The sequence below is a fragment of the Anabrus simplex genome, chromosome 1, assembly GCF_040414725.1.
Source record: "Anabrus simplex isolate iqAnaSimp1 chromosome 1, ASM4041472v1, whole genome shotgun sequence".
Classification (NCBI taxonomy): Eukaryota; Metazoa; Arthropoda; class Insecta; order Orthoptera; family Tettigoniidae; genus Anabrus; species Anabrus simplex.
Window position 1 is genome coordinate 689069653 of NC_090265.1, and position 66613 is coordinate 689136265.

Here is a 66613-nt window from a genome sequence, read left to right on the forward strand (position 1 = left end):
TCCAGCATCCGGACGATTCTAGAAGGGCCGGTGCAGGTATATAAGAGAGGAACGACCTGCCTGCAGTCAGAGGACGAGTTCGACTGTGCTAGCGAGAACACGTATGTGCTTCTCGCTCCGCCGTCCCTCTCCTCTCACCGAGACCTTCTGAGACCTTCGAGAGATTACACTACCTGTCCCAGCCGGTTACCGCTTCTCGGTACCTAGGGTTAGATAGGGAATCTGAAGGCCAGGGACCCGCTTAACAACGGACCATCACGCGTCTACTAGCTCGTTTTAGAATGTCCCCACACAGAAACACACGGAGCCAGATTCGTAATGTCCAAAACAGCAAAACTACGTTTAGGAAAGAGCAATTTGTCAGCGAGTCTGGGGTCACAACAGACAAATGCGACGAACTTCAAGAGGTGACGGAGAGTGAGGAGATGCCGTTTTCACGGCTCCCTGCTCACTCTACGGCCGTCGGTCCATCAGCAGAGGGTACAGCGCTGTTCTCACAGCGCACCCCCCCCGACAACCACTCCCAGTAGGGTGGGGCTGATCAGCCTCATATCACCAGTCAAGGACATCCTTAAGGGCTTATTCCTTAACATGAACGAGGGAACCCTACACAAGCTACAAACGGCCATGAGCTGAGCTCGGCGGTACTAGTCCTATCGCCGCAGTTAAGCAACATAAGCCTTGGTCAGTGCGTGGATGGGTGTCCACAAGCGCGCAGCCCATCGCCAACGGCCCGCGCTACGGAGAAGGACCCGTCCGAGCGGGGACCGCTGGCGACCCACCACAGCGTGCCCCCCGTGAGCAATGGGCGGAATGCGTCAGAGGAGCAGAGAACAGACTTCACCCCTGATTCTCTGCAAGTAACTAGACGCAGGACGCTCACGTAACGTGGCGAGACATGCAGCACTTTACGCTCACCACCACCTCTAACACAACCACCACCACCACCAGGACAACTCCCATAACCATCCCGTCAGTAGCCACTGGCAAGCATATACCAGTGCAGCCGCTACCCACATGGCAAGCCTGCCATCTAGCCGAGCCCCTAGAGAGGAGCTCGCGGCACAGGGAAAGCGAAATAGTGAGCATGGCGTTATGTGCGAGTGAACGAGAACCGGGGCTAGCCTCCGAAGAGCCGGAACTCGCTCTAGGGAAGGAGCAGCCACATGATTCCACTGAGCCAGTGACTGGGGAGATACACAAACAGGAGACAATTTCTCCCCCCAACACAAACCTTGTACCGAAACACAACCTAGTGGCAAACCAGCCGGACGCCGGGAAAGCGGGACCTAGTTCCGCCAACCCGAGCGAGGAGGCGGTGCCCAAGGGAAGGAAAGAGGGCAAGAAAAAACGGACGTGGCGGAAGGCGCCACGTAAAGTCCTACCCCCCCCCCAAGCAAGCCGGCAAATCGGACTCTGACTCGGATGAGGCAAAACTGGTGATCGATGTATCAAGCACATTCCAGGGATGCCGATTCTGAAGGTTCGGAGGGAGAGGAACTGTGCGAGCGCGGGGTGACCGAAACCTTGGACCCAGCCACCCAGCCGGGAAACCAGGATTACGGTTTCAGGGAGGCCAGGAGGGGGAGAAAGAGAATAGGCGAGGAGAAAGGGAAAGACACCAAGCCTCTGAACCGTAAGGCTCAGCAAGGCGGGGGCCGAAAACCGAGTACCTGAGCAGAAAGCTCCACTGACACTTCCATTAATACGATTATGCCACCACCAACACAAACTACACACACGAGGCGGACACTTCAGAATCCACTTAAGCCACCCCAAACAACAAAACCAATCACCCGTAAGGGGTCTAACTCCCCACCCCTCACGGTATACACCAAAGACACTAAGGCACTTGAAGAGGGGCTCCTCAAAAAGCTACCACATGATCAGAGAAAATACTTCTTCTCTAGGCCGAGAGTTGACGCGCACGAAGCGATCCGGTTACACATGACTAGCTTTGAGAGCTACGAAACTGCTATCGGAGTGCTAAAAGGGCTAAATATTAATTTTGTAAAAGTATTGCCCAACAGCACTATGAAGCGGTTCGTAATGAGGACCCTCATCAACGGAAGTAATGCGGACGAAATCCAGCTTGCATTGAATGCACTTCGAAAACGATATAACACGGGTACAATTCCTCAATAATCGAACACATTTATTTTAATACACACACATACATGGAAGCCATCTTGCGAACAACAAAAAGCACTCAATCCAAAGATATTCTGCACATACACACAGTTGAAAATAATCAATATTATACAAGTCTTAGGCTTATTCCTACATCTTCCCCATCTAAGTTAACGGTGGTCACTCCAACGATAACTTACACCACACAATTAAAGGTGCAGTTTTAGAGGTTTACGAACCGCCCTTCCAGATCTTGTTTCCACCAGTTTACTGGGAGGCTCTTCGGTGATGGTCACGGTTTCCTCTTGGGGTTGTTCAGCAACTTCCTCTCGAAGTCTTCTGCCGTAGACTGCACTTTCACTCTGTTGGCCAAGTTCCAGTTCCAAAGGGTAGATTCTCTGCACTGGTCTCAGAAGCAAGCCACCTGAGGTCTTCACTCTGACCAGCCTGGTTTCACCATCAGTTCCCTTTAGGAGTTCAACAATTCTTCCCAAAAGCCACTCTATACGTTTTGTGTTGTCGTTTCCCGCCAACACTATTTCACCAACTGAAATCGGCCTATGCTGCTGTTTATTGGCTAACAACATCAACTGACCCAAGTATTCAGAACGAAATCTGCGTCGGAGGTCTCCTCGCAGCTTTTGCCGGTAGCGAAGTCTCTTATTTAGATCAATGGATTCAACTAAATAAAAATCTGGAACACCTATCTCTTCAAGTTCCTGTAGAAACGTACTGGGTGTTAGAGGAGTCAAATCACTGGGATTCTGAGACACATTCGTTAGGGGACGAGCATTGATGACAGCCTCACAGTCGCACAAAATTGTTTGCATCTCCTCGTAATCAACTGATGTTCGTCCTAGGACACGACGCAGTACTCTCTTCAATATTCCGATAAGCCTGTCCCACCAACCACCCCACCAGGATGCAGTTGGAGGATTAAACTTCCATTTAATTCTTCTGGCAGTGCTGTAAAGACAAATAGTATCCCAGTCCAATTTCTTACATGCATTATCAGTGCCAGAAAAGTTAGTACCATTGTCACTATAGACAAGAGATGGTCGACCTCTTCTACTAATGAATCTCCTAAAACTCTGAATGAAGCTGTCAGTTGAGAGGGAAGATATAAGCTCCAAATGCACTGCTCGATACACTCCACAAGTATACAAATACACCCATGCCTTTTTATTACTGCCCTTTTCCATATTGAGGTATAGTGGCCCTGCTAAATCAACACCAGTAACTTCAAATATCTTAGCATTTCGCACTCTATCTTCAGGAAGAGGTGCCGGGTTAACTTCTAAATGCTTGACTGTATGCTTCTTACGCTTAAGGCATTTATCCAGAACTGATCGAACAGTTAGTCTTCCACGAAGGATCCAAAATATTTCTCTAAGGAGCGTCATCATCATCTGTGGACCTGCGTGACGTGATTATTTATGTAAATCCATTATCAGGCGAAATACCACAGGATGCTCAGAACCATGCAGAACAGCTGGTTGACAAAAATCGTTTATATCCTTCGTATGCGAGACTTTTGTCATTAGGCGTAGAATTCCATTACTATCAATTAATGGGACCAAATTAGACAACTTAGGGTCTTTCACTCCAGAGAAAGCTTGTTTCTGAACCATATTTATAATTTTAAGCTCAGCCACCACTAATTCTTCTGTTGTCAAGTTACCATGGAATCTGTCATGTTCTTTCATACGACAATTCTTCACAAAGCGATATAACCAACCAATTAAACGTACGCTTTGCCTAAAAGTAGAGAAGCGGGCAAAAAACCAATCAGATTCAACTGTAGCTGAGAGCATGGAGGAAACAACACTTTTCTTCTTGCCGCGGGTAATCTCTTCTTCGTCAAAATGTACGTCTACCTTGGGCCATGTACTTGGTTGTTCTCGTAGCCAGTTAGGTCCCTCCCACCATCTTGATTCTAATAACTTCTTAGCAGTAGTGCCACGGGACGGCAGGTCTGCAGGATTCATGGTGCCTGGAACGTGCCTCCATACCTGTCGTTCAGTCAGTTCCTTGATTTCTTTAACTCGATTTGATATGAACACATCCCATTGATCTTCTCTTTGAATCCACGCTAAGACCGTAGTTGCATCACTCCAAAATATTGTCTTAATACCCGGGATATTGAAATCATGAACAATATTAGAGTACATTCTAGAAGCTATTGTTGCCGCTAACAACTCCAACCTCGGGATTGTCATTTTCTTGTTAGGCTTACTAATTGGAGATACTCTTGCTTTAGCGAGAATGAGCTGGACATGAACCTGATCCTGATGTTCAACGCGTAGATAAGCCACAGCTGCATACGAGAGTTGACTTGCGTCGCAGAAGATATGAAGTGTCCAGTTTTCTTGCAAATCTGACCCCGGTAGCCATCTGGGAATTTTGATTTCGTCTAAGCATGGCAAATACCTCATCCAGGTCAAGAATTGTGATTTAAGGTCCTCATTCACTTCCTAATCCCAACCTATACCTGATTCCCATGTTTGCTGCAATAGAAGTTTGGGAAGCAAGGAGACACTACAAGCTACTCCAATGGGGTCAAAAATCCGATGTGCTGCTGAGAGAATAATTTTCTTGGTGATTTTCTCCAGGCAAAGGGAATTTACCTTTTCTACATTTATGTATAAGGTATCTTCTGATTTATCCCACAGCAATCCTAAGACATTAGTAGGCTTTGTGAACTCCCGCCCTCGAAGCTCGAACTTTCTTTCACTCATGATGGAAGTTGCTTCGTCAATGAACTGCTGAAACTGGCTTATATTATCTACACTGGTCAAACAATTGTCAACATAAAAGCTCTGAGCTAACAGTTCTACCAAATCTTGAGAATAAGATGATGTACCTTCTTTACACTGGTTTAGTACAGTCTGCAGGTGGTACTTGATTACTGCTCCAAGAAGATATGGGCTACATGTCACCCCAAACACTACACGACAGTGTTGATAGATCTTCAAGGTACCCTGACGGTCGATCCACAAGAATCTCAAAAATGGCCGGTCTCCTTTAGAGATGCTGATCTGCAGGGAAGCACGCCGGTTGTCGGCCATTACTCCGATTCTCTTCAACCGGAAACGAGCCAATACTTTAGGAAGTAGTTCTATGAGATTCGGTCCCTTTTCAACACAACTGTTAACACTGGGATTCTTATTTTCACATGCAGATGCATCAAACACTGGACGGACAGGCGCGATACTATTCTGCTTCACGACGAGACGATGCGGCAAATAATGATAGGGAGAATCCATTGTTTCTTCAGGTACTTCTTCTATTACACCTTCCTGTATCCACTCATCCAGTACAGACTGATATGCATCATAGCAGCCTTCGGATTTTAATCATTTAACTGTGGAATGGACTCTCTTTACAGCCATATTGTAGTTGTTAGGTAGTGGAGGATGATTTTCTATCCAGGGTAGGCAGCACTCAAATCTACCATCCTCCTTGATCTTTACTGTATCCAAGAAATGTTGATGAGCAGCCTCTTGAAGTTCTAATTTACTCTTCTTCTCAGCAGGGTCCATTATGCCAAGGGCATCCAGAGTGCACAAATCAGATACACGGGCTCCTCTTGTTAGCATACCAGTCACCACCATAGCCATACTTTCCTCATTACCATGTTCTGAAGGTACTTTGCCCATTAAAATCCATCCCAAACGAGTTTCCATGGCCACTAGTCCAGTACTTAGTATCTTGTGGCCTCCTGTAAACAATTTGCCTGCAACATCAGCTCCAATTAATATTTCTATTGTCCATAAGATTCGATGTCACTCAAAACAATGTCCTGACTACTTAGTTCTTCAATCCAAGGACCTTGATGTACTGAAGGTATGGCACCACAAATTCTTGTTTGGTCTAATGCTTCAAAGTGACAGTTGTAGCTACTATCCAGACTAGAGAGATAAATAGTGTACACACAATGATGGTATACTCCAGTGGTTGTACCTCCAAATAGCGAGTGTTGAATATTTTCCTGTCTGCCAGTTTGATATCACATTTCCGTGGCTGTACTTTTCAAAATGTAGGAACGTTTCGATGCTGAATCAAGTAATGCTCTTACAGTCCTCTCAACTCCTTGACCCCGAACCTTGACAACTAGTGTTTGCATCAGCACCCCACAATGGTTCGACAAACTAGCTAAAGCCTCATCTTTCTGGACATGCGCACTAGAAGCCATCTTGTCTCCTGCTGAGTTAGGTCTCTCTACGGCTGAGTCTACCTGGGTTTGTGGCAACTTATCATACATAACCACAAAGTGTCCTCGACCAAAAATGATGCACCTAGGCCTATTTCTACATTTCTTCGCTGGATGTCCGACCTTGAGACAAGAAAAACAGCATTTTAGTCTCAAATGCAAGACGACGTTCTTGCAAAGTCATCTTCTAGGCCTTAACACAGTATTGAGACTTGTGATTAGACGAACAAAATACACACCCTGTTGTTTCTCTATCAGATGCAGTAAGGCGACCTGCCGCTGTAGGAATGTTCTCATTCGGATTAGTGGTGTAATTCAAGCTCTTTTCCTTCTTCTTTAGACCTCCCTTGACAGCTACCGAAGACAAAACGCCAAACCCTGGCATAGCCAAAGTAATCTTCTCTTCCTGTTCTACTTCACATCTAAGAAATTGCATCAAACTGTCTAAACGATTCTTGGAATTCACACTCTGGTCACCAACACTAGCGCCCCCTGGTTCAACCGCTAATTTTGAAGAAGACTGGCCAATGAGCGCGAATGAAGAAGTTCTCTCCCAAGTTCTTAGAATGTCCTCGGGCAAACATGACTCTACTGGTGGTAAAAGCATGGAATTAAACTTGGCCGTTGTGACACCTAAGTTTCCTAGGGCTCCTATGTGGCTCTGAAGCTTATCACAGAGGGATGATAAACACACCTTATTAGGTCTCACAGCATTCTGTAAGATTAAACTTAACAACTCCCTAATGTACACTTCTACCAGCAAATCATCCTTCCCATAGCGTGCTTTGAGACTTGATATTGCTTTACAATAATTTTTTTCCGATAGCAGGAAAGCTCTCAACTAAATCTCTTGCTCTGGATCCAGAAGTGGTGGCCTGTATGAGGTATTGGAATTTATCACTAGGGTCTAAAAGAGGGTCCTCGTCAATTTTCTTAAATTGTGACCAGAAAGGAAGCAAATCTTTTAGTTCACCTCCGAACTTCTTCAATTCCAACTGTACCGGGCGGTACACATCTACGCGACGCAAGTTCATATCTTGCGCCAATTGAAACTTCTCTACTGGAGAAACCCGGACCTTTAACCACCGAACTAACTCTACTAGTTATCAGAAGATGTCACTGAGTGTTTTTGATTTGCTTTTGTTTTTCATTGATCAAGAAGTGTGGACATTCTCCAACAGATCAATCTACCAAAAACTATGGTAATACACTCTGGCGCAATGGAATGAACTCTCTTGAAGAAATTTTGTATTCATAAGTTTTGTCTTTACTAAATTTTGTTCTGTGGTTTGTGGGTTGGCATATTAATCCTTTCTTTCCGCCTGTTTTGAATTTATTCAATCAGTAATTTCTGTAATTAATTTTCCTCCAATCATAGCTTTCTTCTTCAAATTTCCATGTGTAATTCTTTGTCTACCAATAAAAATTGAGGGGGGTGTCTACTAATTCTTGAAAGGTCTCGAATTTTCCACGAGGGTATAAAAACTGCTGATTTTCTTGTCTCGGGGCCACTAGTATAACATCTAACTCAGTGTGGGCAAATGTAGCAGGGGGCGGGAAGCGCCTCGTTCTTCAGGCAGCAGATCTTCAACAACGTAATGGCCTTTTAACATCTTTATTTCTTGCTAGCTCAGCAGTCTAACTCTCGGGGAGGTTTCCAAACCTTTAATATGTAATCCATCTCTTTAAAATGTAAATTCCTTTTCAGTCTATGTAAAAACTACAAATCTCTTTTATCGTAAAGCGGGGATAGAGAGTACTTCACCCTCTCAAGCTCCCCTTCATTTTGAAATTGAGGTGACTACGTTTTCATAACCGCTTCTTCTCTTCCTTGATGTATTAAAGTTTTTTCATACGAGTCACCTCCCTAGCTTGGGATCAGCCCCTGTGTATCGGCCTACAGCCACTTAGGTTTTAATATTGTGTATTTAGGAGTGCAAGTTCACGCCTCCAGTCCTTTCTGTACTTTGGGCCATTAACTTAACCTGATGTTTTGTTTTCTTCATGCGAAGGCCCTGTAGGTTGGGTATTAAATACCCCTGTTTCTTTGTGTGCCTTGAGGGCAGTTTGTGTAAAGTCAGTTTATGGCCTCTTAAATAGGCTTGAAAAATTGAGAGCGGGTCAGCTCCTTCTTGTGTGTGAAAGATGCCTCTGGGAGGCTTGAGGTTAATAGTTGGGAACAAGTGCTCCATGCAATTGGGGGTTTTCTGCCCTTCGGTAATTTATGGTTATGAGCTGAGGGCTCAGGAATTGTAACTTGGGGCACGAAGCCCAGAATTTGTAAGAACCCGAATCTCGGGCTTTTCTTGTAAATCTACTCTGGTACCTGATTTTGTTATTCCCCTATTGGAAACTGGTTTAAGTTTGGACTTCTTGATTGTGTACCTGATTTAACTTGTTGTTATTTGTTGTACGATCAAAATTCTATGTCACCATTGTTAAGTTTTGAAAATATAACCTTTTTTGAAATTTTAATTCATCTTTCGGACTTGTAGTTAGACCCATTCCAGCCCGCACCTTCTTTCATCTCTGACTTCCACGGAAAACTTCGTAACACCAACAAAGGCAGTTTGCATGAACGCTTAACTTGGAGTGACGAGTTAGAATTAACTGATACTGCAGGAGCTTCTGAGTTCCGGTCTTCATTTAATAATTTCGTAACAACAGTTTTAACCTTATAAAATATAAACTTATACTCGTCAGCCATACTGATTTCTTTGTCTAACTCGTCATCCCTAACCTCCACGTTCTCAATCATGTTAGTGAAGATAAGAGTATCCATACCTGTTAATTCATGAAATTTCGTTTCTAATAGATCCGTATGTGCACCAATATTTTCCGTATCTTTCTCCGGCATCTGTAGTGACGCGTCGAGCTCATTGTAGATATTGGTTATTGATCGCCGTAATACCGACCACCACCACTAACACAACCACCACTACCACCACCACCACCACCACCAGGACAACTCCCATAACCATCCCGTCAGTAGCCACTGGCAAGCATATACCGGCCATCTAGCCGAGCTCCTAGAGAGGAGCGCGCGGCACAGGGAAAGCGAAACAGTGAGCATGACGTTATGTGCGAGTGAACGGGAACCGGGGCTAGCCCCCGAAGTGCCGGAACTCGCTCCAGGGAAGGAGCAGCCACATGACTCCACTGAGCCAGTGACTGGGGAGATACACAAACAGGAGACAATTTCCCCCCCCCCCCCCAACACAAACCTTGTACCGAAACCCAACCTGGTGGCAAACCAGCCGGACGCCGGGAAAGCGGAACCTAGTTCCGCCAACCCGAGCGAGGAGGCGACGCCCAAGGGAAGGAAAGAGGGCAAGAAAAAACGGACGTGGCAGAAGGCGCCACGTAAAGTCCTACCCGCCCCCCCACCCAAGCAAGCCGGCAAATCGGACTCTGACTCGGATGAGGCAAAACTGGTGATCGATGTATCAAGCACATTCCAGGGATGCCGATTCTGAAGGTTCGGAGGGAGAGGAACTGTGCGAGCACGGGTTACCGAAACCTTGGACCCAGCCACCCAGCCGGGAAACCAGGATGACGGTGTCAGGGAGGCCAAGAGGGGGAGAAAGAGAATAGGCGAGGAGAAAGGGAAAGACACCAAGCCTCTGAACCGTAAGGCTCAGCAAGGCGGGGGTCGAAAACTGAGTACCCGAGCAGAAAGCTCCACTGACACTTCCATTAATACGATTATGCCACCACCAACACAAACTACACACACGAGGCGGACACTTCAGAATCCACCTCAGCCACCCCAAACAACAAAACCAATCACCCGTAAGGGGTCTACCCCCACCCCTCACGGTATACACCAAAGACACTAAGGCATTTGAAGAGGGGCTCCTCAAAAAGCTACCACATGATCAGAGAAAATACTACTTCTCTAGGCCGAGAGTTGACGCGCACGAAGCGATCCGGTTACACATGACTAGCTTTGAGAGCTACGAAACTGCTATCGGAGTGCTAAAAGGGCTAAATATTAATTTTGTAAAAGTATTGCCCAACAGAGCTATGAAGCGGTTCGTAATGAGGACCCCCATCAACGGAAGTAATGCGGACGAAATCCAGCTTGCATTGAAAGCACAGGATATCCCCGCATTCTCCGTGGTGCAGATGCGTACAGGGAATAGGCCAGCCAAGGGCAACCTATTCCTAGTTGGCGTGGCGGATAACCCAGGAGCGGACAACCTGAGGAAAATGCGGATGCTGGCGAACATGCTGGTGTCGGTCGAGCCATACCGCCCCCCAGCCACTGGCCCCCAATGTGGAGTGTGCCAGAGGCATGGCCATCCAGGGGCGGCGTGCCGATCAGAGCCCAGATGCCGCAGATGCGCCGCCTCCCACTTGTCCCGCGACTGCCCCCACGGCAACGACCCCGCGTACTCTAAGTGCGTCAACTGCGGAGGGAAACACGCGGCTAATTTTAAGGAGTGTCCCAGCCGCAGGGAATTCGAAGCCGCACATCAAGGCAAAGGGCCAAAGGGTGACAACCGTGGCAACCCTAAAGCCCAAGCAGGCCTTTCAGGCTCAGGCACTTCACGCAAAAAGAACCCAGGTCCCTCAGGTCTCGCAAGCCCGACAGGCACAAAGGGCCAAAACCAAGGCCCTCCAGGCAACCAGCGCCCATCAGGTAGAGGTCTATTAAACTTCAAACCCACACGGACGGAGGGTTCACACAACCCAGGGCCCTCAGCCCAACCAGCCCCCACCACCGACCAAGCTAAGACCTCAGGCAATAACAACAAAAAGGCATAGTCCCATGTAGTGAAACAAAGGCAGGTTAAGCCCATGCAAGATCCCACCGAGCTAACTGAGGGCCCGCCCCAGGCCAGCTCCACCCCCCACAAGATACCTGCCGACAGAAAACCAGCATCCGCACTACCGCCTCCACCACTACACCAGCCACTACCATCCCACCACCTACACCTGAAACACTAACACAGGTGCAACAGCCAGAAGGGAACATGGCAGGGTGTTCAAGGAGAAGATAGACGAAATTCTGAAAAACGTCTTTCCGAACTTGAACTTAACCGCGATCATAACCTCTGGAGTTATGATAGCCAAAATGGTGGCCGCGACCCTATCACTCCCATAGCTAGGGGACTTGGCGAACGCGATCTCCGAACTCCTGACCCTAGATGGCTGAACAAACCAACGAAGACGATAATAATAATAATAATAATAATAATAATAATAATAATAATAATAATAATAATAATAATAATAATAATAACACGCAGGAGCTTCGAATTCTAATATGGAACTGCCAGGGCGTCAGGTCTAGAAAATACGAACTCGAAGCCTTCCTAGCCGCGAACACCATACACGTAGCTCTCCTAACAGAAACCTTCCTCCCACCGGGGAAGAAGTTCACCATAAGAGGCTAAAAATTAAACAGAAGCGACAAGGCTAATAGAGTCGGAGGAGTGGCAGTTCTGGTAAGGAAGGACATTAAACATATGGAAATAGACTTACCAGAACTGGTCGAGCTGGAGGCATGCGGAATTCTTATGCCAGTGCGAGGAACAGTCGTCAATGTCATATCGGCATACTCCAGACCTAAACATCTTAAAACACAAGACATCGAATCGGTACTAAGGCTAAATCGAAACACGATCCTAGGAGGCGACCTAAACTCGAAACACGCCAGCTGGGGATGCCTGAAACCTAATGCAGACGGCACAAGGCTGTACAACCATATGCTATCCCAGGACTATGTGGTAACAGCCCCTAGTGAACCCACGTCCTAGCGCCAAACGAACAGGTCGACGCTATTCTTGACATAGCCCTACTGCGACATATTCCTCATAGACATAGCATAAGTCATTAACGACCTAGGGTCAAGGCATCAACCAGTGATACTTACACTGGTCGCGAACCCAGAGAAATATGAGAATAACCCCAAGTGTAGACTCAAATATAAAGCAGTCAAATGTGGTAAATTCGAAAGAAAACTCGATTAACTACTACAAGGGACTGAAGACATACAAATAGTAAACCCAGCCCAAACGGATGAATTCTTAAAGACACTCATAAATGCGATCCAGGCAGCCACAACTGCGAGTATCCCGGTACACAAACATAAACAACACAGTAACATCCAAATACCGGCCCACATTAAAGATCTAATACGCCAGCGCAACCAACACAAGCGCAAATGGGCCCGATACCACCACGATGAAGACCGGATACGTAAAAATGAACTCAGAGTCGAAATCGAACTAATGGAGTATAGGTCGCGGATCTGGAATAACAAACTGAGTACGTTTGACACTAATACCAGACCGGTATGTAACTTAGCGAGATATTTCACGCGAGAACCACACGTGATCCCAACAATTAAGGGACCTAACGGACCAGTTTACGAACACCAAGATAAAGCCGAGGTGATAGCCGACTCACTGGAAGAGGCCTTTACGCCCAATGACGAACCGTCAGACCTCGCCTTCATTAGGCAAACAGAGGCCAAGGTAGCGGAATTCCTAGCAAACGCACATAAGCCCGAGGTTAAGAAGACTAATATCCACGAAATTAAGTGGACAATAGATCACCTTAACCCGAAGGCACCCGGCCCTGACGAGATTCAGAACATAATACTCAAAAAGCTAACTCCGAAAGCCCTCCCACTACTCACTAAAATATACAAGGCAATGTTCCAATTGCAGTATTATCCGGAACAGTGAAAAAAGGCGAGAATCCTTGTATTTGGCAAACCAGGCAAGGACAAATCTGTTCTTGTTGTTTGAGTCATCAGTCCATAGACTGGTTTTATGCAGCTCTCCATGCCACCCTATCCTATGCTAACCTTTTCATTTCTACGTAACTATTGCATCCTACATCTGCTCTAATCTGCTTGTCATATTCATACCTTGGTCTACCCTTACCGTTCTTGGGGCCGATGACCTTCGATGTTAGGCCCCTTAAAACAACAAGCATCAACCTACCGTTCTTACCACCTACACTTCCTTCAAAAACCAACTGAACAAGTCCTGGGTGCCTTAAGATGTGTCCTACCATTCTATCTCTTCTTCTCGTCAAATTTAGCCTAATTCGATTCAGTCTCTTCATTCGTGATTTGACCTATCCATCTCACCCTCAGCATTCTTCTGTAACACCACATTTCAAAAGCTTCTATTCTCTTTCTTTCTGAGCTAGTTATCGTCCATGTTTCACTTCAATACAATGCAACGCTCCACACGAAAGTCTTCAAAATCCTCTTTCTAATTCCGATATCAATGCTTGAAATGAGCAAATTTCTTTTCTTAAGAAAGCACTTCCTTGCTTGTGGTAGTCTGCATTTTATGTCCTCCTTACTTCTGCCATCGTTAGTTATTTTACTACCCAAGTAACAATATTCATCTACTTCCTTTAAGACTTCATTTCCTAATCTAATATTTCCTGCATCACCTGCCTTCATTCGACTGCACTCCATTACTTTTGTTTTGGACTTATTTATTTTCATCTTGTACTCCTTACCCAAGACTTCATCCATACCACTCAGCAACTTCTCGAGATCTTCTGCAGTCTCAGATAAAATAACAATATCATCGGCAAATCTCAAGGTTTTGATTTCCTCTCCTTGGACTGTGATTCCCTTTCCAAATTTCTCTTTGATTTCCTTTACTGCCTGTTCTATGTAAACATTGAAACGGAGAGGGGACAAACTGCAGCCTTGCCTCACTCCTCTCTGGATTGCTGCTTCTTTTCAAAGCCCTCGATTCTTATCATTGCAGACTGATTTTTATACAGATTGTAGATAATTCTTCGTTCTCGGTATCTGATCCCTATCATCTTCAGAATCATAAATAGCTTGGTCCAATCAACATTATCGAATGCCTTTTCTAGATATACGAATGCATGTACGTGGGCTTGTCCTTCTTGATTCGATCCTCTAAGATCAGACGTAAAGTCAGGATTGCTTCACGTGTTCCTACGTTTCTTCTGAAGCCAAATTGATCATCTCCCAACTCAGCTTCAACTTCTTTTTCCATTCTTCTGTAAATAATACGTGTTGAAATTTTGCAGGCATGAGATACTAAACTAATGGTGCGATAGTTTTCACATCTGTCAGCGCCGGCTTTCTTGGGAATAGGTATAACAACATTCTTCCGAAAATCGGATGGGACTTCTCCTGTCTCATATATCTTGCACACGAAATGAAATAACATTGCCATGCTGGTTTCTCCTAAGGCAGTCAGTAATTCAGAGGGAATGTCATCAATTCCAGGTGCCTCGTTCCTATTTAGGTCACTCACAGCTCTATCAAACTCTGACTTCAAAATTGGGTCTCCCATTTCATCAGCATCAACAGCCTCTTCATGTTCCAGAACCAAATTATCTACATCTTTACCTTGATACAACTGTTGGATATGCTCCTGCCATCTTTCTGCTTTGTCTTCTTTCCCTAGAAGTGGCTTTCCATCTGAGCTCTTAATATTCATACGCCTAGATTTCCTTTCTCCAAAGGTTTCCTTGATTTTCCTGTATGCAGCATCTACCTTTCCCAGGACCATACAACCTTCGACATCCTTGCACTTCTCCTTCAGCCATTCTTCCTTAGCTACCTTGCACTTTCTATTCACTTGATTCTTTAATCGCCTGTATTCTTTTCTGCCCTCTTCATTTCTAGCTTTCTTGTACTTTCGTCGTTCATCAATCAGGTCTAGTATCTCCTGAGTTATCCACTGATTCTTAGTTGATCTTTTCTTCCTTCCTAACATTTCTTCAGCAGCCCTACCGACTTCATTTTTCATGACTCTCCACTCTTCCTCTATAGTGTTTCCTTCAGCCTTTTCATTTAGTCCTTTTGCAACATGTTCCTCGAAACAATCCCTCACACTCTTTTCTTTCAACTTATCTAGATCCCATCTTCTTGCATTCTTTCCTTTCTTCAACTTCAGATGGCATTTCATGACCAACAAGTTGTGGTCAGAGTCCACGTCTGCTCCTGGGAAAGTTTTGCAATCCAACACCTGGTTTCTGAATCTCTGCCTAATCATAATTAAGTCTATTTGATACCTTCCGGTGTCTCCAGGTCTCGTCATCGTATACAGCCACCGTTTCTGGTGTTTGAACCAAGTATTGGCAAGGAGTAAATTATGATCAATGCAGAATTCAACCAGCCGACTTCCTCTTTCGTTCCTTTGTCCCAATCCAAATTCTCCTACTATACTACCTTCTCTTCCTTGGCCTACCACTGCATTCCAGTCACCCATCACAATTATATTCTCGTCACCTTTTACATATTGTATTAAATCTTCTATCTCCTCATACATTACTTCGATTTCTTCATCATCCGCTGAACTAGTAGGCATATAGACCTGCACTAATGTGGTGGGCATTGGTTTGGTGTCTATCTTGACGACAGTAATTCTTTCACTATGCTGGTCGTAGTAGCTTACCCACTGCCCTATTTTCTTATTCATTATTAAACCAACTCCTGCATTTCCCCTGTTTGATTTTGTGTTGATAATTCGGTAGTCGCCTGACCAAAAATCTTGTTCTTCCTGCCAACGTACTTCACTTATACCAACTACATCTAACTTTAGCCTATCCATCTCTCTTTTCAGATTCTCTAACCTACCACAACGATTCAAACTTCTAACATTCCACGCTCCGACTCGCAGAATGTCAGTATCCATCTTCCTGATGATCGCCCCCTCTCGTGTAGTCCCCACCCGGAGATCCGAATGGGGGACTAGTTTACCTCCGGAATATTTTACCCGGGAGGAAGCCATCATCAGTGCATCATTCATACAGAGAGAGCTACATGTCCTCGGGAGTTTGTTACGGCTGTAGTTTCCCGTTGCTTTCAGGCGTGTAGCAGTATCAACACAGCTAAGCCATGTTGAGTATTATTACAAGGCCGTATCAATCATCCAGACTGCCGCCCTAGCAACTACCGAAAGGCTGCTACCCCCCTTTCGATGAACCATTCGTTAGTCTGGTCTCTCAACAGATACCCATCCGATATGGTTGCACCTGCGGCTCGGCTATCTGCATCATTGGAACACGCAAGCCTCCCCACCGCGGCAAGGTCACATGGTTCACAGAGGACAAATCTAACCCTAATAATTACAGGCCCATCAGCCTCCTGGACGCCCTCAGCAAAGTATTCGAGAAATTACTGCTGAAAAGGCTAATAGCACATATCAAGGAAAGAGGAATCATTCGAAATGAACAATTCGGTTTCAGGAACGGCCACTCCTCCCCGCAACTGCTTACCCGAGTCCTAGAAAAAGCGACCGTCGGACTAAACAAGCGGAGGGACACAGGCACGGTATTCCTTCATATCCAGAAGGCATTCGATAAAGTCTGGCACGAAGGCCTATTAGCGAAATTAATAGACCTCGAATTCCACCCAGGGTACATAAGATTAATTAAATCATACCTGGAAGGCCGAGAGTTCCAAGGAGATGTTCATAACACACTGTCAAGTACGCGACCAATCAGGGCGGGCGTAGCCCAAGGGTCACTAATAGGGCCAATCCTGTTCATACTATTTACGAATGACATGACGACAGCGGAACTCACTACCACGCACCTCTACGCGGATGACACTGCTATCACAGTAAAACACCCTCAGCTAGCATACACCCGAAAGAGACTACAAGTAGCAGTGCGAACCCTCGAGCCCTGGCTAACCAAATGGCGTATCAAGGTCAACGTTGACAAATGCCAAGCTGTGATGTTCACTAGGAAGAACAGACGCACACACAGGCCAGCCAATATAAAACCGTTCAAACTATTCAATCGAGATATAGCATGGCACGACAAGGTCAAATATCTAGGAGTAGTCCTAGATAGAAAACTAACCATGCTATATCACATTAAAGAGATCCAGCGGAAAACACACGCACGACTGTCACAGCTCTATTCCATACTGAATAAAAGATCCAGTTTTAACAAGAGAGTAGCAATCAACATGTACAAGGCCCTAATTAGGCCAATAATAACGTACGCAGCCCTGGCCTGGGGCTACACTGCTATGACGAACCTGGACAAGCTGGAACTAATACAAAACAAATGCATTCGAGCAGCGGCTAGACTCCCGTACGACACGCCAATACGCCAACTACGCTCAATTGCGAAAGACAGCTCGATAAGGCAACACATACGAAAACAAACACTCCGAATGTACACTAAGTCATGGGGTAGTAAGGTCAACCCACTTGTCAGTGGAATAGGACGCTATGACGTCGACCTATACACAAAATACCCCACGCCGAAACACATTCTGTTCAGCCACAGGGTTAGTAGGCCGGTGGCCCAAAACCGCCCTCGCTCTTAAGCTGACACCAACCCACTACACCGCTCCACTGAATACTACGCACACAAACCACACTGCAAACATTGTATATATATATATGTACATATGTCTACCTCTATCCTAGATTATGTTAACCGTACTATTACTATTGTTATGCTGTTATGTTGCAGATATAGCCACGAAAGGGAATCAAGCGAGGGAGGATTGAGAGAAGAAATACATCATGACGAAGGCATCTCAGCCATAATAAGGGACGACCCAATCCACCCCCGCCCCCTGCCAACGACAAGGGAGTGGACAGATAACCCACCCCTGATAATATCATTCAGTACCTTTTCATTATATGATTTGTTTTACAGGACACGAGAGCGGCTCGCACTCTAAAGTTTTAAATATATATATATGTGTGTGTGTGTGTATAAATTGTTGCAGAGACAAGTGTGTTCCAACACCGCACAGAGGGACATCGACAGGCGGAAGAAGATAGCCCCTTGCATCATGCAAGGCTTGGCTTTAATTCCCCCCTCTCCAAAAGGAGACTTGACACCAGGGACTGCTGGCAGCTGGGCAATGGGACGAACCTGTAGCCCAGAGCCCAGACGCTAGCAAACCCGAGCCACACCAGGCAGTGACAAGAAGGACTGATCCCCATAAGAACAGAAAATAGCAAGGAAATGGTTATGTTTGCATGACACATATTCCTAACCAACACGAGCTCTGGCCTATCTCCAGCCCACATCCTTGCATATGCTTTCAAAAGAAGCCAGGTTTTACATGTAGGCTCTTTCTTATGCGGTTTTTCCCTGACCCTTCAATACTATCCAACCAACACAATCTTGCCTGGTAACGTGTCCGACATGGAAACAGGGAGATACTCATTTGTATCACTTCCCACTCTACTCAGCTATCTCTTTCTCCTTAGAAATTAATAGCATGTCGGAGGCCATGTAGATTGAGTCGATGGTCACGGCGGGGGAGCGGGCCCCCCAGTAAAAAAAAAAAGCCTGCAGTCAGTGAGAGAAGTTGGTGTGGTTCAGTCGTGAGCGACTGCCAGTATAGTGAAGTATGTGAACTGCCGTGATTATCGGACTAGTGTGCTACAGTGCGGACTGTCTGCGAAGGAGAGAACGTGCAGCCGTGCGACGCGGGACCTTGTGAGTGTAAAATTGTGTAGTGTGAGAACAAGTGAAAAACGAAGGAAGAGAGAGCGCGCGAACTGCGTAAGCGTGTGTTATAAGCAAAAGTTGTGTGTAGTCTTGTGCCTAGCTAATAAATCTCAGTATTGAAGCTACCAGTCTAGTGTTAGTTGATCCTTCTACCCCGCCAACTCGTTACATCATGACCACTGTTTGTGTTTACCGATATTTTGGTGACGAAAGAAATAATTCCTTACGATGGCATTGAGTATTCACGTCATAATTAGGTACGGTACTACGGTCTATGACGGTGCAATGCGTAAATGTGTTTAATTGTATGCGACAACTCTAAGACGATGTCCGAAGGCAACGTAAGTCATGGATGTAAGTCATTTTGAAGAGATGCCACATAGTACAGCCAGCAGTGTTGTTTATTCAAAAGGAGTAAAATACATCACCAGAAATACTTCTGGAATGATCCGGCACTTGGCGACAGGAGGGAGGCAGTTGCCCCCACTTTGTGGATGAAACATTGCATTTGTATTCCATTTAAGCCGGCTGAAACGGGTATTTATTTAAAAGCAATTTAACCAAGCCCTGTTTTCTCAGATCTTACTATATTTTCTTAAATTATTACAAACGTTTTGGCGGAAATACGCATAAAGTGTAGTTTGTTGCGGCTAACTAATTTGTATAGCGCTACAACAAGTAGTGAAGACTTGTGAGCAAGGATAGCAGTCTTTTATTTGCCAAAGTTATGAACACTGAGGTATGTTTCACACGTTTGCCGTGCGCATTCGTCAGTCTGACAGTCTCTGTTAGTGTCTTGGTGTGTATTCAATAAATGATTTGAATTGTTTCATCACGCCGTACTTCTATACATCTGCAATTGTTCCTTTGATGAAAGTTTTAATGTATAGGATAAAAAAAACTCCTATTACCGCACTTAACTTCGTAAGCTGTTACCTCTCTGTCGAAGTTCGCTCAGAGCTTCAAAATTTACCATTTTGTAGATTTTTTTCACTTTTATGTACACCCCCTCCCGTCGCTTTATCCCACAATCCCAAGTACACCTTGTTGTCTGTACTTCTAATTCCCAATCGCCGCTACTGCTTAAAAGCGCATATCAATGAAGGGGAATAGTCACAGAAACCCTCTGTGGATGGGGCGGTTATCCACGGTATCCCCTGCTTATCGTAAGAGGCGATTAAAAGTGGCTCTTAACCTGGGAGCGTGGGTTGGGGGACCACGGCTCTCTCAGCTGAGTCATGATATTGCTTCCACTTGTGCCAGGCTCCTCACTATCATCTATCCTATCCGACCTCCCTTGGTCAACTCTTGTTCTTTTCCCACCCCGACGGTATTACAGCACTCGAGGCCTAAGGCGTTTTTCATTTTCATGCCCTTTGTGGCTCTTGTTTTTCTTTGGCAGACACCTTCATTTTTCTAAGTGTCGGACCCTTCCATTTTTTCTGATTAGTTTTGCATAGAGGATGGTTGAGTAGTTGTACTTCCTCTTAAAAAGTAATCACCACCACCAACTGTCACAGTACACCTCTGGCTTGATCTGCACCACAAGAAGCTACCCTGCCAACAACAATTGCGAGGTATCCAGGCAGGTGTACATCCTGTCTACAGTTATTAACAAATTATAACGTAAGGGTTATTCAGCTAAGATGTCCACCCGAAATAACTCTTGGACCATTTAATATACTGGCATTCTGTTTTCACTTTCGTTAATGGTATTAAGGGGCTCATAGTTCAACATGCAGTACTTTTCCAGGATTTTGACAAAATGTATTGACACACACATTTCCAAACGAGATCTGCTGATGATATACTATCAAGCTTGATAGTCACTGGGACATCGCACAGCTCGCAGCACAGAAGAATCAGTCTCGAGAGCATTGCCCATTACCCCTGTCTAAAGAATTGGAGCAAATCGGGCATTTTTGATTACATGTTCCACCCGTGTGTAATGGCGGTTGCATGTGCAACCATGCACATCTTGCCCCGCCTCAAGTTCGAATAATGTGCGCCTCTTAGTATCCGGGTACGTGTACATCCTATCTGCAATTATTCACAAATTATACAGGATTATTTAGCTAACAAGTCCACCCCAAATATATCATGAACAGTTTAAGATACTGAAATTCTGTTTTCACTTTCGTTTATGGTATGGTATGCTGAACATGTACTTTTCCAGGCTTTTGACAAAATTTATCGGCTCACGTTTCCATATGAAAATGTTATTTCACGCAATAACTGCTTATGGTATACTATAAAGTTTACACTTGTTACTGGGATGTGGCACAGATTGTAACATTGGAGAATTGGTCTCGACAGTATCAAGTGAGAGCGCTGCCCATCACTATCCACAACAGCGGGTGTAACTTGAGCTAGGAATAGGATGACTTGAAACAGTCTTACCAGCAACTGCACAGCAAGGTAAAAAACTTGCTCAAGATACCCACAAAAAGTTCCTGTAATATAAACTAAATTCCTCCTATAATGGTGCGCAATCTAGCCTACACAAGTAGAGGTACATGACAACAGTATATACTGAAGAAAAAGAAAAAGAGTGATGACAAAATTTCAACTTTTATTACAATGAATAACCATTACAAGATGACAGGAATTTTGATGACAGCTTACAGCTTGAGCTTAGTCCTTCTCCAGTGCCTCCTCTTAGCATTGTACCTGAAAGGAGAGACAAGTTTCTGGTGAGGTTACCTGTGCATTACACAATGCATCATATATTTTCAGTCACAAGTACATCATCATGGTGAGTGTGCATAAGAGGAATGTTCTTTCAAGTTTCTGTGATAAAGAAGTACTACGAAGACATCAGTCATAATTAATTGTACAAAATAATAGGTAAAAAGATAGGAAATTCGAAAAGAACGCAACAGGACAAACATAGGCGACAGGCCAGGGAGAAAGAGAATGAAAATGCAAAAGGAAAAGGGCAATCTAAATATTATTTCTGATGGTAGCCATGACTGAATGCTCTGTTTTTATATATTCCGTTCATTTCCTTCTGGTTATTGCATATATCCTATGTGTTATTCAGTGTTTGCTCATATGATATTGCATTTCAGATCATAAATTTTGAATTAATTTTCCAAGATAATATGACTTCACACATTGTGAGCGACCACGAGAATCCTGCATTCTACAGTAAATGAAAGCCCAAGTTACATAGTACTCCGCAGAATACAAATGACCCACAACAATATTGTAAACAACACAGAATTTGTAAAATGCCATGACCAATGTATAATAGAGATAGTTATTATAGGATGCTGACAGAGTCTTTTAAGATATTTACTATGATGTTCTTTAAAGTAGGGTCATGAACACCAACCCCTTCATGAGACTCCATGGTGTTCTTGGTTACACTGCCTCTGTAACCAGATAACAAGCCTATTACACCACCATACCCAAAATGACACAAAACTTTCCAAAAGTACCCACACAAATTAAGGGGAAATGCAGTAAATACAGATCATTCCAAAGTGAAGTTCCAGAAATTCTGAATGGTCGAATGCCCTGAAAATGATCTGCAACATTTCAGCAGTTCGAGCATTACCTAGCGGATGCTAAAGCACAATCGACTGCTGTCATCCAGACTGTGTTGAGATAGAAACTATAGGACATGTGCTTGGATTCTGTTGTAAAGAAGAATCACAATGAAAATCTCGCTACTACAAAGTGAGAATAGCTCTGGCCTCTGCAATGCAGGAATCAGGTTGGCAAGAGCATGAAGAAGTTCACTGTCTTCTACTGGGTCTGTAAGAAGCGTAGACATCACTGGGATCCATTGATATTCATTTGGTTATAATATAGTCACCACTGATTTATGATGCTGTTGGCAATTCGCCCATCAGGTGGAAATGTTAAGCCTTGAGCAGATTCCTCGGTGCTATTCAAAAGGAGTAGGACCGAGCTCAATAGCTGCAGTCGCTTAAGTGCGGCCAGTATCCAGTATTCGGGAGATAGTAGGTTCGAACCCCACTGTCGGCAGCCCTGAAAATGGTTTTCCGTGGCTTCCCATTTTCACACCAGGCAAATGCTGGGGCTGCCCCATCGTCGCCATAAGACCAATCTGTGTCAGGGCGACGTAAAACAACTAGCAAAAACGAGTAGGCTATGCAATGGCACCAGGTATCACCCTCTCCCTTCCTACTATCATATATCACATAATTCATCTCAAACTCCTGTGATGAGGTTGATGTCAGCAAGGGAATCCTGTTGTAAAAACTTGCAATGAAGATTCATCTTACCTTACATACAAACAACAATAATAATAAATAAACTAAGTTCAGTTCCAAAAGAGTTGTTGAAATCGGCAGAAAATTACTGGCACTGTTCATTAAGAACCCCTACGCAGATTACAAAACAATTTCAATACAAAAATACTGTAATAAAAAAGGGAGCACTCAGAGAAATTTTAAAAAAAGTATTGTTCAGCATGTTATTGACATAGACAGGCAGGGGATATTATTGACCTAGACAGGCAAGGAACATGGAGGAGGATTAGTGGACTAACTAGTAAGCTGGACTCACACCAACAACAGAGTACCGGTACTGCATCAATTTTCATTCTATGCTAGAAAGGAGAGAAGTCAGGACTTCATTAAGGTAAGTTCCAAATTTCAAGTTTTTAAGGATTTAAACAAATGTTTATACATTTCTAATATTTCCGAATTTGATTTGATAGAATCCAATGATCTTTAACGAATGAAACATGTCATTCTATTTTAATTAAGTTTTTTTCTGTTTCAGGTGTAATTCTGTTGCCGTTTGCATTCAAAATTAGTTTTGGCAGAATGAAGAACCTAACAGTTATAAATTAACTGAGTCAAAATTGAACAGAGATTAGCACCAGATATCACAAATTTGCTTTATGTTGCAACTATAGGATAGGAAAAGGATAGGAGAGGGAAGGAAGCGACTGTGGCCTTAGGTAGGGTGTGAAAATGGGAAACCATCTTCAGAGCTGTCAGCAGTGGGATTTAAAACAAACTGATTAAGAACTACTAACTTAGTATGTTGGAACCATACAAACACATTCCCTCCCCAAAAAAGACATGAAGAATGGTCAAGCACGGGAAATTGTGTGTGCGCATAACACACATTTTAAGCTGGAAAAAAAAAAAAAAAAGAAGAATGGCAGACCACTCATAGATGTTAATAAAAGGGTGGAGGGAATAGTGGCTGCTCTTAAAATGATCATAAATGCAGTCTCATATACAAGGTGCTCCCACAAATAAGTGGGAAGTAATTGGGGAGTGGAGTTTTACACCTTAAAACACAAAAAGTCCCGGTGAACATATGCATTCCGGTGGATCGTTTACACCTTGCAGACTTTCCAACATTGTAAGGAAAATACCTGGCACATCCCACGTCGAGTAGCTGTCGCCATGTTGATGTACTGCATTCTATAACAAGAAGTGCTCAATATTTCCACCATACACCTGAATACACGCCTCAACATGCCACCTCAATGATTGCAGGACACATTCGAACACTCAAGGCATTGCACATATTCAATGGCTACCTGGTTCCACTTGCTGGTGTACTGCATGTCTGTAAAGGCATGCTAAACTCCAAACTTAATCCTACATATGAACTCGCCATCTCCATTCTAGCTAATAATCAGAAGAGGCTTAGTTCATAAATGATTGTCCTTAGGACATGTGTTTACAAGAACTTTTTAAGTTTTGGGATGTACTATCCATCCCATGATTACTTCCCACATTTTTTGGAACGCGCTATACAGGCAAAAAGAAAGGGAGGAAGTGGAGGAGTTGGACCTTCAAGTGCTGCTCATAACTAAGGAAAACCGAGACACCACCCGAAAACCATCACCAATATTGATGATTCTTCAGAACGAAGCAGCTGTCATCTTAAGGTACAGCCCCAGCATCTGCCTGGTGTGAAAATTGCAAACCATGGAAAACAATTTTCAGAGCTGCCAATAGCAGAGTTCAAACCCACTATCTCCCAAATGCAAGCTCACAGCCGCGCAGCCTAACCGCATGGCCAACTCGCTCAGTAGAGAGACAATTCACTGCCATATTTATGCTCATGAGTGAAAAGTATATCCTACGCTTAGAAGATTGTATTTCACCACCCCCCCCCTCTGAGAAGCATAAACTTTTCAGGGTGAATCTTCTCTCAGCCTTGGCTTGGTAGCTCTGGGGTTCCAGCACGAGAAATACATATAGCAAACACTTCTGACAGAGATGCTGATAGTGATACTGTACTGTAACCTGAGAACTGTGGAAGGGCTGGAATTCCAGAGTATTATTTGTTTGGATAAAACACTTGTTAAGGCAGACCACAAATTAGCAAAAGGGTGGAGTGACTGGATTGCACAAGGCACAGTGAAGGCATCCTTAGCCGAGAGAGGGAGGATCATTGTCCCTTATGTGGCCAATTCCCGAGATTTTGTTCACAAAACAGACTCCTCAGGTTTTGTCAAGAAGAAACAACTACCACAAGGTTATGAATGCTGCAACTTTTACAAAGTGGTTTCAAGATTCATTGTTGAAAAACATTCCTCCCACATCAACAATTTCTCCTGGACAATGCTCTATACATTTTTTAATTCTTGGATTTCAACACACATATTGTGCCACGGACTAGGTGAAAAAAAGACAGAATAGAAGGCATACATATCTACAGTTACAATGCGAATTAGCCGTTAAATTTAAAATTTTAAACTAAGAAAACATAAAAATGGTTACAGGAAAATGTACTTAATCATTCTCATTTATGACACACACGAATACAATATTTACATCACACAGACACACGCAAAAAAAAATGCATAATAGTTAACTTTATCAGACTGTAAAATGAACTGAAATTTAATATTATAGGTATCTCTGAACACTTGGAGATAATGTTTAAACGTTTGTTGGTCATAATGTGAAAATGCCAGAAACTGTCACAGACACAACTCCCTGAAATACATGCAACTCATTAAAATTATGAAGTAAGAATGAACACAAATGCACAGAAATAAGCAAAACAGATCAATGTGTCGCATACATTATTAACATACGAATGACAGGGGCAAGAAAAAACACGGGCCAACAACTCAAACGAAACTACGCGCAGAAACAATGTTAACAATGCGCGAACCACGCAGAAAAATTCATTCTCTCGTCTCGATTAACCGAGTCGCTAGCCTCTCTTGCTTGTAAGATGATTTCCGTGCCAAATCCCCAGCTGTAAAGCACATACGCTGCTGTGGTGAGTGGGAAATACGATACACGAAGGTGACGGACAATACACTTGCGAAATAAAGCATCAAATAAATATGCTTGAATATGAGATTGCGTGTATTACACAGGCACATAAGAATTTATCCATTATCCTAGGGGAAGATTATTGACCATACTGGGGGTTATATTGGTCAAAAATTGGAAGAAGTAAGAATAAATCAGAAGAAAAGTTAAAAAGCGGAAAGTTTCCGGGTAAATCGGAAGGGTTGGCAGGTGTGTCTATACCACTGTCCCAACGTTCCATTTGATGAGAGTTTCAAACTAAAATGTATCAAAATATGTTGACAATAGAGCCTGCCTGACATGAAGAAAGCTAAAATGATGGAGTTGGCAAGCCTGCACAAGACGAGCACCCCTGTTTGTGAAACTGAATTGGCCAAGAATTATGGTCAAGTCATCGGGATTCCTCCCTATAATGCTTACTTGAATCCCATAGAGTTGGTCTGGGGGCGAGTAAAGTGTTTCATTGTGTAAAATATCACGACATTTTCAATTGCTGACGTACAATGGCTGACTATGGAGTGCATTGAGCAGGCAAGTCCTGATGACAGGCTAAGTGCAGTGAACAACATAAAAAAAAGGAGCCAAGAAGTATGGAGAAATGAAGGAATAGTGACCTAATGTATGGACAAGATAATCATTTCCCAGTATCCAGTGGAGCCAGTTCAGAAGCAGGCACGGTCACTGACTGATTCCTGCCTTGCCTTGTGGATCAAACTATGGGGTGCAAATGAGAGGTTATGTATCCAACAGGGCGTGACTTACACGTCACAGCGTGTAACGCAGCTGTTGGCAGCTTGCCAACTTATGAATCAGGGTGCAGGGCAAGCAAAGGGGCTCTGTAGTATTTCCTGAGACAGCAGCACATTGTATGTTCTATAGTGGACCCAACTTGAATTAACACCAACTGACTCTCACTCTAACGTGACAGCTCTGTGGACAGATAAGATGCAAACACGATTGAAGACAATAGCAAACTGCTCATCCCACGCCAGCCAATAAAATCAAAGGGATTGCAGAATATGGCTGCGTTTTGCTTATTTTCTTATATATGTAAGACTGCTGCTAGGTTGGTGGGTCCCTAGTAAGCATAAAGGAAAGACCTCTCCTCTCTGCTACTTCAGGTACCGGGTATTGTTTCAATTCTTTTTTTCCCAGGTGCACAGCTCTGTATGTTGAGCTTTTTCTGCTAACTTGAATGCGTATCTTCAGTTTAGTTTTGAACATGACAACTTAATAATAGTCTTTTAAAAAGAGACTAAACAAGTAGTGAGGCAGAAATACAGAGTCCCCTCCGCAAGGATGTAATAATCCTTGCGGAGGGGAATCTCAAACTAACAACCAACAGTTGGCAGCAGTGCTATTCTACTCACCTCTACTTACCTCAGCGCTACTGGTGGAAACCTAATTAAACAAAGGACAGCCATTTCGCATGTGCCACATAGTGGTGACTCGTGTTACTAACACTGAGAAATTCAGAGTCCCCTCTGCAAGGATTATTACATAATATGTTTCTTTCATTGCTGCTATTATTACCTAGAAATGATTCTGGAGGAGATATGTGTTCATGACGCTTGCCAGGGTCGAACCCACCCGCCCTTGGATGTATATTTACTTTTATAACCTAAAGTAGTGGTCCAGGTGCCATTATGCATTGCTTCTGTCAAGGATCACGGGCATTGGACAACGTTACCAACCACTGCAAAAGAAAAAAGGGTAAAGAGGCCTGCGAAGTTTGAAAGTGTCATGGCGTCGGATGGTAGCCTTACACTTACTCAATTCCTCCTTTAATTTTGGGGCTCATGGTAAGAAATAAAGGTCAGCTATTAGTTACCAACCACTGCAAAAGAAAAAAGGGTTAAAGATGCCCGCGAAGTTTGAAAGTGTAACGGTAACCTTACCCTTACTCAATTCCTCCTTTAATTTTGGGGCTTACGGTAAGAAATAAAGGTCATTTATTAGCTTTGCGGCAAGAAAAAAATATTGCCATATCAAACCAACAACCAACGGTTGGCAGCACTGCTACTCTACTCAATTCAGCGCTGCTAGTGGAAACCTAAGTATTAAACAAAAGACAGTCACTTTGCGTGCGCCACATAGTGGTGCCTCGTGTTACTAACATTGCGGAGTGGACTCTATAGCTCTGCCGCTACAAAATGACAATGCTATGAACATATTAGGTGCCCAATACCCGTGGGGGTCTTCTTGCTTGCTCACCTATCGGGTGCGTCTCAGGTGGCGGATAGGGGGGCCCTCCGGACTTGCCTAGAGGGTCTGAGGGAAATAAAATACTCTCTCGCGGATCAAAAACAGGTATTGCCAGAAAACGTCTTGAGGCAGTGCGATTGTTACTAGCCCAAGCCAAGGCCTGGAAGTGGCAACTTCGCCCACACATGCTAGAGAGGCATCCACGTTACCTCCACATGTGATACAGTGGTTCACATAAAGTGGGTGCTGGTGATTGAGGTGAAAGCTCCCTGTGGTATGCTGGAACCAACATATCACTTTGCCCTACGTAGTCTGAACGAGCCGCGGGTTGAGAATGGGGCGGTGGAACAAACAGGGTCGGGTTCGGGACAGGGGAGGACTGTTGGATGGACCCCTGAGGGGCGTGGCACCTGCTACGGAGAGCCTGAAGTGCAGGAGGACAATGTCTTGCGGAATGCCTCATCACGCATGCTGAGAACGCCGCTCAGAACCCTAGAAGGGGCAAAAACCCTACGTCATATGGAACCATGGACATTCCAAATGAACCAGCTAAACAAATACCAAGGGAAGCTATGGAAGCTCCAGAAGAGCAGGTTCAGCGGCAGGTCCAAGAGGAGAATATGGAGACAGAAGTCCCAGTAGGGCAGGCTGAATCCAAATCTGAAGCAGAAAAAGAAGCAACAGGAAAGCAGACTTCTGGACAAAAAGAAACAGGAAATTTCACTGAGAAAGTCCTGAAGATATCGGCATCGAAACTAAATAGGATGCATATAGATAGACCACCTCACACAAGTGCCTACTACAAAGAAAAGAAGAAGGCGAGGAAAGAAGCCAAGATAGCGGCTGGGACTTGGGTGGAGAAGAAGCCAAGGTCGAAGGAAAGCACGCCATCAAGTTCGGCTACAAAACCACCCTCTAAGAAACAGAAGGAAGAAAAAGTCATGTCCTTTTCGGAAAGCCTACCTCAGTTAAGGTCGCAATAATGCCTAAGACCTTTCCAGTTGGAAAACTCTAGGAAGATGTGACTGAATTGTCATCTGCTCTGATAACATAAATGAAGCCGCTGTCAGACTGATGTCTGCCAGGCTTCATGAGTCACCAAGGCTGGAAAGTGGAGCTATGGTACTGATCTGTGCAAATCCAGAAACAAAAAGTTGGCTGGAACAGACAGTATCAAATTGTAACTCATGAAAAGGGGAGACCCTACGGGCGGCGGACGCAAAAAAGGGCTGAACACGAGCAAGGTCATCACCAAGTTCCCACTCTTCTTGACAAGATGAAAGTGGAGGATGTTCTTGTCAGAATCAATCAGCACGATACCAATTCTCCAACGCAAGAGTGGAGAGTGCTGAATGCCACTTCAGTCGACAAGACAGGAAGGACAGCCGTTTTAGCCATTGGTGAAAGAGACTTTCAAGAGCTCAAAAAGAGAAGCCTTGAGGCTAACCCAATGTTGATAAAGATGGTGCTGAAGGTCCTTCAGGTCAATATTCAGCATAAAAAAGCAGCTGTAGCCAATTTTGCCAGGAAGTTCAAGTGCGAGGCTATTAACGTGACCCTTATTCAAGAGCACGTGTAGTCAAGGGCAGAGTAGCAGGACTGGCAGAATCTGGAGGTAGGCTGATGTACGATACAACATCAGAAATACCCAGAACATGTCTTCTTGTGAATAGGAAACTAAAATGTCTTACGTTGCAGGAACACTGTTCACGGGATTTAACCGTGGCCAAAATAAAACTTGGAAAATGGGAGGGACCCAGAGAAATAACCATAGGCTCTGCATACCTCCCACATGACTCAACTAATATGCCCCCATCAGAAGAAGTTGAGAACCTAATTTGCAATGTAAAGAGGAAAAGCAAACACCTAGTCCTTGGAAGAGATGCAAATTCACACCACACGGCATGGGGCAGCACAAACTGCAATGCAAGAGGCGAGTCTTTAACTGGAACTGAACGCAACCAACCTGGACCTCTGTTGAGGAGGCTCTGCCTGTCACAAGTCAGGACCAATTGGCGAGTGATAGAGGCGTAACACCTCTTTAAACAACCTTGGGTCGCCTGCCCCGGGTGACAGTACCTTGTAAGTACCAGGGTTATGGTACAGACCTCAACGGCAGTGAAGGCAGAAATAAAATTTATTGGTACGGTGGAACTGGCGGAAGGGGCACCTGGCAACTGAGGTTAACAGTAGCAACCTACTGCCTTGTAGGAAGAGGAGGGATCCTCAAAGGCTAAGGGAACATCCCCAACAGAAAAGGCACCTACCCAACAGGCTGTGAAGGGGCAGACCCCCCTGTTGGTTGTGCGCAGGGGTGACTTCTTAGCCATGTAAAAAATAAGTAGTCACAAAAATGTTGAGCACACATAGAAACCAGACAGTCTCAGTGGCGTCGACCAAGCAATGGACACGGACTAATGTAAGAATGGCCATGTGGAATGTACTGAGTTTAAATAGAGCAGGAGCTTTCAGGAATGTGAAAGATCAACTGTGGAAGTACCAGATAGGAATAGCAGCATTGCAGGAGATAAGGTGGAAGGAAACATACACAATTGATTTGTGGGATTACACAATGTTTTGTAGTAGTAGTGGGACAGCTAATTTTGGAACAGGTTTCCTTGTACATAGAGCATATAAGGCAGCGATATTGAATTTTGAACCAATTAATGGCAGGATATGCACATTGAGAGTTAAAATGAAATTCTTCAATATGAAATTGATATGTGCCCATGCTCCAACAGAAGAAACGACTGATAAGGTTAAAGATTCCTTTTATGAACAGCTGGAACGCACATATGACACAACTGCTGAAAATGATGTGAAAGTGATTCTAGGAGTTATGAATGCCAAGGTTGGAAGGGAAACCGTGTATCGGCCAAATGTGGGAAAGTATAGTTTACACGAAGAATGCAATGACAACGGAACAAGGCTGGTTGATTTCGCAGTAAGCAAAAATCTCACCATAAGTAGCACTATTTTCCCACATAAGGATATACATAAAGGAACTTGGATGTCACCGGATGGAACCACAGTCGGAAAGATCATGTGCCTATTCAAAGAAGGCATGGCACAGATATAAGGGATGTTAGGGTGATGAGAGGGGCAGATGCTCATTCAGACCACTATATGGTGTTGGTTAAGTTCAGACAGAGGATATCAACAACCATCTAGAACCAAGTAGAAAGGGATAAAAAGTATAACGTAACTAGAATCAGCACCGATGAAAAGGAAAGAGAGGAATTTCAAAGAGGAATGAAAGAAGCAATAAGAGCGATAACTGTTGAGGAGGACGAAAGCCCTGAGATACAGTGGGAAAAAATGGAAAAAGCAATACGGCAAACAATGGACTCAAAGCTGGTTCAGGAAAACAGAGATAAGCGAAAGGAGTGGTATGAAGAGGAATGTGAGAAGGCAATAGAAGAACAAAATAGTGCAAGGAAGAAGATGCTTCAGAAGGATACACAGGCTGCCAGACAGAACTATGAAGAAAAGAGAAGGAAAGTGAAAACTATGTGTAGAAGGAAAAAAGGGAGAATTTGAGAGAAACAGACTGAAAGACACTGAAGAATGTAGAAACGAAAAGGACGTAAGAAGAATTTTTAGAGGTATAAGGGAGATAAAACAGGGATGGCAGCCCCGTACAACAATATGCAGGTACAAAGAAGGTAAGATGATCGGTGATGAAATGAGAATTACTGGAAAATGGGAAGAATATTTCAAACAATTGCTGTAATTGGATGAAACCTAGGAGCGGGAAGATGAGGAACAGGAAGAACAACAGAACAGCTATGAAGAACCAACATTCAAAGAGGTAACTGAAGCTGCAAAGGAGATGAGAAATAATAGAGCTGTGGGAGAAGATAAGATACCAGGTGAAATATTCAAGTATGGTGGTATAGAGTTATTAAAGGAAATGCATGGATTGAAAAAGAATATTTGGAGAATCGAGGTAATATCAACAAACTGGAACAAAGCCATTATAGTACCTATATATAAAAAGGGTGATAGGACAGTGTAATAATCATAGAGGAATAGCGTTGCTTAATGCAGCATACAAAGTATTTGCTAGGATATTGAACAAGAGACTACGATCATATGCAGAAGCCACTATAGGAGAATAGCAGTGTGGGTTTAGGAAGGAAAGAGGAACAACGGACCAGATGTTCACTCTCAGAATAATAATGGAGAAGTGTTACGAGTACAACGTAACGGTTCACCAACTTTATGTGGACTTCAAGGCAGCCTATGACAGTGTTCATGGAAGGGGGCTTGTTAAGGTGTTACAGGATTTGGGAATATCACCAAAGTTAGTGAGACTCGTGAAAATGACTCTTAAGCAACACCAGTTGCAAAATAAAAGCAAATGGCAGATATACCAATAATTTTCCAACCAATCAAGGACTAAAACAAGGAGATTCTGTATCACCAACACCTTTTAATCTGGTACTAGATGAGATCGTGCGCAACTTGCCAGGCAAATTAGATGGCACTATATTAAACAGAACGTTCCAGAGTATGGCATTTGCAGACGATATAGCTATGCTTGGGAATAATAGATAGTACCTGCTAGAGAACTATACAGTTTTGGAAAGAAGCGGCTACACTGGGCTTGGTCATAAGTAAGGAGAAAACAAAATATATGATCAACACCAGAAATACAACCAGGTGGAGAGCAACAGAGCAGTCTGAAGGGTTTGAAAGAGTAAATCAGTTCAAGTATTTGGGAGAAATAGTCAAAGAAGATAATGTACTACCAGTAGAGATTGCAGGCAACGGATGCTATTATAGTTTCCATAACTTGTTGCGATCGTCAAACATCTCAAGGCAGCTGAGGATGACAGTGTATAGAACGATTATAAAACCTGTAGTTATGTATGGATCGGAAACATGGACAATTACACAGCAAATCAGAAATACTTTGGATGCATGGGAACGAAAAGTGTTGAAGATATATGGTGCAGTATACGAGAAGGGCAGCTGGAGAATTAGGACCAACAAAGAGCTGTATGAACTCTATAAGAATCCGTCAATAACTACAGATATAAAGATTAGAAGATTACGGTGGTTGGGACATATGCAGTCCTATATATGCAGTCATGAAGTCTGAGGGAAGCCGCTCAGTGGGATGACCAAGATTACGATGGCTGGATGATGTAGAGGCGGACTTGAGAAGACTGGGAATACGGAACTGGAGAAGGCTGGCCGCTTCGAGAGATGATTGGAGGAGACAAGTGATCAACAAGGCCCAGGTCCTTCAAGGACTGTAGCGCCGGATAGTAAGTAAGTATTACTGGAACTGAGTTGACGATACTAAACTTAGTAAACAAGCCTACATTTATAAATAAAAATCATAAGGAGGTAATAGACATTACACTAAGAACTAAGCATATTGCAAACTTTATTTAAGACTGGAAGGTGCTGGAGGCATCATCATTGGCAGACCACCAGCACATCCAATTTGCAATAGATGCAAGACTATGTGGGACTGAGATGTACAGAGACCCAAAAAGAACTAACTGGGATAGATACAGAGAAGTTCTAAGAAAAGCTGTACAAAAAATTCCAACTAACGTGAGAGGAGAGAAAGAATTGGATGAGGCAGTGGAACTACTAGAAGAGGCCATTATAGACTCATTCCATGACAACTGTCCTCTCAAAGAAAAGAAAAAGTAAGGTGGTGGAACAACAAACTAGCCAAAATTATGATGATGCTTGTTTAAAGAGGCCTAACATCTAGGTCATCGGCCCCTAATGGTAGGAAATGAGACAAAATGGAATGACAAAAGTCCAAAATCCACCACTGACCAGAATTCAAAACGTGAGGACGAAGAATGAATGGATGGATATGAATTTAAAACGATCAGTGGAACCAACCCACACTGCCTCACATGCACAGAAGCTGGCGTAAAACAATAGTATTACTGACCAAGGGACTGCTTCTACAGCACGATACTGAATCAACGATGCTTGTAGTAAAAAAGAGTCCAAAATCCAAGTCATCGACCCCTCATAATGGTACTTAGCGCTAGGAAAAGTAGAACCATGGTATTTGTCATGCTGCAGTACTAATCAAAAGTAGCGTAGACTCGTGGTATTCCACACATTAGGTACTACTCACAGGTAATGAAATTCGCACATGTAATACAGACCTATGGGGTTTCGCACATTGCGGCACCATTCACAGGCCACGCAAACCTATGGTGTTCGTCACGTAAGTGTACTAACCACAGGGACTCGCGCTATCCCTGGGTGTTCCTCATATAGTAGGTACTAATCATAGGCAAGCCAGAACAATGGTGTTGCTCATCCCATGGTATCGCTCATATAGTGCTACCAATCACAGGTACTGTAAAAGCTGGCAACGTACTCTTTTGCTACTAATCACAAACCTATTTGGTACCAAACACAGTGGTACTACGCGCAAGTAAAAACGAGCCATGGTGTTCCCCCGTGGTGGTACTAATCACAAGTAGTTTCATGGTTCTAATACAATCATCCCTTGTTCACCCCTTTTAGTCGCCTCTTACGACATGCAGGGGATACCGTGGGTGTATTCCTCATTTGAGTCCCCCACCCACAGGGGATTGTGTGTTTAGTCCACGAGAGGTATTTTATTTCACTCAAGTCTGCCGGCAAGCCGATTAGGACCCCCTATCCGCCACCTGGGGCGTGCCACGTGAGAGTATCACCTCTCCCCCTGCTAAGCCAGTGTAGTAGGTTCGTGGAACTAGCCAAATTTTTTTTTTGCAAGTTGCTTTACGTCGCACCGACATAGATAGGTCTTATGGCGACGATGGGACAGGAAATGGCTAGGAGTGGGAAGGAAGCATCCGTAGCCTTAATTAAGGTGTGAAAATGGGAAACCATGGAAATCCATCTTCAGGGCTGCCGACAGTGGGGTTCGAAGCCACTATCTCCCAAATACTGGATACTGGTCGCACTTAAGCGACTGCAGCTATCGAACTTGGTACCAGCCAAAATGAAGAAAGAAGTTAGGATGTTGTATAGAATATCATCTAGAAATGGTATGCGGGACATATATCATAGGAAAATACACTGAGTATAACCTAGATATATGGAAAGCAAAATCTTGGAGACTGTTCTGTGAGAAAGTGGAATCACACACTGAAACAGCAAGGCTCCAGAAGGTTCTGAAAGCAACCAATATAAATCAAGTGGGGACACTGGAGAAACCAGAAGGGTCATTTACTCAGGCAGGAGGGACACACTGGAGATACTAATGACGTGTCACTTTCTTGAGGCTGAGGAGATGACAGAAGAAACGGCTGGAACAGAGACAGGAGCTCAAAGAGTAGATTGAAATTGTGCCAACAGAATAATAAAACATAACTATGTAAAATGGACAATCGACACGATTCATCCTATAAAGGCTCTGGGGCCAGATGAGATACTTCCGATACTCCTACAGGAAGGTCAGGAGATACTCGTCAATGGTCTGATGGGACCTTTTCAGAGCTAGTCTAGCTTTAGGGTACACGCCAAAATCATGGTCTGAAGTTAAAGCGGTATTCGTACCTAAGCCTGGAAGGGCAAATTATGCCCAAGCCAAAGCATACAGACCATTTTGTTTAACCTTCTTCATGCTGAAAGCAATGGAGAAAATTCTGGATAAATGTATCAGAAGAACACAACGTTACATGAAAATCAGTTTGCATATAGACCTGGCAGATACACTGAAGTAGCACTCCACCAGTTGGTTTGTAAACTAGAAGAAAGTCTAGAATATGGAAGGAAATGGACTGGCAGCATTCCTAGATATAGAAGGAGCCTTCAGCAATACAACCCATGACTATGATCAAAGCATTGGAAAAGAGCAAGGTGAGTAAAACGCATTGTCAAATGGATTAAATCCACGTTAGTTGGAAGGAAGATAAAAGCAACCCCGTTAGAAGAAACGCTGGCGGTTAGGGCCACCCGAGGCTGTGCTTAGGGAGGAGTTCTACGCCTTTGCTGTTGAACCTCATGAACAAAATCATAGCTATGCTCAACGAACAGGGTTTATATACACAAGGATACGCAGATGATCTAGTGATTGTGGTACGAGGTAAGGTGATGAGTGTTATCTAGGACCTCATGCATAGATATCTTAATCTTGTGGAGAACTGGTGTCTGGAAGAACAACTACCAGTCAACCCGAACAAGATAACTCTGGTCCCTTTTACAAGGAGGAAATTAAAGGGAAAAAGATCAATGAAGCTATTTGGACAAGATATATATGGAAGAAGAGGCACTGCACCTAGGTGTCGTGTTAGATAAAATTCTAACCTGGAATCCACATATAGAAAGGAACATAACCCGGGCCAAGAACTTGCTGTATGCATGTAAAAGAGCTGTCGGGAAGACATGGGGCCTAAGACCATCAATGGAGATGTGGATATACACAATGATCATTAGACCGTTGATGGCCTATACTGCAATCATTTGGTGGCAGAAAGTAAGTCAAGGAAAAGGTAGCAGATTGGATAGCCTACATAAAATGGCATGCATACACATAACTGGGGCTATGAGAACTACGCTGACAGAAACCTTTAATACTTTACTAGGGGCCGAATTTGTCACAGGTGAACAATGTAGTGGAAGTGGAAAATGTTTGTTGAAGATTTTATTTGTAAAGTGTGGTAGTATGTTTTATTTGTAATGACCTAACCTGTACTGTGTAATATTTTTAACATATGGTATTTGTAAATAGTAGATTTCAGTTCTGTACTTACTGGAAGTATCCAGAAAGTTACATGAATTTTTGAACAGGGCGTGTTGCCTTTTGTTGGTTGTGTGTTCTAGAAGGCATTTTCTAACTATTCTGGAAATGGAAGATTCGCAAACGTGCGTATTCAAGAAGATTAGTTAAAGTTCACAACTGAAAGTAGGAATTATGATTGGTGAAACTAGGTGGGGATGGGCGGACTCATGCATTCTGATTGGCTACTCCAAGGCCAGGGTTTACCTATATATAGAGAGCGAAGCTGCGTTCGTGATAATTTCGGTCTGTCCTGTCTTGGCCTGGTTTGCCTTAGTCTGTCTTGATCTGTCTGAAGTTTTACGTCGTGTGCGACGCCTCGCTTCCGCTTGTTCACCTGTGACAAAATTCATAGTCAGCACTTATACATAAGTGGAATCCTTAAGTAATAAGGGATCACTTATAATAAGTATTCACTTATATGAGTTTACATTTCACAGATAGCACTTGGCTTGGAAACATCAAAGAATGGACTGGAATTCACAGTGTTGAAAGACTTTTCCACCTAGCAAGAGATCGTACTGAATTCGCCACAGTGATCGCCAATGTCAGGGGGACCCGATATGGTACTGTGAAGGAGAAGAAGACAGCACTTAAAGAGCACACTCATTGATACAGTAAGTATTCACTGGAGATGTGGCAATGCTGTATATTATGCCCATGCTTCCTAGATCGTGTAGTTCTGGCTACCGAATAGTGGGATGATCTATTCTGTTTTGTTTATCAAAGGACATCGTGCAAAATTTTTGAGGTTAAAAGATCATCTATATTGTATTTGGTTATCAGAATGGATATCAAAACAGCGAGCTGAGATGGAACCTGCAAGAACATGTGCATAATATACAACAAGCAGACTGACAGTTTCTTATCAGAATATGAATGATGTGGGAAAAACTTGTTGTGGACAATGTGAACTATGAAAATGCCCAGAGTGTAATTTTCTTCTTAATCTATATATATAAAATAAGAGTTTTGTCTGTACATTGCTCAAAATTTGAAAAGGATGGTATTTCTGTATCGGTCGTGTCCATATTAGGAAGGAAATGCACTTTTTAATTTTCCGTAATTTCTGTCTGTCTGTATATATGTACACGCATCACAAGAAAACGGATGAAGATAATTTAATGAAAATCGGTATGTAGTGTCAGGGAATAAGTCACTACAATCTAGGCTATAAATAATCTTAGTCACGCTGAGAGAGATTGTAGTTTAGGGGAAGGCCTAAAATTTAATTCTCAAATATTTGTGTTATTGGTGGTCCTATCGACAAATACTACATAACTTAACTTATATAGTATTATGTCGTACATTTTTACCGTACCGGCTATGATAACAGAGATATTCATGAATGTGGATTTTTTTCCCAAGTCCTAATCAGCGCCAAATTACGAGAATATAGGTAAACAAAGTTTAATAAAAATCGTTATGTAAAGTCGGGGAATAAGGAATTACAGTCAACGCTACAAATAATTTCATCGATGCTCTAATATCGCAGAGTCGAAAGAAAACTAAATATGAAGGCCTACAATACAGAAAGCTCATAACATTGAACAACAATAACATTACATTGTGTCTTCTGTTCCCAGTCATGCCCTATAGATGGGATTACCGTTGTATACCGAGTATTTTTTAAATTTGCTTTACGTCGCACCGACAAAGATGGGTATTATGGCAACGATGGGACAGGAAAGGAAGAGACCCTGGCGTTAATTACGGTACAGCCCCAGCATTTGCCTGGTGTGAAAATGAAAGACCACGGAAAACCATCTTCAGGGCTGACAGTGGTTTTCGAATCCACTACCTCCCGGACGCAAACTCACAGCCGCGCGCCCCTAACCACACGGCCAACTTGCTCATTCGTACCGAGTATAACAGTCTGCCTGAATATTGGCGGGAAGTAGCTGGGGAGTTACATAACTTTCTTCTTAAGCATGTCATTCCTCTTGTTCATAAATTTTCTGATACTACTGGTACGTAACAAACTGGTTCATCACAGCATTCAAGCTATACAATTACTACCCTGAGGCACTGATTGGAATGAGCCGTGTGTATATTTAACGGAACAATAACAGAGGAGTGTTCACGGCTGTCTGCAGCCTGGTCATTCCAACACTGGAATTTTGGACTGTTAGATCGGCGCCGTAGTACTGTTCATTAAAACTGAGAAAATGTGCGGTTTTTCATTTGATCGAGTATTTTATATGATAACATTGCTTTTAATCCCTACATTCCTACTGACGTTTTTGTAATGACCTAAGTTAACTGTAGTTGGGAAAAGCACAAAAAGAGTCTTTCTGAGAATACGTAGTGTATCACGGATACATCAGCTAGTATAATATATTTATAGTTATCCAGCTACTCGAACCTATAAAAAATATTCATCCAAATGTAGAATATCTAGCTTTACAACACTTTTAATGATTTGACAAATATATCCATAGCCGTTACATTGTAATTGGCCTAATTACTCCCCCAATAAAATGTACAGTAAATAGTATGTTTTGATGTGCGATGCCATAATTGCAGAAACTTCTGATATAATCCGGCAAACTACTGGTTGACTAACCTGATATAAGTAGCACAAATCAACCTTAAAATCAATGGTGGTAGTGCAACACGTTCATTTTTCTTATAACTCAGTATAGTTCTTTACTATTCCATAGGTCTACAGTCTTGATAACTTAACTTATAACACATTTCCAATTAATTAAGCAAAATACTGATTATGATGATAATAACCTGAAATTAAGAGGTGGCATAAAATCTCAAAACAATATCTTCATCAATGGTGAGATAGCGAGTCCTCTAGAGGTTATATTATCCGCGCACTTTTTAGTGATAGATTTTTGTACTCGTTGGAGAAGTAAGAAGGGTTCCGTTAATACTGCCAACTGAATGGAAATGAAATCTGAATTGAATCGATAATATGATCGATCGATATGAATTTTATAAACCTTTATTATTTTAAGCAAACAACTGTGTCACACACACAATATTTAATACTATATAACATTTCCCGTTGCGAAACATGTTCCTAGCATGAATTCTATAGTTTGGCTTTGCTGTGTCAACAACAACAGTACGAGTACTTAAAGTGTACGCCAGATGGCGCACAGCGATGATAAGCGATTCTTAGTTTGTGTTTCAAAGGTTGCCAATACGAATCTCGAAGATAACCAAAGTCGACCGCTTCAGCACTAGGGTGTAAATCTATCACTAAAAAGTGCGCAGATAATATTCACACTCTCACACAAAGGAACAAGAATATTCATAACTCTCACTTTACTAAAACGAAACCTTCTTTAAATTGTTGGTCACATTACATTTCAACAGGATTTTCCTTCTCTACTGTACTGTACTGTGTGCACGGAAAGCATTCTATGAATGAAATGCAACATATTCAGAAAATCATTATCCTCCATCTTGCTGCTACATAAGTGAGGCACTTAAGTGTGTGTGGGAGGTCCACTTATAGCAATAAGGGGGACACTTAAGTAGGTAATATGAAATGAAATTGGCTTATAAGGGGCACTTATGTATAAGTGCTGTCTATGAATTCGGCCCTAGACCTCCCATCACTATGCAATTTCATAAAAGGACAGGCTAGAATGAGTTCATATAGATTGGCACAATCAGTGTGCTGGAATGCACAAAGACCCAATCCAGGACACTGTAAAATTAACAGAGTAATAACAGAGCAAGTTCTACAAATGCCTTCTGATCATATCATACCGAAGTACAACTTTGAAAAACCGTCTGAGACCCAGATAATAAAAAAAGACTGGGATATCAACAAATGGAATACTAAAAAAAGAAGATATAGTGTGGTGGACTGATGGTCAAAGACTGTGGATGGCACACGAGGAGGGATCAACGGAGGAAGACCTGAGAGATCAATCCAGATGACCCTGGGCAAACACACTACAGTCTTTCAAGCTGAAGTGATAGCTATCACAACATCTCTTGAAGAAAATCTGAAAATGAACTATAGGAATAAGAACCTTTTCAATTTTACAGACAGCCAAGCGGCCATTAAGGCACTAGAAACAGTCCGGATAATATCCAGAATTGTCTGGTATTGCATTTCACTTCTCTTGAAGCTCTCAAAGTACAACATTGTCAAAATAATATGGGTACCAGGGCATGCAGGTATAGAAGGAAATGAAAATGCAGATAAACTGGCAGGGAAAGGGGCAGAAACATATTTTGTAGGCCCAAAATCTGTATGTGAAATTTCCTATGGGCAAGCCCGACACTACATAGCAAAATGGGTACAAAAGAAACAAATTGAGTACTGGAAAAATACTGCAGGATGCAGGTTTGCAAAGGAAATGATAAAAGAACCAAACAAGAAGCATACTAAAGAACTGTTGAAACTCAACAGAGAAAATATAAAATGGGTGGTAGGACTGTTAACATGACACTGCCGTCTGAAAATAAACACCTACATAGAATTGGAGTAATAAGAGACAATATGTGTACATAGGCCCTATGTAGGAAATTATTACTATTACTACAATATTATTATTATTATTATTACTGTATTATTCATCATGAAGATTGTGTAGACTGTGGTTAACGATGCTTCAGTTGCGGGAGTTTCATCTTTACTGCTCGGACTATACTGCAGCTTCTGTTAGGAAACCAGGGAAGTCCAGCGACCCTTTTCCAATCATAGTTTTCTTTCACCCAAGGTCGTTCCACTGGCCTTGCAGTTTTATACTGTAGTTCTAATCCTTTTCTTACCCCATTGCAAAAGAAATTGTTTCATTATTTTATACTGCTTTGGGCTTTGTCGAACAAAGCAATGCATCTACACCAGCTGACGTAGTATTGATTAAACGGTGGCGCGATATAGCTGCACCAAGAAAATTCAGAAGAAAATCACCGATTTTATACAATGAGTGACATTATGTAAACATTTTAATGTTAATATACAGTATGCACAGAGTTTATGCATTGACATTTAACTTCCGAATATATTTACCATGTGTAATCCGAAAAAAACGTGTCAACCGAAGTGGCTTCGCCCCTTTTATTTCAGATAAACGGGGTTCTATTTTATTATGCTCTATTGGTGTGTAAAATCTAATTCCCTTAATATTACAATGTATTAAGGGGAGCCATGACTGAAATTTCAAACTTCTATATTTTTCTGTCCATCGCTGCCTAATTTTAACCACTACTACATGCATCTCATTAGACATCATTACACATGGGGAGGGCAGATAGTGACCGAGAATAGGAACCATCTCACAGCAAAAAGTGTTGAGTAGCTATTATTTCCGAACAGGAATACCTGAACTGTTACAGTTTCCAGGGACAGTGAGGTACCGAAATTCTGTGCCACAGGAGTTCAGTAAATCATCTGACAAGAGGCTGTCATATTCGGGCACAATTAAATTATTGAGCGCTTTTTATGTGGTATGAACAGTTTAACATTTTTAGTTATTTTAGTTTTTTATTCTTCTACAGTGATACACTTATCTTAAGATAACCTACGTGGACTGAATATAATACTGTAGTCTCGTTCTGTTACCACGTGATATCATAGTTTTGTTACTCTGCTCCAAGTGCGTGTGATTTCGTTGTGCCTCATGTTGTTGACAATGTTTATCTTGTGTGCAGACAACAATATTTATTTACCATTGCCCGTGTATAATTTCCAGAACTGTAGTGTATTATATTACGTAAGTTCCAGACCATGAACACGCCTTTTTTTTTGCAATGAAATTCTGAGTAACGGCATAGTTACCTGCCTCGAATACGGTACTGTTTGTTAATATTATGGAGAATATTGTTTTAACAGGTAAACCAGCAACATAACCCCATATCTTGCATACGACCGGACTCCAACCAACATGTGCTCAATTACTTAGCTAGGAAGCAAGTACGACATTCTGTGAACTTGGAACTTGAGTATCATCTTTCGGAGCACCTAGCAGGAGCAGAAAACAGCTACCCAATGCACAGCGCCATTGCCGGCCTGCCTAAGTGGAGAAATGGTATCTATGACAGACGAAGAGACAGATAAGCTTTCTAATTTTGTGCAACTCCTGCTCACCCCCACCCCCCTCCCCAGTTGAACAGTGGGAGGGATGCGCCTTCGTATGACCATTAACATGGCACGCGAGCTTATTTTGTCGTTCAAATGAATGAGGTACGGTAGTTCATTAATGCTGTCTTTATGGAAACAACTCTTGCGGCACTTCGCACAATGAACGAGGTAATTAATTGTGCACCGGGCGAGTTGACCGTGTGCATAGAGGCGCGCGGCTGTGAGCTTGAATCCGGGAGATAGTGGGTTCGAATCCCATTGTCGGCAGCCCTGAAGATGGTTTTCCTTGGTTTCCCATTTTCACACCAGGCAAATGATGGGGCTGTACCTTAATTAAGGCCACGGCCGCTTCCTTCCAACTCCCAGGCCTTTCCTATCCCATTGTCGCCATAAGACCTATCTGTGTTGGTGCGATGTAAAGCCTCTAGAAAAAAAAAAAAAAAAAAAAGTTAATTGTGCTGTCTACTTGGAAACAGCTCTCGCGACACTTCATTCGATGAACGAGGTAGTTTATTATGAGTTATCTAGCTGTGCAAGCTAATACCTAGATTTTACAATAGATGGCGCTTGCTTAGGCCTTTGTCCTGTACAATACTGTATGCTCGCATGAATGTCCTGTTCAAAATATTTGAATGAACTCATAACAGGTCAAATGAACTAGTTCATGAACGACTCAACCAGCGTTGCCAACCAGCTTTTCCCAGCTAAATCTAGCTTAAACCGTTTTGCAGCAAAAGAAAAATATTCCCACTGTAGCATTTTTCCCCGCTAAATCTAGCTTATTTCCTTCAATGTGCCAGATGTGATGTGGCGCTGTGGTCTTCCAAGTATGAAAGAAAAGAACACACATACTCTTTCTCGCACTCTATCTCTCTCACACGCCACAGAGGCTAACTTGGGAGCGTGGGTTGGCAACCATGGAGTACTCAGCTGAATTCTGGCATCACTTCCACTTACTTGTGGCACGCTTTTCACTTTCAGGTATCATGTCCGACCTTCCTTGGTCAACTCTTGTTATTTTCCAACCCGATGGTACAAGGCCTAGGGAGTTTTTCACACCCTTCGTGGTCCTTGTCTTTCTTTGACTGATATCTTAATTTTTCAAAGTATCAGACCCTAATGTTGAACCCCTTCTACCTTTTCCCTCTCATTAGATTTTTCTATAAAGGATGGTTGGCCAGTTGTACTTTCTCTTAATACAATAATCACCACCACCTCCATCCGTCAAGACTAGCTCAGTGTACATAATTAAATGTCCATGGTTTCATGTTATAGTAGTTTGTTAATTGAACAGAACAATTTCATTCACTACCCAGTGAGCAGTGTTGTAAATACATGCCTTATTTTTTAACTTTTCCTAGTTCTGATTTAGCTTTTTCTAGCTTATATTGGATGATGATCTAGCTTATTAAATTAAAACTGTGTTGGCAACACCGGAACCAACTCTAGATGCACTTCAAGAAGTTGTAGTACAGAGTGAAATGTATTGATAGTGCTCATGAGATAGTTTGCTTTGCCCTACATGCAGAAACATTACAAATTAATATTGAATATTATTATAGAGAAGCACTTCACCTCAGATTTGCATAGAACACATACAAGCCTGGCAGCCCCCCCCCCCCCCCCCACACACACACACATTTACATTTAAATGGCACTCAAGTAAAATTACAGATCTAAGCATTAGAGGTAACTTGAATAGTTTGAACAACATAATATGATGTTATGAAGAGAGAACATATACCTGATCGTGTTATCCGTTCGCATTCTAACCCATTGTGGAATCGGCCTGTTTTGCTTCAGCTTCTTGGCCAACTTTTGTTTAATTCGAAACGTTTTGTGAGCAGACTAAAAGAAATTGGAAAAATAGATTACAAATGAGACGCTGCAAGAAACATACCAATGAAGTTCGTGGGATAGAACTGGCGAAATTTCCAACGAAATATTTGCGTTAAGAATACTTACCATGCTGTATATTTAGCAGCACACGTGCAACAAAGAGAATAAGTACGTGCAAGAATCAAGGATAATGCAAAGAGAATGGGATGTTCTTCTATAGTTCAGTTATTATGAGTTTCGACTTGACGTTAGAGCGCTGACTTTTGGCGGAGGGTAAGTGAATTAATCAACAGCCAATCATAGACAGCCGATCGCTCCGATAGAGCGCGTTAGACTCCAGTTGCGGTTAGCAGTGTTGTCGATTTGTTGTTTACTGTAACCACGTGCTATAAGCTGTGTGTTGCATTGTGCTCAGTTCTTTTCGCGGTCTTTGTTTGTCTTTGTGCCAGGTTGTTGTTCGTTTATATTTCGCAGTGTAGAGTTTATAAATGTATTGTTTAGTACTTTTAATAGTATAGCGCGTTATAATGTAGTGAATAGTGTGTAACAGGTGATCTATTTTATATAGTAGCTTAGTTTAACATTTCGTTCGGTAGTTATATAGTAGGTTAATTTTAGGCCCGTTGTGAATTTGATGTTCTGTCATGTCGACGCCTACGTTTAAGGATGAAGCTCCCAAGAGAAGAAAGCCCTTCGGACGAGGTACTCCACTAAGGAGCCGGGCCCGGGAAATTGTTTTTAATGTTAGAGTCATTCTTGACAAAGCACCAACAATGGCGGCTAGAAAGAATGAGTTGATTAAGTGGTTGAAGGAGCACAATATTTCGGTTCGCGATGACATGGGGAAGGGGGATCTTATGCATCTGTTGAAACAAAACAAGCCCCCGTACCCAGTTCATGTGGTGGATAGCCAGAAGGAACGGGCATAAAGTAGTTCAGACGATTATGTTGAAGACTTTATTATCTCTTTAGGGTCAAGCCAGAGTGAAACCTCAACAGACGATGACAATGCCGATAGTGACTGAGAAATGAGTGGTATATTAGCTTTGTAGAATTATTTCCTTCGTTACGGGAAACTGAATCTAACAGCAACGCGAGATCTTCTACAGGGTGAGTAGAAATTTAATTTAATTTTCTCACGGTTTATCTGTTCGAGCATTGACATATTTTTATCTTGTAACCTTATCCCAAATGTGTTGTGCATTATTGATCTTACGTGAATCATGTATGTTGCTACAAAGAATAACCGATTATGGACTTATATTCCAGTATTTACATTTCTGTTCGTGTTGTGTATCGTAAATCAGCTGTTTGTATTCGTGGCAATTTGGCACCACCGGCTGACTTCCGGCTAACTGTCAAGTCGAAACTCATAAAAACGGAACTATAACTTCTTAGGATTTTCCTGGGCGCTGCTGAAACGCCATTACCCAGTCACAACACTCCTTAATCAGCAAAATCTCGACATAGCCCTCCCACTTCGAGAAAATCTACATTGTACAACAAGACCTATTGATCAGGAGGAAGTCAAAACTGCTATCCAGTCCATGAAAAATAAGAAGGCAGTTGGCCCAGATGGAGTTTTCAATGAAAATCTGAAAGATACCTGTGACATTCTGCTTCATACATGGACCACTCTGTTCAACGCGTGTTTGACGACAGGGAAAATACCCGAAGGTTGGAGACAGTCGCATATCAAAATGCTCTTCAAAGGCAAAGGTGACAGGGATGACCCTGATTCGTATAGAGGCATTGCCCTCGAAAACAACATTTATAAGACCTATGTCAAGATCCTAGAGAACAGACTAATTGCAGAAACAGGAACTATGATCCCCGAACTCCAATTTGGTTTCATGAAAGGAAGAGGGACATTACATGCAGTCAAGAATCTCTTGGACAATATACGTGAATCAATGAGGTGGTCAAAGGGGAAATTTTATGTAATCTTTGTAGACTTTAAAATGGCTTTTGACCTCTTAAACAGAGAAATACTCCTTAGAAAACTAGCGAATATGATTGGAGCAGACAACCCACTAACCATAGCCATAAACAACATACTTGCTTACAACAGGGTCACGATACAAGATGGCAAAGCGTCCTCAGCAGCCATTATACAAAGCAACGGGGTACTTCAAGGGGACCCCCTTAGTCCGATACTATTTAACATAGCCTTAGCAGATATCTCAAATATCATCCACAAAACATCGGTTGTGATGTACCAGTATGCAGATGACATAGCAATAGGATCGAACAACAGAGATGACCTACAAGCTGTAATGGATAAACTCGATAAGTATGCCGACATGAATAGTCTCATAATCAACAGAAATAAAACAGTGCAAATGGTTTTCCGGAAAGGAGGGAGAATAGCAGCAAATGACAAGATAACAAACAGTGAAACAGCCCTGGAAGTTGTGAATTCATTCAAATACTTGGGAATTACGCTCCAGCCCTCTTCTACTTCTTTCAGAATTCATATAAGAGAAAGGTCATTGGCAGCCATAAGAAATATGTATGATTTGAAGGAACCCACTAAACTGTCTCTAAATACAGCCATGACGCTGTTCTATGCAAAGGTTCTACCTGCCCTGACATACGGTTTGGAGCTAATTTGGGAACATCTAACTCTATCTGACCTTAGAGTTATTGAGAATGTCAAGGCTAGATTCTTGAAAAGAATTTTGGGTATTTCCAAAATGTCACAGTCAAGACTTGCTTATGAGCTAGCCAGAGAAACCTTTCTTATGGAAGACATAAGAATGAGACTACAATTACCCTCCACACGACAAGAACAGGAACTACTTCATATTAGACTAAGAAAACGAGCGGAAATTGACTTGGAATTCTACGGGACGGACGCAATGATTAATCGAAGCTGGACTGGGCCGAACAACGAACTGAGGAGTGCTCTGAATAGACTGGCCATACATGGTTTCCATCACAAACTGTGCGTACGACCGGGTTTTCATGACCCATCTGTGCAGTGCGTGTGCGTGTTATGTAACAAACGATGTGAACGATACCATTTTAGTGTATGCAGCAAAAGAACAGCTTCCTTATTGGATTACTCTAAAATGTAATGCACATTTGTGCGCAATTTCTTCTTATTAACACTTCTTGTAACAAATCTTCAAGAGAAACAGACTGAGATTTACTTATGATGGATAGAGTTGTTCCCGGATTCCTGATACTGGCTAACAAAAAAATATCACGTACATATTATATAAACGACGGTAATTTAATATGATAAATGTAACATCGTAGGGAAAATCACTTTTACACGTATGAAAACGCATCGCCAACAAGTACGCACCACATGTAATGAACTAGAATCACATATATTCTACTAGAAAAGAGACAAACAAGCTGATTATTTAGACATTTCAATTCGTCAAATAACGTTTTCTCTTCAAATTCACTTCGCTGGATAGATAAAATTACATTATAAAACAGTTAAAATGATATTTATAAAATCATTTTGAATGTTTCAAATAAATTAAGGTGCGAAATTCCTCGATTTATTCGCTATCATGAGAACTGTGAAACATAACTTGTTGCCTTAGTTTTGAAGTGGTAGAAAATTTCTTAAATACACCAACCAATGAATGAGAAGTATACCCGAAATAATAATGTCAATGGCTTTACGTCCCACTAACTATATTTTTACAGGTTTCGGAAACGTTAACATGCCGAAATTTAGTCCTGCAGTAGTTCCTTTACGTGCCAGTAAACCTACCGACACGAGCTGACGTATTTGAGCACCTTCAAATACCACCGGACTGAGACAGGATCGAATCAAGACCATCTACAATAATATCAGACCTTAATACAAAAACAACATGGCCGACGCATCGCTTCCATGTAAACACGCCTGTGATACATAAACATAACCTTTTGATTATCGTATTGAATTGCTAAGCTGTCAATAATAACGAACAGAAACTCTACTTTGGGTAATAGACCAACACTATCTAGAAATAGCCTCTGTTTAGCTAAGCAATATGTGGATAATTCAAAATATACGGTACATATTTTCTTTGAACTAGTATGGTAAAGGAAATAGCACCCTTGGTAAATTATTCCAGACTGTAATTCTTCTTCCTACAAATCAATACTTGTTTTAGAAATACATTTATTTGAATGACTTTTCTATTACCATATGTTTTAAGTAGGCCTATAATAGCCTACCTCGTTCAAGAATTTTTTTAGAAACATAACCTTGTCGCGAATTTCAATTCTCTCATAACAATGTGTGCCATTTCACTGTTCTATAGTTGCTGTATTTGGAACAAAAATGGCGCTTCGGCTATTAACGGATCAGTATAAAAGCAATTAACAGCGGTACGAGCTAAAGAGACAATAAATTCAACCGGTAATCACGGAAAGAACCACTTTTAGAAGGCGGTGCGAAAGAATGACGAGAGCGGATTATTTAAATTGATTATTGAAAAAAAAGTCTTCCATTAGAAAAAAATATCAATTGAGCACTGCATCGTAGAAAGACGGAATCGCGTAAAGAAACTAACTATTTAATCGGAGTCTTTAATCAACTGTTGGAGATAAGATCAAATTTACGATAACCCGCAAGACATCAGCTGTGATTGACATATACGTGAGATTAAAGACCAGCTGATAAGAAACGTCAAGTTGGAGCTGTATTACGTCACGGTTGGGCTCGGAACATTTTATTTGCCCGATACTGCACAACGTCAAGAGAGCTGAATTAAACGGAAAATAGAGTGCAATTCTAAAAGCACGTAAATTTCAACGTTTCAGCGAGCAAGGCAGTTTGAAATAAGACAATATTTAGAGTCTTGTAGGCAAATTAGACGGACCAGAAAACAAATCTATTGATCACATTAACATTACTAAACAGATTACCATGTATAAATCAACTAATGCCTTGTGTTATTCTGTCCTTGACGCAATGAAGACCAACATGATGTTCTAAGAAGCTGAGGCAAAGACTACTCTGGCTATGGTGACGCTTGACGAGATGGATGATCCAGGAGGACAGTAGCCAGCTGTGATGACGAGATGAACCCTTATTACTTAAGCCGAACCATGGAGCGAGGCCTACCATCCCATGACGATAACAGCGAGATGGAAGTCAAAAATCCAATAAGCAAAGATAAGTCCCCATTTGAGTCGTGTCGTAAGTAGAAAACCTTATTCTTTTGGTTAATATATAATGTGCGTAGTTAATATACGAGTGTGCTCACAAGGAAATAGGTATTCATCCAAAGTTACCGTAAATTCCAAACATAGGCGTTAAAATACCAGTGAATGCCGTTCGTAAGTTTGTCAATATGATAGTGGAGAAGTGATTGATATTTTTCATAATTCGTTGTCAGTGAAGTGTTAGAGTATTAAGAGGAAGCTAATATTTATATGCGTGATGGTTTTAACAAATAGCAAGCGTAAAGATCGTATTTAGGGAATGTTACAATGAAATATAGTGGCACAGGTTATGGCACATATGTTGCATATTTTGATGAAACGAGTGCTTCGATTATAAATGTTACGCGATAATGGAAGTGTTAAATGGTGAATGTAATTAGCATATGAGTTGCTAGTGTATTTTGATGGTGATAGTTACTGTTATTTAGGAAGTTGGTCATAGTATTTCTTCGAGAGATGGTAGTATGTGTAGGTTGCACATGCTAAGGTATAGGTATTGAAACGTACTGTTTCTGATTGCTATTTTATTCCCTAATATATATATGATACAGATTAGGATACGATCTTAATGCCATCACTATAGAAATAATTGAGTAAGTAGGATCTTCAGAAGAGCCGAGAGGTCACTTACGTCAATATTTAGGCCTTCACTGACATATCTACGACTGTTTTCATATATTTTCACTTACGGCAGTTCAACTTATGATTTTATGGGAGCAATATAAGACATCACTGGTAATTTAGACTTTCATATGTGGATTTTAGATGAGGATAGAGTCTTCCTATGTATCAATTTTTCCACCCATGGTATTATTCGTTGGAATATTAATTGCAATACACTTGGTAATGTTATGTTAAGTCATATACGCACTTTAACTGAATTTTAACCATGAATTAAAATAATAATTGAATGATTTAGCCATATAAGCCTTACGATGGAATTAGTTTGAGAATGCTTACGACTTAAAGTGGACTTAGATTTGCTTATATGGAGGCCAACTGGCACGAAATATGAAACGTTGAATAATTTGGAACCTCAAATAGAGGAAATCCCTAATGATCAGACATTAATCTTTTCACACGATTTTCCTACTGTGCGTGGACATTGATGTGAAGTGTTTCAACCGAGTGATATGCAGTTCTGTAATTGCATGTGAATTTAGGTTCAGACGAGTGAATTTTGATAATTTTGAGAAGCAACTTAGCTTAATATTGAGGGATTCCAAATCTTAATTAATTAATTGATTGAATAATTATTGACCATTTTCTTTGCGTTTTCCGCATTTTTAATTGCAATTTGAACATTGTATATAGTAGGGATATAGCTTATTTTACTTAAATCTTTTGGATGCATCCAATCATTACAATCATTCTAATTATTACAATTATTACAATTATCCAAGTTTCACAATTATGTTGAATAATTTTACTTGATTATATGATTTATTTATTTTTCTTTTCATTTGAATCCCTTGGATACTACTTAATTATAATACAAGTCTTTGACAGGCCAGAACTAAGATACAGATGAATGAGGCCTAATTTCATTTATTTGTTTGAGATTTTCCTAAACCTATTTTCTTCAAGGCAACGTCATTATAGTATTTAGATGCTGATTGCATAGGAAACCAGTCGTAATGTAAATGATTTTCAAGATAATCTACGTTTATTTCAACTCATACTTAGACAAATTTATGAATAAAAACTGAGTAGTGGAAACATTAAATTCTTTCAATGTCTACTTAGAATAAGTACTAGATATAAGCTCATAATGACTAATTTGATTGCGATTATGATGATGACATGTACTGAATTCTTGACAAGCCACGAGAATCTGAATTTTACGATAAATTCCAGTATCATACATGTACGGTAACCGACTAATAGCGAGTTGAAGACGTTTATCTACGTAGGTTGGGATTTACCGTAGGCCATCGGTGTTCTTTCTCACGCGGAACTCACAACCCAGGAATATTTGGCAGATGAAGTTATTATTAAGAGCTAGTCTGGAGACTCGTGTATCCCACCTGGACGCGGGTTGGTGCAAATGATTCTGATAGGACCTAATGAACCACCAAACTGCTACATCTGTTCACTTTAGAGAATCTATAGGAGAATGAACTTGAAATTCACTGGTAGCATATTGTTTTCGTTTAAAGCACTTTAACACCAACATCGTTGGTAACGTAAATACGTACTATAAGGTACAGTATATCAATTGATAACTTGTCCTCTAATTTAACGAGGAGAATATCATCTCCATTCACAGATAAATAAACAGCTTTATCACTTTTTATAACCTCACTTTTAAAATCCTCAAAAGGTATAGTAATTGAGAAATGTACTAGGATTGGCACCAACACAGAGTTTTGGTCTTATCCGAAAACAAACAGCTCATCAAGTACACGGAACACATCCTCTCTATTGACAAATTTATCCTCGAATGTTTTAATGCACCGTAATAAATTACTTGTAACTACGAAATCGCCATGATGCATTAAGTACACTTGATCTGAATGCGAGTGCATCTCCTGCAATATGAATTACATCCAGGCATAGAATAGATCGACAAATCCTAATATATCAAAATAGTTTTAAAACCATATTTCAAAAAAACATGACTACACTAACGTTTCCTAATCAATCCAAACCAACAGAAAGAAATGAACAGATGCTTCGCACATTCTCATGTTTACATTTGAACAAACCGATCGGGCCGCCATTTTAGCTAATATCGACAGCTTCATTAAGGTCTGATATATTGTAGTTGGTCTTGATCGAATCTACCAACTTGGGATCAGAAGGCCAGCGCCTTAACCGTCTGAGTCACTCAGAACAAGTACACTCGAAATGATTATGTTAACCCAATGAATGGCCCTGGTAATGTTAATATAATGTTGATATATGGCATGACAGCACTTCACACAATGACAGTAACCTTAGTAACGAAACGTTCAGACACTAAAGATATTATAATAATAATAATATTAATAAAGAGGAAAAGCGCACAATGTACAGGAAAAAACAAATAGTTATTAGGATAGTCACTGTCCCTCACTGCAAAGCATTTTCAATGAGCACTTCCTTTCACTGCATATCATTGCGTGATATCGATCACAGCTTCTGTTGCATAAAGCAGAAACACAGGTGACGTCTGGGTCGTGATATTTGCTGGTCATGCACACCTTGAAGTGGAAGCCATGAACGGCATAGCGTGTCACTAAATGTCTCAACTCATAGTTCCCTTGTTGCCAATCGCTGTAGATCATAGCGTCTGTAGCGTAGAACTCTGACCATATTTCATTTTTCTTTTTCCAAAGCACTTCCATGAGGCCTTTATATGCAGGAGTTGCTGGCAAAAGTAGCTGTAGTCGTAGTTCCTCAATGAAAAAAGGCTCCCTGGTGAGCTCATATGGGAGCCGAGAGGGTGTGAATTTGGAAAGGCATAATACTTTTTTTCAGAAAAGTGGCTTTCACTTTCTCAATGTTCCAGATTTCTCTGTGCGCAGGGTATCCAAATTAATTCTAGTCCATATGTTATGATAGGAGTGATTTTAATTTTGAATAATTTCATTGCTGTTCCAATTGATAGTCTACTGATGAGTTTTATGTCGTTCATCGCCTTGATAGCAATGTTTGTTTTGTCTTCTATGTGTTTTCTGAATATGATGCCACGTGTTTGTAAGGTCATGCCGAGATATATGAAGTGTGACACTGCTGTTAGTTTCTTTTCTTGGTAGAAGAAAGAGGCCTGTGGTCCCCCTTTTCTCAAGCTCATGGACACAGTCTTTTTTTCATTAATTTGTAGTTCATTTTCCTTTGTCCATTGAACCAGTAGATCGAAGGCAATCTGCAATTCTACCTGGTCTGTTGATGTTATTACCATATCATCTGCATATATATATAGGCGTACCTTTTCTGATGATATTGCTTGAACTACGTCAGCTGTTGCTGCAATGAAGAGCAGAGGGCTCAGTGGATCTCCTTGGAGTACGCCGTTTGTTTAAAGAATTGGTCGTGAGATATTTATACCGTCACTGATGATCATACTGTTGTCGTGAGGTATGTTTTGAATAATTCGCAATAGATAGTTCTCTCTACCAACCAATTGCTGTATTTTCTCTATTATTCATTTCCGACTGATTGAATCGAGAGGTTTCGTGTAATCTATAAATATTGCATGTACTTTTTGTCCTGGATTTGAAAAGGTAGTCTGTATGTCGTTCAGTAGGCAGGTAATGGCTTGGATTGTGCTTCTATTTTCTCCTGAAACCGAACTGTTCCTCAGGTAATTTCGGGTCTATTATGTTTGTAAGCCTCTTGCATAGCAATTTAGTCAGTAACTTGAACATCGTGCATTCCAGGGCGATTCCTCTGTATGAGTTAGGATCCCCAGGGTCTCCTTTCCCTTTTTATAACATTTTGACCGTAGATTTCCTCCAACTGTCCGGAATATTGCTTTGCTCTAGGCATCCGTTAAGAAGATTGATTATTTCATCTTTCATTTCAGGCCATATTTCTTTAATATGCTCACCGTATATAGAGTCGGGTCCACTTGATTTGTTGTTCCGGATACTTTTTATGACCTCCGCTATTTCTTCCTCCGTAAAAGGTTCGACGTTCGTGACATCACTTGCCTCTTCCAGCTCAGGGCGTGTTTCTCTATCTTGAACTACTTTGCGTAGATGTTCCTCTCATACATCTGTTGAACTGCTTCTAGGAAATATTGGTTTCCGTGCATTTAGCGGTTTATATGGGTTCTGTTCTGCTTCACGTATCAGTTCACTTTCTTCTTTTTGGTGATGCTCTTTCTTTGCTTCCCTCACTAGGCGTTTATAGATTCTTCGTAGTTCCGCATACTTCATGCAGTTTATCTCCGATGGTTCACTCCTTGCTATGTGTTAAGCATCCAGAGCCTTACGCCGAGCCGCATAACATGCTTCAATGAACCAAGGCTTTGCATTTCTCGCTGTAGGAAGGACCGGCGATTCCGCACTTCCTATTACCTGCTCTATACCAGCTGCTCCACTGTTAAGGTGTCCTCGCCGAATGTGCTCAGATATTTGTTGTTTCAACTCAGGGTCCACTTTCCCTTTTGATAGCTTTCGCCTTAACTTCCTGATGATCGGTGTTTCTTGTTGCGCTTCCTTGCATTGTTTGATTCTTGTTTCGACCGGTAGATGCTTTCTGTCCGCCGTGTTTCTTATCTATTGAGTCACTGACAATGTTTTTCATATGTGTAAAAACTAAATCGATTGTGCTTGATCCATTATGACATATGTATGTTTTATTTTCTTTCTGATTTATTAAAGAGAAGCCCTCTTCCTCCATTTATTCCAAGACACCTGCAGTTTTTGAAGTAGGTGTGTCTATTCGAGAGTTCATATCACCAGCCACGATAACGGTGCTATTTTTGTTGATTTTGCAGAGTGCAGATCCAAGTTCATCTATTATCTTCCTGGAAGTGTATTCAGGTTGGAAATAGACAGCGATTATCTAACACATTTGAGTCTGTACTAGTAATAAGTTTCTTTTTTTGTGAGGTGTCCTAAATGGAGCTAAACTCTTAACCAAGCAGCACGCTATGCCACCACTTGGCCTTCCTAATTGTCCCTGTTCTGCAAAAACATTTAGTGAATATCGGTCTCTCAGGTTGTATTCTGTCTTTAGAAACATCTCTGTCATAATTATAATATGGTATTGCAAGAACATTTCATCTGAGATTGTTGTCGCCAAGCACGATAGTCCTTTCACATTCCATAAGAGTACGTTCAATTCTTGTAGTGATTCTGGATTAGATAGCACTGAACATTCTGTTGTGTTTGGCACGAAAAAGAAATTCTCTAACGATAACCTATTCAGGCCAGAAGTCAGATCGTTCGATATCGGCTCGATTCTTGAATGGTATGCCGAATTTGAAGGCCTTACTTATCCCCGTTGTTTGAAGCTCCTCGCACTCTATGTTTCCCTGTAGTCCGTTCGTTTTAATGTATTCCTTAATGAGTTCCTTGCTGGCATTATCTCTTAGTCTTCCTATGTACATCCATGCCATTTTTTCACCTGCTTGCAGTTCACCTGTATTTTTGCTTTGTCCCGATTATATCATGTCTTTCATAGGTACTCGTTTTCTATCTGGCTTGGTTGAAGTGTTGTTCTCTTCTAATTCTTCTCGATGGCACCTGGGTCCCTGTTGCGTCTGTTGTTTCCGTTTCTTCAATAGAGGGTTCTATAAGGAAATCTCCTGTTTCTTCCTTCCTTGATGTGTCTGGCTCTGTAATCTTACGAGCTGCATCACCTGTGGGCCGTGTTACGACTTTCTGTACTGTCTTTCGTGTAGCGTCCTCTGATGATTGTCCTTGCTCTTCCTGTTCTCCTTTCCTTTGCTGACGGTCTTCTGATGTTGGTGTTAGCAGAATTTCTAATTCTGCTGAGCCTGTCTTTGTCATCATTTGTGCTTTTTCAGCTGGAGGAGGATTTGGAGCTACATTTTTGTGTCCCCAGGTATTAGTTGTAGGACTAGTTTTACGTTCCAAAACATTCACTACTGTTTCTTCGATGGCTTTGGTCATATCTTTGGACAGGAATGTCATTATGGTTTCAAGCTTCTTTGTTAGCTGGTTTAAGATGTTATTTTTCCTATTTGGTTCTGAGATTTCCGATTTGCATGTATCACAGATCCATGAGAGTCCACATTTAGCGCGTTTCATGATTTCAAACTCGTCATTAGTGAGTTTTGCACACTCTTTGTGGTACCATGTGGCGCATAAGCCTTCGCACTGTACTGCAGCGCAATCTGTAAAAATACCTTGTTGCAGTAGCCACACTTTTCCTCATTGTTCATAGAAGAAGTTAAGGATTGGTCATTATTATGCGTAGCAGGCATGTCTTCTATGCTTTAGCTCTCTGTTCCTCTGTTCTTTGACTTTTAGTCTTTTGACTTCTGAGAATTCCTCTTAGCGAGAAAATCTTGCTTGCTCTCGATTAGCGTAAACCGGAATAAAATGGCGGCCTATCGAAGAGGCATACGTGAGATATTTAACGGTTTCAATGACATAATATCTACCTGGATTTTCCCATAACTAACACTGCTTGAGATGTTTCTTTTTATGTTAGTATTAACTATGCCACTTTCATAACACAGCACTAGATATATATTTTTAAAAAATATATCACTTCGAAACTTGAATTGTCGTGATGGCAGTTACCTATAATAGGATTTTACCCATTAAAGAACAGGAGTACAAAAACTCTCTTGATTAAACATTGAATTTTAACCACATGGACGAGCTTCAGTCCAGCGCAGTCTGCTTGATAACAGATAGCCACAGCATGAATCGGAAGGTGTTGGTAGTGTAAAACCCTACGTTACAAACCCAGCTAATCCCTCTAAGTCAATATTTCTTTTGTGTAACCGTATACAGATTCCTCCATCTGTCACACTTATAAGTTTTGTTATACTCTAAGATCCAGCCAAACATTTCCGCAGGCAAAGCACATATTATTGTAAAATACACTTGCATCTAGATCATTAGACACTTTGAAGCACTTAGACACTGTCGGAATAACACAATATCAATTATATTCTATCTAAGTTAATATTTTTCGAGGAACGCGAAACCTCCGACTTATTCTCAAAATGATGTATGCATGCTACGGTTTTGCCATGGACTTCAAAATAATCATGACGCATATTCCTAATCGATTTCTCTACTAATGTCCTATTCCGTAGGAAACTTAAGAATAATTGTATGAGAGGCATTGACATAGATTAAAAACTAAAAACTAGTCCACCTAGTGCACTCATATTCTTTAATGGGTAAAAAAAACACGATCAAAACAAGCACATTCTCACCTTACTGCGTATAATTACAGATCCTATGTATTCACTGACTCGTATAAATACACTCGCACACTTATATTCTACAAAGAAACTAACATTTATCGTCAACTTACATAAAATTACACCGACTACATACGATAACAACAAACCAAAACAAACCCACATTTCCAAGAATTCCGGCTACTCGATTCGCCATATTTGAACGATCGAGAGTAGCATTAAGATCTGAGCAAGACCAACTACAATATCTCAGACCTTAACCGACCTATCGAAACTGTCCATAATGGCGGCAGCTGGAGTGTTAGCATGCGTTTGTTTTGATTTGTGAAAGTCGTGTTGTTACCAAATATTTACGGAAATTTGAATATTATTAATCGTACATTATATTTATTTATGGTCTTAAGAAGGTTATAGATCCTCTTTCAGTGCCGTAAGAAGCTGTTTGTTCTCAAAGAGCTTATTTATTCCAACAATATCGGCGGTGATTAGGTTAACGTTCATTCTCGTGTTGTTCTGTGAAAGTATTTTCTTCATTTTTACTTACCTATGCAATATGTTTATAGTTTAATGTGCTGTGTGCCTGGATGTAAGTAAGAGTTTCAGTGTTCCCGTTTCCAAAAGACCTAATATTAAGGCAAAATTGGGTTAAGAGCATTCGTAAGGAAAACTTCGAACCGAATCATAGGCCTAATAATGCTGTGTACATTAATCATTTTATCATTTTTGAAATCAAATGTATTGTTAGGGAAAGCATTATATACCCGTAGAAGGTGGTGATCTAATTCGAGTGCCGCGCAAACTTCCGAAGTTAAAACTAATGATGCCTATCCTAGCATTTGCCCTATCAGCCAACGTACCTTACTACAAAGAAAATTAAATCAGTCCCAAAAACATCCGGAAAATCATGACCAAGATTTATGATTTAGAGACGAAATTAAACGGTGGTGCAAGAATGATGTAATTAATTTTCTACGTTTTACAATGAACGTGCGTAAACTAAACCTAACCCCTTTCCCGTGAGTGAACATGAGGACTATGTTCTTTTTTTTATGTAATATACAATTTTGCCGTCAATTCTGGTGAGTTATAAGGTAACGAGTTCTTTAGATGGCCAAGTGTATCATACAAATATCGCTTGTACCTACTCAACAATACAGGTGGATTTTGGAGGGTTGAAATATTGTTGGAGAAATTTGTTTGCGTGTTTTACATAATGGGCGGTGGTTAATAGTGGTGTCATTGTATTTCATGTAAGGTTAATAATGTTCTTTGTTGACATCTATATATCGTATTTAATTATTCATATTTCGAGTTAATGAGTTGCATTTCATGACGTTTGACTTGTGATCTTTTCTTTAGGTGACTCGGAATAAACACGCATAAGCTTGCCCTCAACCTCTCATATCGCCCACCGATGTCCGCCATGTTTTTCCTGGATTACGGTCTGATGTAATTGTAGTTGGTCTTGATCTGAGAATTGGAGTCGGTCTTGGGTTACAGGTCGATAACGTGACGTCATCATAGGTTACAGCAAAGAGATTGGGTTACAGTTATGTAGAGGAAAGAAAAGGAAGGGCGATCATGATAAGTCATGGAAAAGTGTAAATCGAGACGGAGCGCAGATGAGGGAGGAAGTTTACCAGATGGTGGAAGAAGATAACAGTATTTTTAAGCCTGACGCAAGCAAAGGTAGAAATAGGATTGTCTCTCAAATGACGAGACAACTTAACCAAGAGCCAGACAGGACGCTAACGAAGTTGAGAAGGGAGTCATCAGACGATGGGAAAGGAAAGATACGGACGGGTATACAGATGCTGGCCCGCATGAAATTACCGTGCGAAGAGAGGGCGTCACTACTCTCTGGAGAAGCGATGGGAGGGAACCTGCAACAGCTGAAAATACCAGACTCAAAATGACACAAAGAACACAAAGAGGGACAGCTGTAACATCCAAAGGCAACTTAAAACTAAGGGCGGCAGACAGTATGGCTTGGATTTATATAGGACGAGTACACCAGGACATAACTCCAAATGATGTAATCCACTACTTGGTGGACAAGGGGATCAAAGATGGAGTTAAATCTGAAGAACTCCGAACCAAGGGAGAAAATAAAGCCTTCAAGTTCGGAATTCCTCTAGAAAGCAAAGATAAAGTGTACAAGCCAGCTTTCTGGCCAACGGACATAATTTTTCGGCCCTTTCGATTCACCTCAAATACACAGTAAAACTTCATGCCAAATGAGAGACTCAGAAGTGAGGCTATTACTATGGAACGTTGAAGCAGCCAAATGCAGCCAACTTAGAGCCAGAGGATATTTTTGATTGCTATGACGCAGTGATAATGTCAGAAACCTTCCTGACCTCAGAGTGGACAGCGAACAACCATTACACAGTTAACTTACTAGCAGAACAAGGACTCACAGGAAGACCAAAAGGAGGAATCACATGCCGCCTCACGCCGAAATTCAAGCCCCTTAAAGCTATACATAGAACTAATAATGTCTTAGTAGTAAAAACTATACTGTGTATTTTCATTTGTGCGTACTTCCAACCGGAATTCAAATCTCTCCAAATGATAGATGAAATAGGCACAGCCTTGAGCACAACAAACAGAAATGACGGCATTATCCTTGCGGGTGACTTCAACTGCAGAGTAGATGTTCCTTCACAAAAATCAAGAGAAGTTTTAGAATACTTGGAAGAGGAAGGATTATCCATGGTTAATAGAAGCGAAGACAAAACATATATAAGTCATAATGGCACGAGCACCATAGACCTGATCTTTACAATCCTGGGTAAACAAAAACCAATAGGACAAAAAATTATCCTAAACCCAGTAAGGAAACATCAGAAGGTACAAACCATGCTTCTGATTAAAATTGATTATGATCGAGAGGAGATTGAAACCCGTAGGATATCGAGGAAGTTCCTCCAGCACAATATATGTGAGACAGACAACCAGTAAATTGTGAAGATGGTGGTGGAAGGCAACCTGGAGGAAGCAGCCAACAAGCTAGAAGATTTACTACAAGGCGCAGACATTTCAGAGCCTACATTTAAAAGGAAGGCAAAGGCTTGATTTAAGGGAAATTGCTACATGGCAAGAAAGACTGCACTGAAAGCGCTGCACGCAGCCCTTAAAGCCCCAAGCACCAATCTACTGGAAGATTACACCAACAAGAGACAGACCTATAAGGCACTCTTAAAGCAGGAGAAAAAGCTACTTCAGGAACAGGAAGAACAAAGATTGATAGGAAAAGCAGAGCAATGCCCGTATAAAGCTCTTAACCCAAGACGCCCAAAATATCCGTGAAATATTCCTATTGAGGTTTGGGAGAATCATGTGGGCCACGTATGAAGTACAAGAGACACACGTCCTTGCAGTATTCTAGTTGAAACACCCACGGGAGAAAAAGACCTATACACTGAATGGTTTACATTCAAGGAAGTAGAAGATGCTATAAACAGCTCCAAGAATAATAAGGCTTGCGGTCCGGATAATATGTATGACGAACACATCAAAATTGCTTTCCCGACACTTAAAGAAGCAATAACATATGTCTTGAACCAGTGCCTTAAGCAAGGAACGATTCCAAACAGCTGGAGAAAGTTCAAAGTCAAAATGATATATAAAGGAAAGGGAAGCACTGAAGATTCAAACGCGTATAGAGGCGTCGCTCTCGAATGTACGATGCTAAAGATCCTAACAAAACTCTTATGTATACGCCTGACTAGAGAAGTCGATTCCAAACTTCCAGAAGAACAATTCGGTTTTAGAAGGGGGAGGAACACGATTCAAGCCATCAAGTGTCTACTGGATGATATTGAAGCAGGTACAACTGGAGCTGAAAGCAAGCTGTACACCATTTTCGTCGACTTCTCCAAAGCCTTCGACACTTACAGCCGAAAAATATTAATGGAGAAACAAGACAGATTAATGAGAAGTAATGCAAGTCTCAAACGACTAATTCAGAACATACTGGCCTCAAACTGCATAGTAATTAGTGACGGAATAGTGAAGTCCAACCCAAATCAACAAACCACCGGTGTACTACAAGGGGATCCTCTAAGACCAGTACTATCTATAATTGCTACGGCGGACATTATAGAAGCAATCCTTGAGGAAACAAGCATATATATGTATGCAGATGATATCGTGATTGCCTCGAGGTCCAGCGAGACACTTGACGCGTTGGTGAAGTGGACAGAAGAGAATGAACTTTAGTTAAATGAGGAAAAGACAGTATCAATGCATTTAGGAAAGGAGGTAAAGCATCCGAGTTTCATATACATGGGATACCTCTAAAGAATGTATCGAACTTCAAGTATTTGGGAGTCACACTACAAACCAGAGGTAATGTTTTCACTACTCACATCAGCCATCAACGACATACAGAATTTGAATAAGTTATCTATCAAAACAGCCCTGAAATTATTTGACCTCAAAGTGTCACCAGTGATCACCTATGGATTAGAAATTGTATGGTCGCATCTAAAAATGAAACAGTTCGAGCAATTGGAAAAGGTGAAAGCTACGTTTCTGAACAAGGCACTATGTGTCTCGAAGTATACGCCTTCAAGGCTTGTATATGAGTTAACTCGCGAACCTTTCTATGTAGAGGATGTCCGTTGTCACCCACCGCTACCAACTACACCAACATATCTACCGTTCATAGAGAAATTACGAGCAAAGAAGAGAGACATTTGGAGCGAATTTTACTCGAGGGACGCAATGGTTTACAAAGACTGGCAAGCAGGAGGATATTAGCTCAGACACTTAATTACACGCTTTGCAATACACGGATTTCATTATAAGCTGTGTAAAATAAAGAAATTCCATCAAGCTGACACGGACTGTGTATGTGAACGTTGTGATAAGAGCTATGAACGTTTTCATGCCATGGTTTGTACTTATCGGCGCGAATCGATGATAGCCTTCTGCAGAGATGACTAATGTTGTGTATTAATGTAAATATCTTTTGGCCATTGGCTGCAATGAAATATATTATTATTCAGTTATGTAGAGGAGGATGCGAGTTAAGAAGCTCATAGGACTCACTAGCCAAAAGAATTTAGAGTTTAATGTTACAATTATCCAAAAATTCATGAATAGCAAGAACAAGTGAAGGTGTAGGATGTTGAACGAGGCGAGCATAAAGTGTGGAAAGAACGTTTTCTATTTAGGGCGAAATGGGGACATTGAAAGAATATGTGATTAATGTCGGCCATACTATTATTACATGCACACATGGGTGAATCCGCTAACTTTAATTTGAATTTATAAGCCGGAGTCAGAGCGTGATTAAAAGGTAATCTGATAATTGTTGTAATATGTCTGCGTGAATATTTTGTTTTTGAAAACCAAGGGTGACTAGCATTACTTGGTTGCAGCTGATAGTAATATTTTCCTTTGAGTTTCGCCGATTGTGTCCAGTTTTGCTGCCATTTTTGTTGAATAGCAAGTTTAATAATCGGCGTGAAATCTGTGTAGGGAAGGGCTATGGAAGCATTGTTTCCGGTTGCAGATGCAGCTTGTTTTGAAATTTTATCAGCCTGATCATTACCTGCGTTGTTCGAATGACCTTTTATCAATGTTAAAGTTATATCAGCACTATTTTCATCCAATTCAAATAAAAGGCGTCGAATATTGCATATGTACCAGTTTGTATAGGACATATGTGACATTAAACTTTGAAGTACCCTTAAGGAATCTGTAAAAATGATCACTTTGGAGACGTGGTAATTTTTTAGGTATAGCGAAGCTTGTCGTATAGAGAAAGCCTCAGCAGTAAATATTGAGGCATAGTTTGGAAGTGTGTATTGCTCACAGACGTGTAACTGCGGAATGTGATATGCGGCCCCCGTGCCTACATTTTGTTTGGATCCATTTGTATATATTAAGAGAGTAGATTTGAGATCATTTATCGCCATTTTAAGTGTTAGTTTAGGTATTTTAGAAAGTTTCATTGTGCTGTTATTAAAGGAAATGTGCTGAGACACTACAATATTAGGTTTGTAGTGCATTATATTGTATGGCATTGTATTGTATGGAAGCGAAATATTTTGTTAAATGCGAGTATGATATTGTCGCGTCAAGTTGAATGCGTCTAACAAAGCAGGAGTACGTGATTGCTGTTGAGAACGTTGCCCATATTTCTCCAGTAATTGTGGTATGGGTAGGATAGAACTTCTGGCTAGCGCCATTCGGGGCAATAAAAATTTATGAGCTAAATACAAACGGCGATAGTGGAGAGGCATGTCACATGTTTCAACAAGTAACGCATTAGTTGGGGAAAAGTTTAAAGCGCCTATATATAATCGGAGTGCTCGATGTTGAATTACGTTGAGCTTGTGAATAAGAGTTGAGGAAGCAATATCAAAATAAAAGGATCCATAATCTAAATGCGAACGTATTGTATGCCGATAAAGTAATAAAGCCGTTACGGAGTCAGCACCCCAGTTTCGTCGAATTGTTAATTTCAATATATTGGTAAACTTTTTAGTCTTTTTCGAAAGGTATTCAAAATGGGGTTTCCAGGACAGTTTATTATCTAAATATATACCAAGATACTTGTGCACACGGATTATCGGAATTGTAATATTTGCAATTCTGAAAGAGTCTGTATTATACTTGCGTTTATGCGTGAAAATCATGGCCACATTTTTAGTAGAGGAAAGTTCCAAACCATGCTCGTTTAACCATGCTTTAGCAGTAGTTAATGCTCGAGTGATATTAGTTCTGCAGACTTTCATGAGAAGAATAAATTACTGTATCATCCGCATAAAGTAGTATTCTTGCATCGCGTATTACAATACCTTCTAAACCCTTTAAATATAGAGCAAATAATAGGCCACTTAATATGTCGCCCTGAGGCAACCCATTAGACGCGTATCGTACATTAGACGTAGAGGTTTGGCAAGTGATTTCCATTCGCCGAAAATATAAAACATGTTGGTGCATTTTAATAAAATTAGCAGGAAGGTGTAAGTTATGAAGTTTCGACAGTAACATGTGTATGGGCACGTTGTCATAGGCAGCTTTGATATCAACGAAAGCAGCAATTGCTCCATGTTTGCGTTGTTTTGCTTGCAGCAAATCCGTTAGTAATATATTAATGGGATCCGCTGTGCTTCTCCCTTTTATAAAGGCGTATTGATAGACGGGTAGCAAATTGTGATAAGTGAGACACCATAAAAGCCTTTCCAACGGAATTCTGAGGAAGACCTTCCTTAAACATGACCCTAAACAGATTCCTCTATATCCGATGAGATTACTAGTCGAGAGTTTTGGTTTCGGTATGGACACAAGCGTAAATGTATTCCATGCAGGAGGAAAATCTGAGTTTAGTATTTGATTGTAACACGCTATGGTTATTGCATGTGCATGATAAAAAAGATGGGAGAGCACTTTTTAGGTAATATAGTCTGGTCCAGGAGCAGAAGTAGGTTTATTTTGGAGTTTGTTAAAAAATTCTGGGTAAGATATAGGTTGGGAGAGTGTGAGAAATGTATCTGGAAGAGGCACTGTAGTATACTGCTGAAATTCTTGAACAACAAAATCCGGAATTAATGTGTCGTAAAATTGGGAGATGCTTTCGAAGTGTGGTTGGTCGAGTTTATTGCATCCCGTATGAGCTATTTCTTATAGCAGCCCAAATATCCTTAATACAGGTGTTTCTATTGAGGGAGTTAATAAGACATTTCCAAGGTTCTCTTCGTCTTTCGTTGAATACTTTTGTCAGGTGGTCAGTGTACTTTTTATATTGCAAATAATTGGCAGGTGTGGAATTTTGATTTAAACTTCTGAGCAGGCTGCGTCTTCGTTTCACCATAGCGGCGCATTGCTTATTCCAGCAGTGAATGTTAAGTCGTCTAGTAGTATTGCTATATTTCCGATAATGAAAAGGGTGATATATATCTAGGTAGTTTTGAATATGCTGATATAAGGAAGTATAGGCAGAAGATATTTGTGATGCGAATTTAATGCGATTTAAAATATAATTATGAAAGAGGCAAAAATCAAAATCTTACAGATTCCGTGTTCTACGCCGAAGTTTTAAACTATGTTCTGCGGATGAAGTTGTGTTATAATGTCAATAATTATAGGAAAGAAATCACTTAGATGAGTGTCTTTGTGTGTGTACCACATTGATTTATGGACGATATTTTCGGAACAAATTTATAGATCTACTGCACTATTAGGGTGCCCGGGTGGAGATAGCCGCGTAGAGGAGCTATCATTTAAAATAAACAAATGGTTATTTAAGACTGCATTAAGAATATAACGTCCTTTTGTTGTGGTATCGACACATCCCCAGTCAGTGTGATGTCCGTTGAGATCACCTGCTATTATTAAACTGTCTTGGGCCGAAAACTGTGAAAAATAGTGATGCCTTTGAAAGATGTTGCCTTGTATGGAAGGCGGGCAGTAGAGGTTCACGATAAGGAAATGATGTACTCTCACAACCAAGGAGTATGTGTTAGGAATCGTGTAAGGTAGTAAGATGTTAGTATATGGTATTTGCGATGGAATTAAAGTGAGTACCACACCGTATCCACAATCATAGAGTCGTTCAACATTATAACCCTGGATGGAAAAGGCGGAGTCAGGTTTAACCATGACTCTTGTAATATAATAATATGGGGATGGTATTCTTGGATGAGAAGTA

The 66613-nt window shown here is 41.4% G+C and overlaps 1 protein-coding gene across 1 annotated transcript; it reads right to left on the reverse strand.

The window, feature by feature from the left end:
* Positions 1 to 21345: 21345 nt before the first annotated feature.
* LOC136857338 (large ribosomal subunit protein eL39) lies at positions 21346 to 45190 on the reverse strand. Its single transcript, XM_067135946.2, has 3 exons — positions 45051 to 45190; positions 44830 to 44933; positions 21346 to 21463 (listed from the first exon to the last, which is right to left on the reverse strand). The coding sequence occupies exons 1-3, from the start codon at positions 45051 to 45053 to the stop codon at positions 21415 to 21417; spliced, it is 156 nt and encodes a 51-aa protein (XP_066992047.1). The 5' UTR covers positions 45054 to 45190; the 3' UTR covers positions 21346 to 21414.
* Positions 45191 to 66613: the final 21423 nt, after the last annotated feature.

Excerpts from the sequence above, each read along its gene's own strand:
- LOC136857338 (XM_067135946.2), bottom strand. Across the intron at positions 21,464-44,829 it reads CGAACGGATAACACGATCAG|GTACAATGCTAAGAGGAGGC; the intron begins GTATATGTTCTC and ends CTCTCCTTTCAG.